A 72,089-nucleotide genomic window follows, 5' to 3' on the forward strand; every position below is an offset into this window, starting at 1 on the left:
TGAATCTTTTACAGCTTATTAAGCTTTCCCCAAGAGTACGCAAGGAATTTAGAAAGATCCTACGTACCGGGTATATCGTAGAACCTTTGGGTATTGCGCGAGTTGGTGATGACTGGTTCGAGCATGCTGAGAAGCATTGCCCAAGGGTTGCAGCCTATGTCGATGGGATATTAGTAGATTATGCCATTGTCGACACGGGATCATCTGTTAACATTATGAGTTCTGAACTGATGGAAAGGTTGGGTCTTGCGATCCAGAAAGATACCTCCACAATTCTCAGAATGGCAGATGATAGTTTGAGGCAGTCGGAAGGCTGCATTACTAAGGTCCATGTCACTGTTGCAAATGTAGAATGCCTGTTGGACTTTAGGGTGATTCGTTTTGCAAGCCGTTCAAGTTACCAAGTATTACTCGGAAGACCTTGGATCTTGCAAGCGGACTGCCAAGTAGATATACCCGCCGGTCGACTAATATTCGGTAGAGGTGCCCAACGTGTGGTGGTTGATGCTTATCCTGAGTCCTCGCAGAGTGAGAGAGCTCCTCTATCTTCTACAGAATTGGGGACATTAGAAGATTTATCTACCAGTGAGATATCATCGAGTGATGAGTCCAAAGAGGGATCCACCACGGAAGACATCTATCAGATCACTTTGAACGAGCCGATAGAGGGCCAATATCGTATAAGAGATGCAGATGTTATCGAGCTAGACCTTGGTACGCCCGATGATTCACGACTAATCAAATTAGGTTCTATGCTCAGCACAACAGAAAGGGAGGACTATGTGGCCTTGATTTAGGAATTCCGTGATATCTTTGCCTGGAGTTATGATGAGCTGGGAGGCATTCCTCCTAGTCTTGCTGTTCATACAATTCCGTTGAAAGAGGGCAGTCATCCTGTATGACAGAAAGTAAGGCGTATGCCTTTCGAACTGAGGGACAGGCTCTTTGAAGAGTTACAGAAGCTTCGGAAAGCAGGTTTGATTTTTCCTGTGCAATACACGGAATGGTGTTCGCCAGTTGTGATTAAAAAAAAAGAAAAATAATCAAATTCGATTATGTGTAGACTTTAGGGAGCTAAATAAGCAAACAGTTAAGGACTACTACCTGTTGCCATTTATTGACCAGATTTTGGATCAATTAGCGGGTTGGGAGATATATTCGTTTATGGATTGCTTTGCAGGATATAACCAGATGGCAATTGCAGAAGAGGACAAGTTGAAAATAACTTTTATTACTGTATTTGCTACTTTTGCGTACCATGTGATGGCCTTTGTTTTATGCAATGCGCGTGGTTCATGGCAACGAATAACAGATAAGACATTTGGTGACATATCCCCTGAAGAGTTGAAGGTGTTTATTGATGACTTAGGGGCCGCCACCGTGAGAGGAAGGCAGTTGATCATTTTAAGAAAATGCTTTGAGCGCTGTAGACAATTTTGCATTGCCCTAAACCCACGGAAGTGTGTTTTTGGAGTACCTTATGGGCTATTGCTGGGTCATGTGGTCAGTTCGGTAGGAATTGCGACAGACCCCGAGAAGGTCAAAGTTATAGTTGCCATGGGTCCACCACGCACTCCGAAAGAAGTTCATAGCTTTCTATCTTCAGTTGGTTATTACCGTAGATTCATAAATGCCTTGGCAGAAAGAACGTTGCTGCTTACAAATTTATTGTCCTTTAGCTGTTTGTTTGTATGGGGTGACCCTTGTAAGGTAGCATTCGAGGATGTGAAACAGGATCTAGCAAGAGCTCCCGTTTTAAAAGCACCTAAAAGAGGTGAGGTGTTCTATATATTCTCAGCAGCCATCATGTATAGTATCAGCTTTGCTGTTTAGCCCAAATTTGGGAAGAGAAGTGGTATCATCCGATAGTCTTTGCTAGTCGAAAATTGGGCATTTCAGAGATCAATTATACCTACATGGAGAAGTTGTGTCTAGCGATGGTCTTTGGGACCAAGAAATTCAGGCATTATATTCTCTATGAGAAAGTCGTGCTTTATACGAAGGCGGAGGGACTTCAATTATTGATGAATAAGCTACAGCCGCCTGATCGTCTAGCGAAGTGGTTAATCACTTTGCAGGAGTTTGATTATGAAATCCGTAGTAAGCCACCAAGGTTGCAAGGCATCGTGGAATGTCTTGTGGACTTTGGGGAGCTGAAAGAATCTGTGGATGAAGGTAGTGACATGGAGTTGTTATTTAAAATAGATACGGCATCTATTCCCTCATGGTACGCTGTAATAACGCATTATTTATGGACGGGAGAGGCGGGATCCGAATTATCTAAAGCTGAGAGAAGGAAAATTAGGTAGCAAGCGTTAAAGTTTGCCTTGATCGCAGGTACATTATATCATCAAGGGGTTGATGACATCTATCGCCGATCTGTGATGCTTGACAAGGTGCCATTCATTTTGGAAGAGTGCCATGATTCTGCTTGCGGCGGCCATTTTGTTGGACGGCTTACAGCACAAAAGGCTTTAAGAGCAGGTTATTGGTGGCCTGCCATCTTCCAGGATGCGTTTGCGTATGTTAAGAGATGCGATATTTGTCAACGACATGATAGTCGAGAGAATAGGAAATGACCACTCACCCCTATTATGGCGATACTTTCATTTGAGAAGTGGGGAATAGACTTTGTGGGTCCTATTACTCCGTCATCGACTGTGCAAAAGAGGTATATCATTGTAGCAACTGACTACTTCACAAAGTGGTCAGAAGCACGTGCAACAAGGAAAGATGATGCTAAAGAAACTGCTAGTTTCCTTTTAGAGCAGATAATATGCCGTCTTGGTCCGCCAAAAGAATTAGTGTCGGACCGCGGAACCCATTTCCTGAATAAGGTGATCAAAAGTTTGATAGAGACTTGGCAAATCAAGCATAACAAGACAACCCCATATAACCCGCAAGCCAATGGGCAAGTTGAAAGCACCAACAAGCAGCTTGTGGGCATCCTGTCCAAAATTGTGTCGGAAAAGAAACGGGATTGGGATAAAAAGTTATACGTGGCAGTGTGGGCCTATAATACAACCTTCAAACGAGCCACTGGCCATACCCCGTTCAAGTTAGTATATGGGGAGGAGTGTGTCTTGCCTTTAGAGATTGAGCTGTTGACTATTCGGTTTGCCATCAATCATTCTTTGAGTGATGAAGACACACTTTTTGAGTGCTTGACGACACTAGCACATTTAGATGAGCTTAAGCTGCAGAGCTTATTGCATCAAGAAGTGGCGAAGTGCCAAACGAAGCAGCTACACGACCTCAAAGCCAAGAAATACACCTTCAAGAAAGGACATCTTGTTCTGTATTATGACGCATGACGTGAATTATTTCCAGGCAAGCTAGAGCCCAAATGGGATGGGCCCTATAGGATCGTTAGAATAGGAAAGAATAAATCCACAGTCTTGTTAGCTGACCTTGAGGGGATAGAATTTAAAAATAAGGTTAATCTTAATAAGATTAAACCTTATTATTTCTGATTGCACTAATACTATGAGTGCTTTGCAGGTCTAGGCGAGATCGATCAAATATCTGCAAGGAAATCGTGATAGAGGTTGATGGGTCGTTTGATCCCTTATTTAGAACACCCATATTTAGAACAGAGGTATCATCAGGGAAAGCTCATTTAGTGGAGCAAAGGATATAAGGTGACTGAGCAAGAAGGCGGGACATTTATTTGGGAGATCAAGGTCTTCTGCCATCACTGCCTACAAATTTTGACGAGTATCCCTGTTGAATTCAATGATGATGAAGGGATGGAGCCTACAGTCCACCCGTTGAATATGCTGAATTTCGATTACCATAATTACGAGTAGAGTTCTGGATGGCGGGATATGTAAACCCTTTATGGACGTACACCTTGTACTTTGATGGGGCGTCCAGGGGTGCATGCAAAAAAGGAAGTATAGGAGTTGTCATCCGATATCCCCGATGACGCATTGTCATGAAGTTAGCTGCTTATCTCGGGGTGAATTTTACCAATAATATGGCAGAATATAAAGCCCTGATTATGGGTTTGAATAATGCAAAGAAGGGTGGTATCTGCCAGTTATTGGTGAAAGGGGACTCTCAGTTGGTTTTAAATCAACTCAATGGGACGTACATGGTACGAAACCCCATCCTTTGCATGTACCATCATACTGCCATAGCCCTGCTAGACGAATTTGATAGAGTGTCTTTTCAACTGATTCCACGAGATTGGAATCAGTTTGTCGATTCACTGGCTAATTTTGCGTATGAAGAAGACATTTTCTTTAATTGTGGCCCTTGTCCCGATATATCTATTGACGATGAGACAGGACCTGGTCGTTTGTGGGGTATGCTTTTTGACCATGCCCTCTTTGGCAGACGATGGTTGATCTGGGTGATGCAGAGGGTAGGCGAGACTCATCTGCCTTTATTATCTTGGACCCATAGATTGATTAGACGACATGTGATGCGAACACCTCTTGCGATATATGTAGGAGGGATGGGTCATAATTTAATGCACCTAGTCTAGGGCTACGAGCCTCTGTTCCCCTGGGAATGGTATGCTTTGATGTCTATCATAGTTGTTTCCAGGAGGATGTTATGCGAAGTCATGTTTGATTTCATTAGGCCAAGAGGGCCATTTCCCTGTCTAGTGCAGGTGCGTTTAATTGGGTTTTTGTTTTAAGTGTTGTGCTGGACAGGTTTTGCGATTCGTGGAATTTGGTGGAGCCTTTGCTGTGATGGAAGCTTCTTGTGGCAAATCCATGTGATACCTCTCCTTTACGAGTACCTTTCTTTCTTGTTATATGTGTATTTGTACTTGCCGACGGGATATATTTTTGTTGGGGACCGGCAACCAAGGCATGAAGTCCTAGGTTTAGGTGAAGTATGTTTGAGGGAGGTCGGAGTAGTCATTGCCTCCTGTAAAGACATTGTCAGGCATCGAAAGACCTGTTTTAGAAGGAAGTCCTAGTGGCCCTATTCTGCTAGCCTGCTAAGCAGCCGTTCTAGGAGTTCTTGTTAGTAGTGAGGCAGTTAGAGAAGCCTGCCAGAAGATAATAATGATGATGCCAAGAAACCCTGAACATCCCAAAAGATGAATATAAATACGAAGGTGTGTAAAAAGGGGTTCTAACCCCTATCAAAGAAAAGAAAAGGAATGAAAATGTATAGGCAGTTGATCATTGCCTTGCGAAGGCCTGGTAGGTTCCTGGGGACGAGTCAGACCCGGGGCCGATATCTTGTCTTCCTAGGGGTGGCTTCTTGCTGGGAAAAAAAAAAAAAACAAGGAATGTTGGAGTGAAAATAAAAGTGAGCGTTAGAAAATGATTAAGTGTCACCTTGCGAGGGCTTGGTAGGTTCTTGGGTGCCGAGACAGGTCCTGAGGCCGATGCCCTGTTCTCCTTGGGTCACTACGCTCAGCTCCCTTCTTTTTACATGCCCAAGTATGTTAATAAAATAAAAACCCTAAAAGAAGAAATGTACTGACAGAAAATACTCCTTGATCAGGCTATAGGAGTCCTCGCCTTGTAGGAGCTCCTAGTAGTGTTGTATTCAGTTGGTGGGTAGTCAGACCACCACTTCGAGCAACCTCTTTGACAATTCTTTTTAGTTTGGTTGTGTTGAAGCAGTTGGTTAGTGACTCGCTTCGGATCTTCTACTAGATGATGCTAGGCCTACTCCTTGTGGATGTCATGCCTTGGTTCTGTCAGGGGGTAGGGTGTGCGTTGTGTTGAGTTTTATCGCATATTTGTTTTGTATCAGCTTGATGCTTCTCTGGTTGTTTTGTGCAGATCTATTGTGGGATTTGACGGGCTTAGTCGCCCTATCCCGTGGTCACCAATGAGAGCGGAATTTTGGTGCCGGGAATTGCTTAAAAATAGCTAAAAATTATGAATATCAAGGGAAAAATATGCAATGTCAAAGGCGGCGGCTCGACCTAGGACGATTTTAAGCGTCAAAATGCTTTAACGACCCCCGTGCAACACTTGCGGATTTTTAGTAATTTTTCTATGTGCTTGTACGAGTCAGGGAAGCTGCCGACCAGTCCAGGATGCCGAGACGAGCTCACAGAAATTTTCAGAACTGGATTCGGACACTGTATGCGAGAGAGGTCGGGAAAAGAACCAAAAGGCCGGTCAAAATTAAGGATGTGCCCAAAAGGAAAAGTGAAGGGGTGCCTTTGGGAAGGGGCACCCCCCCTTAAAAAAACAAAAAAAAGAAGAATAGGGGGGGCGGCATGCAGCAGCATCCGTCGCGAAAAAAACGCCGCCCTCCCCTCAATGTAAGAAAATTGCTGAAGAAGAAGCCATGGAGCCAATCACAGCAGGCAATTACCTTGACTCTCCGCTCCACATCGCTCCGTCCCACGCGAGATATGGCAGCCTGTAGAGAGAGAGAGAAAATCAGTCTTTCTCTCTCCTCCCGCTCTCTCCTCTAAGGGGGGATTCATGTGGGAAGAGAAAGGGAGAAGAAAGAATGGTGGAGGCTTGTTCGGCATCGATCAGATCGCTCCACGAGTTGGAAATGGTGACGTGTGATCGCCATGAGCATGAAGTGCTGCTGATTTTCAGATTTGCAGCCATGGACATGAAACCCGAGACACGCAAATAAGCGGTAATTCAAAATTTTCAAAGGAAATTTGAGATTTCATGGCTTTTGATTGATAAAATGTTGTTCATGTGGGCTAAAAATTGTTTATGTTGCTGTTTTCCATAAGTATTTGTTGATGATAACCGGAAAATCAGAAAAACATGCATCTTGTGGCCCAAAATAATACACTAAAACACGTAAAATATGGAAAATCAAGGGAAAATGATGTTTTTGAGCATAAAAATGGAAGAATACATAGGAACACCAACTAAATTTTCATTTTTGTTGCAAGAAGGAACTATGGGCCACAGCCCATAACCTATTTTGAATTTTTAGTAATTAAATAATGCTAAAAATAAAGGAAAATACAAGGAAAATAGAGAAAAACCACTAAAAATAGGGGAAAAATGCATAGCGGGTGCGGAAAATTAATGAAAAATAAGAACAATGTTCGTGAATGTTTGTGGGGACTGAAGCATGAGGATTTTCCTCAGTTCAGCCCCACCTTCTTGTTCTAGTGTGTCTTTTTTCACTTTTTACACATAAACTGATGGAAAAATGCCTTATAAATCTATACAACAATGCAACATTTGATCGATGGGAGGGTAGAGTGGTTAAAATGTGTCTAAATGCGGAGTAAAATGATGAAAAGCTTGCTAGTTTTTGTTTGCATGCCATATAGGTCAGTGAATAATTATAGAATGAGAGTCTAGTAGCACGAGGGTTTCCTCGATGCTAGGTTCATGCAACACCGCATAAGAACGGTAGCTGAAAACCATTAAAAGGATGTTTTCCAAATGTGCACAATATTGATTTTATAATTGTTTGAGCACTTAGCATCCACAATATGCATAAACCATGGAAATATTTAAAGGTATCAGAAATCCTGGATGCACAGCAATTGATTTCATTAGGACCTTGACCCACGTTGAGTGAGAGACAGGACACCCTAAGCCATAGGCTAGGCATGGGGTCTAGGGGAAAGAGAAGTAAGGATAATGGTACATTCCTGTATACGATCAATTGGTACCTTGAGTGGATTTTGTGCGAAATGTTTATATGTTGAGCGACGCACCGAGGGGCCAATCCCCAAGGTGTAGGAGAGTCACAGAGGGGTGGCGGCACTCAGCCGTTGGAGGACCCTATGTCTGTGCTTCGTGCCATTAGGCAATGTGTAAGGGACTCCCTCTGAGGAGTAGTGGGTGAGAGAAGAGAGGATTACAAACGACGTAATACAAACGCAAGATATTTAGGAAGGCAATGTATGTGTCATCAACACTCCTGGCCGCGAGGCCGTGGGGTTGTTGAGCGCGTGAGATAGAGGTCCGGCTAGCGCACAAGCCAGTGCTGGCTCGTTCTAGGTTCCATCACGCGCATTCGCGCTAAATACACCATATTTTTTTAAATTAAAAAAAACCCGCCGTTCACTTAGCACGCCCTAAGTGCGCTATAGAGGCACTTTAATTTTTAATTAAAATGAACGAGCCGTCACAAGAGCACGCGCTAGCAAAAAAGCACTCCACATCACCTTAATTTGTAATCAATGAACTTGCATTTAGAGACCCAGTCTGGGTATCGAAGTCCGGGATTCGACTTAAAGCACAATTTTCACCTAATAATTGGTAATTCAATTTATAAGAAGGAACCGCCGTTTTCTTGCTAAGGTTTATCACTTAATAAAAATTCACCCATTCTTAATAATTTATTAAAATAAACCCTTCATTAAATTACTTCCCCCTCACTGCACTTAATTTCCCTTTTTAACGAACTCGTGTCGTGGGATGGGTATGCGTAGTCATTAGAGTTATTTCCATGGTCAAACACTGGTTTATCAACGTTGTGGTCTTGATGTGTGTAGGTTGTGGTGATGTTTTGGTTTACCGTCTTTGTTACGGTTAAGGGTACAATGTGTAGTTTTTTCTTTTATTGCCTGATACGGGGTTCTGGGTGTTTGTCTGATGCATAGCATGAAGCTTTCGGTCGCATATGTCTCAGGGTCATGTCGAAATTTTTCTAGGTTGTGGTTTGCTTGGGGTTAGTTGGTCGAGTCACGTTTTATTGTTTTGGTTATTCTCTTATCCTTAGTTTTTTGTCTGTTGCTTTGCAGGCATTCTCCTTGATTGTTTGTGTTTGTGGTGTGTGTGTAACCATCTGAATGGCGCCTTCTCACGCTCCTCCTCCTATCCAGTATGTCCCATTAGTTAGTAGGGATTACTCTTCCCTACTCACTTTTGAGCCTCTCACGAAGGTGGGACTCGCTGCTTTTGTGGCTACCTCCTTTCCATTGCTTCCAGAGGATCCGTCGTTATGTGATGAGTTTCTGGCCTCCTACAACAAGAAGACATGACTAGTCTAGGGAATTTCTATGACTTTGACACCTCGAGGCTTAGGGAAGGCTCTATCTCTTCCCTCCAAAGGTGAACCTTTTGTTACCACTTGTCAGCTTTTCTCTAATGAAGAGATTCTGAAGCTGTTGCAAAAGCAAACAAGGGAATTGCTGGATGTTAAGAAGGTGATCAACTCTTTAGGAGTTTCCTTTTCCATGATCATTGATCCCGTATGGCAGATGGTCTGTCAGTTTCTCCAGGACAGGTTTATGCCTGCCAGAATGCCATCCCAGTACTTGTCCAAAGAGCTTTTTACAGCTTCCAGGATGGTGTTGAAAGAAGTTGCTATTGATTGGAGCACTTACCTTCTCACTAAAATGGATCAACATTTCGTCAAAGTCACCAGGGGTAATGTTACCAATGTCAGATATGGATCATATTTGTCTGCCTTCTTGACCTATTCAGGTTTATAGAAGAGTGTACCTCCACCTCCTCAATCAGATCCAGTACCTCCTCCTCCACCTTTAGATGAGTCAGAATCTATTGACATAGAGGATGATGATTCTCCGCCTCCCCTGGTAATCCAGCGTAAATGCTTGAAGCGGGTAGCGGATAAAGCTCCTTCAGTGCTTCCTTTAGTGCCCATTCCTGCTACCTTTGGCAGTGATCTCCCTAGGTATCTCACTTGTAATAACCTGTTCCAAGCACATCGAGAAGGATCATTGGACATATCAGTTCCCTCACTGACCAGTCTAGTCTCAGGAGATGCAATTCCTTTCCTCTGTAAAGATATTCAGAGTTCCATTGAATTGTCAGTGACAGCCTGTGTTCAACAACTGTACGCGTCCTTTTATGAAGAACTCATGCAGTCTAAGGTCCAGTTGCATAAGGCAACATCCGAGTTAGCTTCTGCTAAGGATACCCTAGCAGATTTGTTTAAGTAGATGGAACACCAAACCCTACTGGCTGCCACTCAAAGAGATGAGATCTCTTCTTTGAAGATCCAATTACTAGAGGCTCAATCAGAGGTCACTAGCCTTTCAAAGGAGAAGGAGAGGGTGTCCAGAGAAGCGCAGGAGTTTCAAACTCTCTTAGATGACAAACTTTCAGCCTTACAAACTGCTAATGACACAATGGCATCCCAAGCCTCCCAAATCTAGCAGTTTTGCAAGATCAACTGGCTAAGTCACGGTCTGTTCCTCCAAGCCCTAATGTTCCTTTGATCCCTTCTCTTTCACAGCAGGACTTGGTTGCTCTTCAGAGACAGGCTACCTTGTGCCCTCTATTCCAAGATAAAGTGGAAAGATTGCAATCCAGAATGGACTTGTTATGGTCTACATTTGAGCAGTTTCAGGAATATGTTCCACCAGACCATTCTTTCTTTGTCCACTACCACAGAAGTTGGTCTTCTACATGAAGCTTTCCACGATGGATTTACCTCTTCCAGAGGATGGATGGAGTGGGGCTTGGTCTGCTGAGTTGTTGACAGAGGTAGTTAGGATGGTGTTTGAAGATTCTGTCACTCCAGATACCATGTTGATGTCCTACATGTATCTACGAGGAGACTTGTTAATTCCAGATGAGGTGGATATGGCATGGTATGTGGGCGATGTGGTTCTACAAGCTGTTTTGTATGTTAACCATTTGGAGTTGCGCATAGCTGACATGTTTCAGGGTTATTCCTCCAAAGTGGCTGATTGTCATGATAATTCCTAGCATACCATGATTGATTCTGTGGTCCTGAATCAAATACAAAACACAGCTCCTACTTATGCCCACAGTACTAATCAACTGAGGATGGATCTCTTAGCCTATCTTTCAAAACATAATCCGTTTGATTCTACCTTCTTTGATGCCTATCATAGAAGATCTCTCTTAGGACCTTCTATTCCTACCCTCCTATATTACCAACAAATGGCTCACCGATATGATATATATCTTTCCCTTTGTCAATCTAATTCCACCACTATTTTATCCCTTCTTTTCCAACCTTCATCTTTCCCTCAAATTCCCATTTTCACATACTGTTCCTTTATTGAGGATAGGGTATTTTCCCCTTCTCCACCCTGTCCTTCTCCATCCATTCATGTACCTTCCACATTTCCTATTTATCAGTTAACACCCTTCCTTAGTGATTCCCTACAAATTTCTGCCACTCCTTCTTTAAATCATTCTTCCTTTTATGATTTTGCCTATCCCTCACTTCATCCACTTTTCCTTATTCCACTTCCCTCACCTAACGCTTCTATATCTCAACCACCTCAGTTGGTTAGTGACTATGACAGGTTTGATAATCAGATTTCTAGAAGAAGGGGATGGAGCTCGAATGATTCCCTTATAGGACCTCAGATCAATTGGCCAGTAATTCTAGGAGAATGGACAGTTGCTAGTCAAGCTTATCAGAACTATGTTCATTTTGCTCAGCAATATTCACAGTCTGCAGATCCTTCAGTGCGATTAACTGCTCACTTTGCTTGGTACTTGGCGTATATGCATAGGCACTCTCATAATGATTCCAAGCCTATTCCAAAGTTGTGCATGAATGTCAATGTGAGCATTGATTCCCAGCAGCTGGATATATTGTATTTTCATGCCCTTTGTTTGCCTAGCAGATACTTGGTCCTGTTGGAAAGGATGTGCTGTCTTTAGTTTTTTCAAAATCCTCCCAAAACATTTGTAGATGAATCCTTGTCTATGGATCGTTTCCGACAACATTAATCTTTCAAGAGGAATCATCTTCATTGATACCTTTCCAATGTATGGTGGATGCTTTTTAATGCAAATCTCTCTTTTTGGAGGAGTCATTTAGATGGTTGTGTTGTGTGTAGTGTTTGTGTTGTGAGTTCATTTATGTAAAACGAACGTGGTGGTTGCCTATTGGATTGGATTTCATGTGCGAGCTACATTTTGGAGAATTGTGGTGATGAGATCGTGGTTGGAGAGTTGAAGCTGATGCTGATGAAGAAGAAGAAAACTCTTATATCCTTTATAAGTTTGTTGTGATTTTTAGTTTGATAAGAAGTGTTAATGTATAAAGGGTTTTCCTTTCTTTGTATTTTTATATCAGAAATAGGTTATAAGTTGGGGTCGTGGTGGATGGATTCTTTTTTAAAATATATTGAAGATTAAAGTTGAGTTTTTACCTGAACTTGTATTCCCTTTTTCCTGGGTTACGAGGACGCTTCCTTATTAAGTGTGGGGATATGTTGAGTGTTGAAATGACTTGTTTTTTTGGCTGATTTTTGTTGTTTTTGAGAGCTAAATGGTTGATTTTATGAGATGATTGATTGGTTTGGAAGTGGTTTGAGAGTGTTTTGGATGATATTGATCGTGTTTTGGAAGTTCATGATGTTTATTAGTGGTTCTGTGATGTTCTGATAGGTTCTGATTGGTTCTGTATACCTTCTATATAGATTCTGTTTTGTTCTGTTTTGTTCTGATTGTCTTCTGTAAGGAGGGATGGAGTATTGATTGATGAAGATTGAGATCTTGTGAAAGTTTATTGAATTGTTTCTGAGAGTTTGGAATGGTTTGAGTATGAGTTATGTGGTTTTGATGACCTTCTGTAACCTTCTGTAGGTCTTCTGTAGAGCCTCTGTTTCTGTTCTGTTCTGTTCTGTACTGTAGCTGTTCTGGTACTGTTCTGTGACTGTTTTGTATGCTTCTGTATGTGTTCTGATGGATAAGAGTGTAGCTTGGGAAAGTTTTCTAGCCTTGGAAAGAGGTGAATACAAGTGCAAAAGAGCTGAAAGAAGTAGCTGCTGAAGACTCAAGTGAAGACTAGAGTGAAGTGACAGTAGTGAGCTATGAAAGGACACTGTAGTGGCTCTGGTGACTCTTCATATTAGACATACCTCTTGGGAGGGGTATCCACGACCTAAGAGGGATTATTGAGAGTGATTTTGAGAGATTGTAGTGAGGATATGATGTATTATTGATGGAGAGAGAGAGAGAGAGTCAGAGACAGTCAAATTCTATTGAAACAGAGTGATTGTATATGAGAGATTGAGAGAGAAAACTATGAAGATATTGAAGATGAATACTATGTGATGTATTTCCATTCAAAGATGGTGTATTCCTTTGCGTTCTTTGTTATATTGATGGATTTTGTGAAGATATTGAAGAATATGGTTGATTCTATCAAATCCGTGGGAGATCTACATGATGCTATGTGAAGATTTGTTGTGCCTGGTGTTCTTTTCTTCATTGTGATCATATGAAACATAATAAACAAGCTTGTTGATGTTACAAGATAGATTTTCTTACAAGAGAATTCCCTTTTCCTTGGTGTTCCTCTTGGGGCTCCATGTTATTCTAAGGAGTGCTAGGTGATATCACTTAGGACACTCTACACATGGTATTAAAGCAAAATAAATAACTTATGCATGTGTTATTTTAATATCTTGACTTGCAAGTTCAAGAGCAAAAGAGTTGAAGTTATCTTAAAGAAATTGCCTAAATGATATGATTTTGATTATTAGACATATTCCAGCAACATGGATACTAAGTTTCAAGAAAAGAAAACTCTCTTGAAGCAAATCAAGCTGCTTGAATGTACAAGAAAAGGATCCAATGTTGAGATTGATGTTGAAGTTTGGATCTAAATCCTTGAAGATTATTTTGATGTGGCTAAGCTAAGTGTAGTTGCATTTCGTGTCATGTTCCGTGTCGTGTTGGGGTGTCCCATGAAGTGTTGAGGTGTTGAAATGGCAATGTTGGGGAATGGGTCTAGTGCTTCTCTGGAGCCTAGAGGGTCAAGAGAGGGCCCTATGCGAGTATCCAAGGGCCAGACCATCACACTTGGTAGGGCAACACGTAATATTCATAGCAAGAAAGTATGTACAAGATAGTCGGAGGCACATCAAGGGACTTTGTCACGGGTGGAGGGTGGAGCTATCAACGCGCTATAACATGATGCCAACCACGTGGGTGAGGGAGCTACAAGAAAAAAGGCAATGATTGCCAAGGTAAAGCTAGTAGGTAAGACATGCCTAGGGTAGAAATTGTGGTGTCGAGATAACGCTACTAGCGAATCTCTTGTAAGCTCAGAGGATATCAAGAGGATAATAAGACAAAGATACTTGTGGCCTTCATATTGCACCATGAAGATGAATGAGTTATTTTCATTGTGCCAACTAGTACTAATCCTAGAACCCTATTATTCTTGTTTTGTGACACTGTAAAAATATACACCACTTATGGATATTAACCAACATGGGGCTAAATTTTTCCATGGACTGAATAAATTACTAGACACTCATCTTAGAATCCCTAAGGTCAATTGACTTACAAGATGCTAGAGATCAACTTCTTGAAGATAAGTATGTCCTAGCAAATACTGAAGGAGAACATGATGATTCAAGTGATAAAGAAAAGTAGTGTTATGGGTGTGGCGAGATAGGACACATCTAAAAGTGATGCATAAATCACCAATGCTTCATTTGCAATGAGGTAGGGCATATCCAAGGTGACTACCCTGAATTGGAGATCAAGAAGATGAAGAATCAACAATAAAGCAAAATTGCACAAATACATCATTCAACTTCTAGCATTAGATAATGATGAAAACCTAGATTCCACTGAACTCTTTGAAGGTGATTAGAAACCCAAAAAAAAAAGGATCTTTCTGAGATGTAATAAGCCCTATAGTTGTAATGATTCCTTGCTATTGCAAGAAATTTGCCCTTGAATTTACTAAGTTATCTTGAAGTTGAATGCTTGTGCATAATTAGAGTAGCATAGCAAAAGTGTAGTGGGTCCTAACCCACACTTTCTACAATCTTACTCTGCAACTTTGAGATGAGAACATCTCGATTCCTCTAGGGGGGAGAGGATGTAATACACTCACCCTTGCCATGTGACATAAGGCTTAAAGGGAGGGGGGGGGGGGGGAGGAGGGAATTAAAGATAAAGTATTTAAAGACTTTTAAGTTTACCTCTGTCACTTCATCACCACCATCACCTTTTCAAACTCTACGAGTCATCACCATTGCATCAATGCCAACGATCACTTTCCTTTCCCCTCGAAATCATCATGAATGGTCATGACTAGTACTGCCTTGATTTTGCAATCATAATCTCACTATCCTCATCTTCGATAGCCTCAAAGGTTACCATGCCAGCTTACGGTCAAGGAAAGGATAGTATGTTGTGTCAAGCGAGAGAGAAAGCATTGGGACTAATGAGGAGAGGGAGAGCATTATACCCCTAAGGCTATATAATAGACTTAATATTATAGGAAAGGGAAATTGGTCTTTTTCTGAAGGCCAACACATTGCTACATTCTTCTTTGAGAGAGAGAGAGAGAGAGAGAGAGAGAGAGAGAGAGAGAGAGAGAGAGAGAGAGAGAGAGAGAGAGAGAGAGAGAGAGAGAGAGAGAGAGAGAGAGAGAGAGAGAGAGAGAGAGAGAGAGAGAGAGAGAGAGAGAGAGAGAGAGAGAGAGAGGGAAGTAGAAAGAAGAGAAGAAGGGAAGAGAAGGAGGAGAAGAGAAGAAGGAAGAAAGAGATAGAGAAAGAGAAGAGAAGAATAGAGAGGAAGAAGAAGAGTACGAGGAGAAGAAGGGAAGAATGAAGTAGAAGGAGGAGGAGATAAGAAGAATAGAACAAGAGAAGACACAAAAAGGTAAAAGAAGAGAAGAGAGTGAAAGAAGAAGATCAAGGAGGAGAAGAGAAGAAGAGATAGGTAAAAGAAGAGAAGAGGAAGAGAGAGGAAAGAAGAAGAGATGGACAGAGAGAGAGAAAGAAGCGAGGAGGAGAGGAGAAGAAGAGGGGAACAAAAGGAGGAGAAGAGAAAAGAGAGAAGAAAGGGTAGAAGACAGAGGTAGAAATAGAGAATATGGAGAAGAAGTGTGATACTTTATGCAAGTTCTATATCATAAGCTTCATCACCTTGTGAGTTTAGCCACGATCTTCATCATCGCACAAGAAAAAACTAGAAGATAATCCATAGATGCAAGACTAGAGTTCACAGTTCATACAAGTCCCAAGGCCTTCACAAGCAGAACCACTAAAGTTCGATAGTACCAAGTAGAGACCACAATAAATGACTTGCAACAGAATTCCAAGTGCTCTATGTAAAGTTCACTTTCTTTTACTAAGTCAGCTTACCATAGCATAGGAATGATGGAAAGATCTCTCATTTAAATGAAGATTATTCATGGGACTAGAATAAAAAGAGTATGCATGGGTTGTGTATGATATAGTATTGAATCATTGTGATGTAAAGAAAAAGGTTGAAAACATATTCAGCGTCTAATATGTGATTGCCATGTATCACTTTGAAATTGCACATTAATGGAAGAATAAGTTGTTATAAATTGCATCTTTCCTTGCAAAGTATTTAAATGAAAGGGTTTGCATGTTCATTTGCAAAGCATCAAACAAAGGATGTATTTTGGGTTGTTGAATTTGTCTTTAAAGAAAAGACTAGTTGTTTGTGGAACGTATGGTATCCTTATTCAAAGATAAATATTGGCTTGATATATATGGAGTATTTGGAATGATTGCTTGGATTGATATTATGAAAGGAATGTTTTCCTAGCTATTGATGATAAATTGATTGCTTGACTTTGTATTTATATAAGTTATTGTGCCCTTATGGGTAGATTTATAGTTATGCACTAAACCTCCCCCAAGGTTAGTGCTAGAAGCCCTTCATTAAGTGGTTGTTTTACTGTGCTAGAGGTTAGGACCGCCGACCTCACATGCAAGAGGCCTCTCCATAGGAAACCTTTGGTCAAGAGAAGGTGAGGGTGCTAGGCGGCTCTGGTTAGTAAACCCCTCATGTTCCTAGGAACCGCCCAACCCCTATGTGACCCAATATGGATTTCCTAAAAGGCCTCAATGCTAGATAAGGGTGGATTAGTGGATCATGTGCTTGAGGTTGGACACGAGTCTCAGATTAAGGGATAGAATGCCAAGTTGGCATTGTATCTTTTAGAGGAGGTGTAGGATAAATAGATTGTTTTGCAATTGCTTTCAAAGGATTGTTTGACATTGTCTTTATGTAGATGACCATAATTTACACGAAGGAATTAGTGTTTAGTGGATAATTAAGGAAGCAAACCTCAGAGGAAAGTGGGAGGGTGAGATCCTTGACAAATCCATCTTATGGATGGGTGGTCTCTGTGAGCTTAGAGTTTTCGTTCAAGGTGCTAGATTTAGGAAGTGATTGAATACATGACTACCTAGTGTATTATCTTAGACCTTAATCAATGTCATTTTAGGGGAATGGAGTCAAGTCTATACCCTATGGGTAGAGGGGTCGATGATATCGCTCCCCCTTATTTCTCACTCTCTTTGAACCAAGTGTAGCATTGATCTACTTCACTTGAGTTGAGGTGCAAAAAGAACCGATGTAGGTAGTTAACTAATAAGTGACCTTAGCATCAAACTAGAAATCCCGATTTAGATTGAGATCCTAGTGGATTTGGCACGAATACTTCTATTGCAAAGTGGACTTGAGAAAGCCTAGGTAGCAAACCTCGTGCTATTCTAAGGAGTACCAAGTAGTGTCGCTAGGACAAGTCTCTTGATGGACCACTAAATCATACCATTGTGTGGGCTCCTCAGTCAAGCGAGTTACAGTCCCAAAAAATGGATCCCTGAGGGATAGCCAAGAACACATAAAAAAATCAATGACCTCCTTCTATAAGCATTGTCAAAAATAAATCTAGAAATTCCAAGACTAAGGCTACTTTCCATGAGTCCAAGGATCCTAGTGCATAGTCATCTTTGACTAATATAATTGACCAATCCACTACATCAAATGTTATAACTTCCAATTCTAAGGTGCAACCCGCATAGTCATAGCCATTGGCTATGACCAAACTTATCACTTCAACTACTAGCAAACAAGCCTCTAGTGCTTCAATCTCACAACATAATACTAACTCTAGCCCAAAGAGCACAATGAATCAAATGATTGACAAATCTTATTCTTCTCGACCAAAAACTCAAGTGCATTTAAAGCTAGTTAAGATATCTCTCATGGAGACTCTAAAAAATATGGGGCAAGAAAAGGATCAATCCAAGGTTATGAGTTTCAAGGAACTAGATGAAACCTTAGAACTAGATGAAACCTTATTAACTCCACTCACTCGTACACATATTTATGCCAAGATTGAAATTTAGACAATTGAGGATGAGAAGCTCTTAGAAAGTCCTTTGACATTGTCAAAGTAATCACAAATTTGTTGGTATTATCTAACAGTCATGGGAGAATGCTCTAAATCCTCATAACCTACGGGCTTATCCATATACACCTCTTCTTACAATTCACCATGCAAGAAGGCATTCTTGACATCCATTTGCTACAAACTCCAACTTTTGGCTATTACTAAGGCAATCAGACATCTAAACTTTTCCATTCTAGCAATCCTCCTTATACTAATATGCTTTCCCTTGTAGAGATCCACCTCTAAAATCCCCTTTGAGCTTGCATCTTGAAGTAGCAGCATTATGAAGGAGATAGCATGTAGCTTCATCAAGATCACTCTTCAATACATTCCTTTTTTGCGAGCTAAGAAACCCTGCTTGGCCATGTGAAATCCCTCCAAGTGGGTTGTGAGGAAAGTGTTGCATGATGTGAACTAGAGCGATATATATAAACTTTCTACTAACACTGACATAATGACTAAAATCAGTGTGCTTGAGACTCTAGATCCTAAGACTGAAATTAATTATATCCCTACTAGCTTAATCCACTAGTTAGACCCAATTGAGCTTGTTGAATTCATGAATCCTATAGAGGAAACTGCTTAGACTCAACATCAAAGGGGCACAAACCCTAATTCATAGGGATGTGAATGCTAAAATGTAAAAGGAATGCAAATCCTAAAATGCAAATGGGGAGCCACCCTAGAGAAGTGACCTAAGACTAAATCTAATTTGTGTCTATATAAGGGTGATAGGTCTTAGTTGTATTTACCCTTTTGTACATGTGTTGAGTGAGGAACTAAGGGAAAGTGAAGCTCTACATCTTCTTCTTACTTTTCTTCTTTTTCTTCCCATTCATGGTAAGAGGGTTGAGTTTTGAGTTGTATATGAGGTTGAGAGATTGCGAGAGAGAAGAGTTCTGGTGGGGTGAAGCTCTTCTCCATCTTCTTTCTCCCCTTTTTCTTCTTCATATTCTTCTCTCATCATTGGTACACTTGGTGGTGGATGCAAAGGAGCGATGGCATTAGATCATCTTGTTTGGGCCATGGAACCATATTCAAGCCTTCAAGCTTTCGAGCTACAATGATGGAAGATAAGTTGGTGAGTTTACTACACCTCAAAGCTATTATTGTGTTCTTACTTTCTTAGTATAGAGAGAGGGATGCATGGTTGATTAGAGGAGAATATCGAGAGATAAGATGAGAGATTGTCACCAAAGTGAGTTGCAACTTTTGAACGAATAGAAGTTTGTCCAATGTTTTGACTATTGTATGTTTAGCCCAACATCAGCAATAACTTTTGGTACATGGGATGAACTGAAGCTGGCTTTCCTCTCACCAAATTTAGGCATGAAGGCTTTGATGAGTGGATGTGAGAGAAGTTTATGAATTTAAGCCAATCCCCTCGAGAACAAATTGAACCATATGTCTCAAGAATGGAATCCATATTGAAAAGATTGCCCTAGTCTTCTACGACTCTCATGTTGCACATCCAAGGTCGGCCTAGCAGGATGTCGTAGTCCACTCCCTTCATGACTATGAAGTCAACAGAGAATTGGACCATTGTGATATTTACTGGCCAATTTTTCAACACTCCGAATGGCTTCAACTTCATTCCATTTGCTAGTGTGATGTTAAACCTAATAGTCTTGACTAGTGGGGTACCCTAAGTTTGGAGTACCGCATGGCTTAGTACACTCACTCATGCCCCTATGTCTATGATCCCCTTTTTGGTGACGTCTCCCAGTGCTAGGATTGGTAGGACTACATGCATTTCCGTGCCTTCCCAAAAGGCATTGACATGCAGGGATTTAGGCATAGAGTGTAATGTTAAACTCGGTATTTGGGTTTTTGCATTGTGCTCTGGCAAGCTTGTGGCAATTGGCTCATTTGGTTCTTCAACCCACTGCTTTAGCTCCAGCCATAGCATTGGGTGCTGTTAAAAAACAAGGATGTAGAGCTAATTGGCTATGGTGGATGACACAAATCATAGAACCAATACATGATAGAGAAAAGAGATTGTAACTCAAGTGAATTAGGTTCCAAGATAGATTTTCTTAGACTCATAAACACAATCCCTAGTGACTCAAACTAAAAGTACCATTCTTTTTTAAATATGAGCCAAGTACATGCTTATATAGCTTTTGGTTTATTCCACTCTCCTCATTGTGCTTATGGGATTTTGTCATCTCTTCCTAGAGCACACATCATATGTCTATCTTCCAACCTCTTTTGGGTACACATATCAAGCATCATTTGCTATTCTCAACACCCCCCTCAAATGATGAGTTCCTACCATGGTAGGGTTTGTTACACCCACTATGGGAAGCAAATCCACTTTGGGAAAACATGATCCATGATGGAATTGCAAAACATTTTGTAGCAGTGGAAAATATCTTGTTCTTCATGCTTCTTTGGCATCCTTTGCTTTTCTCGATATTTTTGATCTTTGTTGGTCTTGGTCTTATGCTCTTCATCTTGACTTGACAAGCTCTCTTTGACATACATGACATAGATTTTGGGATACATGATTTGCGGGATTTATTTGGCTTGGGCTCATGGCTCTTTACATTGGTATTGATCCTTTCAGTTCTGGCAGCATTGCTTCCAAAGCCCTTATTATTATTATTATTATTATTATTTTATTTTTTAATAATCAAATAATGGACCCAAAGGAAGTACTTCCTCCACACCATTCATAGCAAGTTGCACCTTGGAAGAAAAAATGGTAGCTCGGTAACATTTGATTGGACAAAGGTACACTCTACAGCATCAGGCTCACCATTCAGACCTTTCAAACAGGAATTAGCAAACATAGCTCCAGCATATGCCATAGACAACGTGGCTCTGCCTTTGCTTGTACCACCTTAGTTCCACCATCTTGGGTCCTCTTTATTAAAGCCTCAAACTCTTCATCTGTTAGGCTTGCCTTTGGTGTTGCATGGGAGAAGAAGGGTAGTATTGTAATTCTAGCATGACCACCCACGATTGGTACATCCACTTCTTCCACAACGAACCCTTTTTTCGCAGCATAAAAAATCTAAGTTCGGACAACATCTATTGTAGTGACATCAAATAGTTTCTTGAGATCATAAGTTTTGGCCTTTTTAACAACCTTAGCTACTATTGGAATTGTGGAATTGACTGGATTACTTATCATGTTGCCAACAACCTTTGGGCAATGCTTTGAGATGGATGTACATAGAGACTTGACAATGCCTGCATTGATGTTAAATAGATCATCAAGAGACATTCTGGGTTTGTGAGACACACCAGTAGAAATGATGACCACATTGGCTCCTTGCAATGCAATTCCAAGGTGCTTTTCACCTGCATATCCACTAACCTCAACTCTGGTGTTGACATGGCTGACATCTGCAACAACGCCAAGGGCACTAGTGATATCATAGAGGTAGAGGCTAGAGACCAGTGGGTTGAGTTTCATGAGCAGGGCCAGAGGTGTTGGGGGTAAAGGCGCCTCAGCCGTGCCGCCCCGTGTATTACTACACTGACAGTACCCGCCACTGCACACTGCAGGTGGCGGGCGCCCGTCACGTCACTTTATTCTTTATTCTTTTAGTGACAATTTGAATAAAGGAAGGCCCGGTCACACATTGTGACTGTTGGAGTTCCCATTTCTTGTCTCTCTCTTTCTTGCTCTTGCTCTCCCGCCATAGCTCGCGTGCAAGCTTCGATCCTTCTCACCTTTCAACTGGTATCAGAGCTTGGCATTCTCTTGCTCGAGCTCGACTCGGTGCTTCCCGACCTTCGCATCGACTCGCTTCACGCATTGGGTCTCCATCCCGGCAGCCATAGCCGACCTCTTGAGCTCCCGACTCGCCCCGGCTTCCCGAGCTCCATCCTGGCCTTCTTGAGCTTCATCAGGGCCTTGCCCTTGAGGTATTGCTTCAGCATTTGCAGGCATTTGAGTGTATTCTCAGATTGAAACAGGGCAGGAACAAAGGGCAGCCACTCTTCTTGAGCTCCATAGCTCATATCTTCCCTCCCCTTTGCATTGGGCCTTCATGGCTTGGTATGTGCCTACCTTGGGCCATCATTGAGCCCCCCATTACCCCCTTTTCAGCCCATGTGGAGCAACAGCAAGTTCAGCACCAACAGGGCAGATTGCATCATTTTTTTCCAGGCTGTGAGCACTCATCTACTTCAGCTCCACACTTGGCCATTGCTTCTTGCTCTCTACCTTGATCAAGAGGGCTATAGACTTCATGTTTGATGTCATTCAAGCTTTGGGTATTGGTCTTGATCTTTCGGGGCTGATTTCTTCAGATTTGGGACTGTCATAAACTGTCATAATAGGCTGAAAACAGGGCAGCACCATTGGCATTAGCATTTGTTGCTTATACTCCATTCCGGTTGTGCTATTTGATGCCCGTATGCGGTCTACATGATGCCTAGTGCCTTGGAAATGTATGCACATGATTATGCCATGATTTTGGCTTGAAATATTGGCTGATTTGGGACTGTTATTTACTGTTATACAGTGCTGGAAACAGGGCAGCCACACTTGGCATTGGCATTTAATGCTTATACTCTACTCCGGTTACCTTGTTTGATGCCCGTATGCGGTCTACTTCCTACCCGGATGTATTGGGGATGTATGCATTTGGTTTGACCATGATTTTGGCTTGAATTTGGGGCTGAAATCTACTGTTTAGAACAGTAAATACATGCTGGAATAACAGTGGACTGAAGGTACTTTACATGCTTTGGCACTTACCTACCGATACCGGATGTATGCTTTGAGCTTTGGCATGATATCTCTGACATTTGGGGACGACTTGGAGCATATGTATGAGATTATGGGATGCTTTTGAGCTTCGCATTAGCTCCGTCTTCACTGGCATTTGGACCGACTCGGCATGCTCGTGGACCGCCTATGCCTCATGTCTCTGCTTGACAGTTAGGCTTTTGCATTACATGCTTTGGTTCGTGACATATGCTATTTGGTTCGTGTATGCCATACCGACATTTGGAGCTTGGATTTGGATGTATTTGAGCATTCCCGGCTTACTTGATCACTGATCTTGGTTGCTATTTGGATGTCATTGAGTTGACCGAGAGCTTATTTGGGCTTATGTATTGCTTCATGGTTAATACGACCGGTGCTTCATGTATGTCATGCTCTCTCGGATGCGCTTGATGCATTGACAGGGTCACTTATCACTGGTGCTTTCTCTTGGGTTGTTTGAGCTTCTGAGCTCGCTTTGTATGCCTTTTGTGCCAGTGGGAGCATTTTACATGCTTGCTTGACCTTTGACAGTTGCATGCTATTGGAGCACTTACATGTATTTGGAGCAGTTTATGTCTTGAGCAGCTACATACGCATTGAGACTTTGGGATCATACTCCGATCTTTATGGATATGCATTGATGTACTATTGGTTCGCAGGATGCTTATGAGCTGAGTCTCATATTTGGATCTTTCTCTTTGAGCAGACACCTATTTGTGTCAGGTTTTGGCAGTTATAGGAACACTTTGCCTAGAGTGTCTGGGGGTGTGCCTTTCACTGGCAGATGTTATTTTGACATGCTTTGGTGTTGAGCTCTTGTTCTTTTCACTGTCATTGGCCTTGCTTATGTCCGTTTCATGCCGGATTTGGACCTAGCATTGTTTGCTTGACATTGGATCCTATTTTGGGACAGTTTGCTCTCTAGACTGCATACCTGCAATTTATTACAGCAAGCAGTTATTGGTGGACTGAGGTGTACTTTTCATGCTGAAATATCCTGATTTGGTGTACCGCACCTAGTACTAAGTGGGCAGCAACTTTTGGCACACTTTGCTCACCCTTTGGACCCCGTTTTGATCATTTTTGGGCAGTTTCTGCAGTAAAACAGCAAGCAGTTTTGGACTGTTTGGGCATTTCCAGCCTGCATAATGGCGTCATCTTCGCATGATAGTGCCATCTTTAACATTACAAAGTTGGATGGTACCAACTACTCTTACTGGAAGAGTCAAATATGGCAGGTTTTGGTGCAGAAATCTCAGATTAAGCCACTTCGGTTGAGTGGGGAGCAGCCTGAAACTATGGACATTGACGACTGGCTTGAACTTGATGAGCTATGCAAGTCCACGATTGTATTGTCTCTCACTGAACAGGTACATTATAATGTATTTGAGGAAGCACAGAGTGCATGGGATCTATGGAATAAGATCAAGAATCTTTATGATAAGAAAAGTCCGGCGAGTCAGATGTACTGGTTGAAGCAGCTTATGGATCTGCGCATGAAGGATAATGCGACTATGTCTGCTCACTTGAGCCAGTTCCATGCTATACTGAAGAACCTGACTTCGCAGGATATCACCTTTGGAGAGGAAGTAACTCCTCTTTTCTTGCTTGGAACTCTGAATGAGTCATGGGATGTATTCCGCACTGCTCTTTGTGCCTCTAGTGCTACTCTAAAATTGGCAGATGTTGAGAGTGCTCTTCTTCAGGAAGAGGTGAATCGCAAAAACTTGGATGCCTCTCGTGGTAGTCATGCTTTGACAGTTAGAGGCAGGAATGACAGGTATGACCGTGGTAATGGCCGAGGCCGTGACTCGCAGAAGGGTCGGTCTAAATCTCGTGGTGGCAAGTCGCGTAGTAAGTCGCGTGGACGCAATGCAAATGTCACTTGTCATCATTGTGGGAAAAAGGGCCATATTAGACCACAGTGTCATGAGTTGCGCAATGAGAAGCGCAAGGATAAGGGGAAAGATAAAGTGCAGGAGAAGTCCTCTGATCGCAGCATAGTACCTGCGAAGTCCAACGTCAAGATTGAGGAAATTAATGTCACGCAGACTGAAGAGTCCGATGGTGGTGATGAGTTTATACTTGCAGCTAGTTCTTCTGATGCTTCACACTTGACTGAGACACCTAGTATGTATGCACAGTGCTGGTTATTGGATTCAGGTGCGTCCTTCCATGTGACGCCTTACCGTGAGTGGTTTCACTCTTACCGTACTGTATCTGGATCAGTCAAACTTGGAGATGACAGGTCTCTTGATATTGTGGGCTGTGGAGATATTCAGTTGCAGTTTTCCACTGGCAGTTCCTTTTTGCTCAGGGATGTACGTCATGTACCTGCGCTTACGCGTAGTCTTATGTCTGCAGGACAGTTGGATGATGCAGGATTTCATGTCTGTTTTGGGGATTCTACCTGGAAGATTACCAAAGGCAGACTTGTGCTTGCTAGAGGCGCCAAGGCTGGCAGCCTCTATCCTCTTGTTGTATCTGGGTCTTCTGTAGACCATGTTTTGGCAGTGGGCTCTATCCCACATGTATCACTTTGGCATGCCCGTTTGGGGCATATGTCTTTGAAAGGAATGAAAATGTTATCTGGTTTGCAGTATCTTCCGCCTTTGGATTATGCATGTTTTGACTCGTGTGATCATTGTCTTTATGGTAAGCAGAATAGGTCTACGCATAAGAAATCGGGTAGGCCACGCATGAGTGAGCCCTTGGCATTGGTGCATTCCGATGTTTGTGGGCCTATGCCTTGCATGTCTATGGGTGGCGCGAAGTACTTCGTTACCTTCATTGATGATTTTTCTAGGAAAGTGTGGGCTTATCCCATAAAGCAGAAGTCCGATGTCTTGGCAGTTTTTCAGAGATGGCTTGCTCTTGTTGAGAACCAGACTGGGTATAGGCTGAAATGCCTTAGGACAGATAATGGGGGAGCATATGTCTCGCATGCTTTTGAGCAGTTTTGTGATGACAGGGGTATTAAGCGTCAGTTGACCGCCCCTTACACCCCATCCCAGAATGGTTTGGCTGAGCGCATGAACAGGACTATTCAGGAGCGTGTGCGCTCTATGCTTAGCCATGCAGGCCTACCCCAGAGTTTTTGGGCTGAGGCAGTTAGTACGGCAGTGCATGTCATAAACCGATCGCCTTCCAGTGGATTGGATTTCCAGGTTGCAGAGGAAGTTTGGGCTGGTAAGCCACCCTCTTATGCGCATCTCCGTGTCTTTGGATGTGAGGCATTCTGCTATGTGCCCAAGGACAAGAGGAGTAAATTGGATCCAAAGAGCATTAAATGCATATTCCTTGGCTATGGTGAGTCAGGAGAGATGGGCTATCGCCTATGGGATCCACAGGCGCGGAAAATAGTACGCAGCCATGATGTCGTCTTCCATGAAGACAAGATGCACAGGCAGCCTGAGAAGGTGGTTGAGATCCGCAGAGTGATCTTTCAGGAGGAGCCTAGAGCTCCAGCACAGCCAGTAATACAGCCTGCAGCAGTTTCTCCACAGGGCCAGGGTGTTGGACAGGCAGTTAGACAGGCAGCAGAGCCTGCGGTGAGACGGTCTGCTAGAGACAGACGTCCACCTGACAGATTTCAGCCCTCTACGCATTATGTTTTGGTTACAGATGCAGGAGAGCCTTTCACTTATGATGAGGCTATGTGCAGGGGTGACAGTCACTCCTGGGAGAGGGCTATGCAGTCTGAGATAGACTCCCTGCATAAGAATGAGACTTGGGATTTGGTTGCCTTGCCTAAGGGCAAGAAGGCTTTGCCATGCAAGTGGGTGTACAAGCTGAAAAGTACCCCTGGACACCCCAAGCCGGCATACAAGGCTAGATTGGTAGCAAAGGGTTTTAAGCAGGAACATGGTGTGGACTTTGATGAGGTCTTCTCTCCTGTGGTTAAGATGACCACCCTGCGCTTAGTCTTGGCTTTGGTTGCACAGCTTGACTTAGATCTATATCAGATGGATGTCAAGACGGCTTTTCTACATGGGGACTTGCATGATGAGATCTATATGGATCAGCCTAAGGGCTTTGCAGAACCTGGCAGGGAGCACCTAGTGTGCAAGTTGAAGAAGAGCTTGTATGGCTTGAAGCAAGCACCTAGGGAATGGTATCATAAGTTTGATGCCTTTATGCAGTCACACGGCTACAGCAGGAGTGCTATGGATCCGTGTCTTTACACGAAGAAAGCCCGTGATGGCAGTTTGCTTATCTTGGTACTCTATGTTGATGATATGCTGATAGTAGGGAAAGCTCATGATGAGCTAGATGCTCTTAAATCTTAGCTAAAGAAGAGTTTTGAGATGAAGGATTTGGGACAGGCCTCACATATACTTGGGATGCGCATTAAGCGCGATAGGCATCAGGGACTTTTGTATCTCTCACAGCGGGAGTACATTCATAAAGTCCTTGAGCGCTTCTGCATGCAGGACGTAAAGCCTATTGGCTGTCCATTACCTTCTTATGTGAAGGTATCACAGGCCGATTGTCCGCAGACAGATGAGCAGAGGGCCGAGATGGCCAAGATCCCTTATGCATCAGCCGTGGGCAGTTTGATGTATGCCATGATAGCCACTCGTCCAGATATTGCACATGCAGTTGGTGTTGTGGCACGCTATATGGCTACACCTGGCAGCAGACATTGGGATGCCGTGAAGGGTATCATGAGGTACCTGAAGGGCACAGCAGATATGTGTATTTGCTATGGCAGCCAGGATACAGGGGTCGTGGGGTAGTCTTTGTGTTGGGGGTAAAGGCGCCTCAGCCGTGCCGCCCCGTGTATTACTACACTGACAGTACCCGCCACTGCACACTGCAGGTGGCGGGCGCCCGTCACGTCACTTTATTCTTTATTCTTTTAGTGACAGTTTGAATAAAGGAAGGCCCGGTCACACATTGTGACTGTTGGAGTTCCCATTTCTTGTCTCTCTCTTTCTTGCTCTTGCTCTCCCGCCATAGCTCGCGTGCAAGCTTCGATCCTTCTCACCTTTCAAGAGGTTGGCCGATGCCCCTTGCGGTGCCAAAAATCGCAACCTTGTGCAGCTATTTGAGAGCTTGAGGGGTCCATCAAAAGATGCTTGTGAATGTCATGGCATTCACGAACACCAATGCTAGGGTCTGAAAATGGGATGCACTTTGTAGTATCTCGAAGAGTTTTTTGCTTTTTCTTGTTGGCTTCTACCCAAATCACTCATTGTTTGCTTTACAGATCTAGAACTGAAAAGAAAAAAACTCCCAAATTGGCATTGATGATAGGAAGAGCAGAGGAAAAGAGATTGTCAAAGAAATGATCCATGGTGTCCATCATGCTAAGGAGATAGTGGGATGAGAAGTAGAGAAAATGGGCCTAAGATATGAATATGGCAGAGGGCCTTAAGGTAGGTTCAACTCCTACTATCCATTTACATTAGAATACAGTTAACTAATGATGCTAGAACTAGCTTGCCATGGCTTTGATACCATGTTGAAAAACACAAATCTAGAGCTAGTTGACTATGGTGGATGTAAATCATAGAACCAATACATGATAGAGAGAAGAAATTGTAACTTAAGTGAATTAGGTTCTAAGATAGATTAGCTTGGACTCATAAACACAATCTTGAGTGACTCAAACTGAAAGTACCATTCTTTTTGAAATATGAGCCAAGTACATGCTTATATAGCTTTTGGTTTATTCCACTCTCCTCATTGTGCTTATGGGATTTTGTCATCTCTTCCTAGAGCATACATCATATCTCTATCTTCCAGCCTCTTTTGGTCACACATATCAAGCATCATTTGCTATTCTCAATAGGTGCTCCGTAAGCAGGTCGCCTAAGCTCAAAGTTATCGAGGTGGTCACTAGTGTATTGAGGAGGTTGCTAGTCACTTGCCTCTCTCCTATGTCTGCAGTTCTTGGCCACTGGCCTTGATTGCCTTGCTGGCTTGTGGTGCCATTACCTCCCTTGAACTTGGTCATGGGAGAGAGATTGGCGTGCTTATGCTTGAGAGGTCATCGATCTCATCCTCTAGTATGGATTCAACATCCTTTAGGTGTTCCTGAGCCTCCTTCACTCACTCTTTCACCTTCTTGATGGCTTTGAGTTGGCGCTTCGGATTAGGGTACTCCCTGACCTTAGCATTTCCCTTCTCAACCGTCCATGGAGCTGACGTTTCTTCCTCAGCATCAATGACTTTCCTTCCAACCGGCAATGTTTTGGCACTTTCAATTTTGAGGGTGACCTTAGCATCTAGTCTTTTCTTCCTTCGTCTCTGGCTCTTCTTTCCAACTAAGGTTTCCTCAAGGTTGCTAGACCCTAGAAATGATATCCTGTCCTGGCAGGCCATGACCTGTAATGGGATAGGTGTTGCCTCCCCATTGAGTGTCTCCACACCGAACAACCCCAATGGAATCGATGGCTCATTCGTCGAACTAGAGGATGGCCTCCGTCTAGGGAAATCGACAAAGAGATGAGTGATTCCACACTCAATGCATCTCAAGCCAGCCTTATCTCTATTTGCTTGCTCCCTCTTGGGGCAACACAAAGAAATATGTCTCGGGTGACCACAACTCCAACACACGATTGGTTCTTAGGCTTGCCCTCCTAGGCCTCTGCCTCTGCCTCTACCCAATGCCATCACCAGTAGTACTGGTCAATAGTCCATGAGGATATCATTGCCTTCCTCATTGTATAACACATATGGGTTTACATAAGGCTCATCGTTGCTAGGCTCATCCACATAGTGGACTAGAGTATCACTCGATGGATGGGTCACGTAGGGTCAAGGCGGGGTCTAGGGATACTTGTACCACTGATTTCCATCCTAGGGATGGTCAATTTAGCAACACTTGGTGCTAGAAGAGCCAATGGGGCTCCCCTTCCAAAGAAATTTGGTAGCCTATTCGCGCCTATTCGCAAGGTGGAGTTGATCGTAAGGTTGCGGGTATGGGAGCCTCCGAGATAATCGACAATTCATGGTGTCATGGTTGAACCTACCACAATTAGCACAAGGTTGTGACCTAGGGTTATGACACTTAGCTGGCAAGTGGTTCCATCGCAATGCACACATTGGACATGTGGGTGCGTCAGTCATCTCATCATCTCTTGCAGTTTGGCTATGTCCATCCTAATCTCTGCTAACTCTTGACCCAACTCAGTGCCCTTCCCTTTGTCCTGTGTGCTTGGGTCTACTCTCTCACTCGGCATTGAGGCTCTCTCAGAACTCTTGGCACTAGACTCTTCCTGATTCGAGCCTTTGGAGCCTCTTTCCTTGACCTGGTCATTCACTCTAATAGCTTCTTCAAAGACCCTTGCCAGTGCGTCTTGCTGCAAGCTTGAGTTGCTGGCCAAGGCTTTGCAGAGCTCTTCGCCTCATATTTTGTTGATGAATACCGTGGATACCGCCCTTTCGATTGGTCTCTCACTCATGGGAATTCTCTTGAAGAGGCTCCTCACATGGGTCACATAATCTTGAATGTCCTCTCTCTCTTTCTGCTTGACTTTCACAAGTCTCACTAACAGGTTATCAGAGTATCCCGATTTGAAAAATCTCTTAATGAAGAGATTTTTCAAGCCATTGAAATCGACACACTCCGTAGAATCTAGACTTGTGTACTAGGTCCAACCCTTGTCGCCTAAGCAACATAACCAAAATGTAGAGGCGAGCACAAGCTCTACCACCAAGACCCATAGACCACTTATTGTTCAAGTGTTTCAAGTGAGCATTGACTATCTCTCACATAGCCGATGTACCATCCCTCTCTACAAGTGTAGTGAACTTATCTTGATGCCCGATTGAGTTGCTTCCTCTCTCAAGCACTTCGATTGCTCCACAATTCTTGATGCAAGCTCAAGCATCCTCAAACCTCCATCTCCAAGCTCCATCCTCCATAACTGTGCGCGAGACAAGAGAAGAGATGGAGGACTTTTCTGCACTTCTTGTGTTTCCATATTTTTCTTGACGCACCTTCGTCTTCTGTTTCACTTTTGCCTTGGCCTTATATTTTGCTTTAGATTTTCTCGATTTTCCGCCTTGTTCATCTGAGGGTTAATAGCTTAAAAAGTAAAAGTCTATTTAAAGATCTTGTAAATAATATCGTTAAATTATTATTGCAATATTTTTCTAAGTACCAACTAAAGGAAATTCACTTATGTTGGGTAAGTTAGCCCTAAATGGGAAATTCGTGTCTTGCTTAACAACGTTGAAAGATTTGTACTCAATACTTCTTTATGAGAAGAAAAATCATTGTTAGAATGTAAGGCTACCTTGGGTTAAGGATCTACCTTGGTTATGTGAAGCTGTGAACTACACCATGGTGTGATTGTCATTGTTTGAAAGGATTGTTTGTGTTTGCTAGAATCTAGATCTCTGATTAAAAACATTGACAAATAGGATAAAAGGAAAAATCACACTAGGCTACCCCCAAGTTAGTTGTGAGACCCTTGGAGTCATGATTATCGCTTCAAGAGACTTAGACTGGCTCCATAGCAAAAAGGTCTATCCATAGGAATAGTCTAGAGTAGTAGGGAATGTGGATGCCAGGGGGGCTCCGATTGTAAATTCTGCATTACTCCTAAAATTTGACAAGCCCCTTCGCGGCCCAGGATGGAATCCTGGAACCCTAACAATGGAGGAATCTTGGTGGATAGAATACCCTCGTAGAATTTTGTATATCTTCTACAGGATCGAAAAGATGAAAATTGTAATAAACTTCCAATATAATAAATGAATTTGTTTTTATTCAAGGGTTATTTGAATTGTATGTGTGTCTGTGAGATAAATTACGTGAATGAACCTGTGATTTAATTGACTAATTAAGGAAGTTGGTTGTGTATGTTTCAATAAATGTGTTATAGGTAATTAAAAAACTAAAGATGATACTGACATCAAAGGAAAGTGGATGGGCGTGACCCCTGATGGATCCATCGAATGGTAGGGTGGCCCTCTTGGTTAGCTGGGAGCTTTTCTAAATCGGTGATAGAAATAGGAAGATGATAAATTGATCAACTAGACACTAGGTAGAACTGATTTTGCCTTATGTGCAGGAGGGTTGACATACCGCACTCCCTTCCATCTCCCATTCTCTTTGAACCAAGTGCAATGACAAGTTCGCTTCAGTTCGAGTAATCCCGTAGGAAATGGGAACTCAAAATTACTGATGCTAGTTGGCTATTAGGAGACCCATCCGATTTTAGGAACCCAGAAAGTTAGGTGGATCCTAATGGGTTCAACCGGAACTCTTCCATTGTGATGTAAACTCAGTAGGTCTAAGTTGTTGAGATATCGAGCTCCACTCGTGATACGCCAGGGTGACCGTTGTGTATTTATGTCACCGACTTGTCAGTTGCAGACGCGGTTGGTACACCGCCCATGAATAATAGCTACATGATAGCTATCCTTATCTACTCTAGTTCGTGGCTCAGTTAGTATGCCACCTTAGTTAGTTGAGTTTGGTTTGAGACCCATATATAGGGTTCTTCTATTTCTTTGTACTTGAGTTCTTTTGGCTTACACAACTAAGAAGAGGAAAACTGTTTTCAGCCTCCACCCTTGTGTGTCTTCCCCCATTGTGCAAGCAAGAAAGCTTCAAGCGAGACTCCTTCCTTCTCTCCCACAATCTTGACATGGTATCAGAGCCTTGTTCGTGGTAAGGAGCTCAAGAAAGCAAGCCAAGCTCGCGGTGTTCTGGTAAGAGGAGCAGTATTGCTTTCATTTTCTGTTTCGGGAGCAGATCTCTGCAGGTAGCACAGCCGGAAAGTGCAGGAGTGCATTGTCTCAGGTTGAGACGCCCTTCGCGGTGAAGCAAAAGGGCAGTATATGCTGCGGGACGGGGCTTTAGCCCTCGGCGACCTTGTTTTTTTGATTTGAGGCCATTTCGGGGCCTGTTTTGGAGGCGGAAGTTTTCTGCACGCACTCAGGAAAAGGCCCAGTTTTATGCTGTGCAGCCACTGTTCTACAGGTCGGTGAATAGTTACTGTAAAAATTGCATTGTATGCTTGTGCGAAGAGACATTGGGAGTTACAGAATCATCCCTGTTGCCTGTTGATGCAAAATCGTCACTAGGAAGTGACTGTGTGGTCAAATACCACTTTCGCCAGTTTTGCAGATTTTCCCTTGTGAGGGTGAAGCTGTAGTTTTTGCAGTGACAGAATTTTTTGCAATCTTCTGTAATGGCATCTGATTCTCTTTCACAGATTGTCACTGTAAAGCTTGACAAGAACAACTTCCAAGCATGGAAGTTTAGAATGACGAATTTCCTTATGGGAAAAGGATATTGGGAATTTGTTGCAGGAAATGAAGAAGAACCAGTTCTTCCTGATGTTCCCAATCAACAGCAAATGCAGGCATTTAAAGCATGGCATGAGAGAGCCAGGAAAGTTATGTATTGGCTGTCTATCAGCATTTCAGACTCTATGATTGTGCATATTCAGGATGCAAGTACGCCAAAGGAGGCATGGGATACTTTGTCAAAAATGTATAGCACAAATACACAAGCCAGGAAAATGCAGCTCAAGCAAGAGTTGCACAATGTGCAAAGAGAAAATATGAGCATCAACGACTACCACATGAAGGTGAAGAAGATTGTAGATGCACTTGCTTCCATTGGGTCACCAGTGGAAGATGATGATTTAGTTTCTGTGACCTTGAATGGTCTAGGAAAGGATTATGCACAGTTTCGGACATCCATTTCAGTTCGTGAAAGATTTCCTGATTTTGAGGAGTTGATTGCTCTTCTAATTTCTGAGGAACAGAGAAATGGTGGTGCATCTTCTTTAGGAGGAACTTCAAAAGAAGCTGTCTTCTACTCAAATGCTGGAAGAGGTAGAGGTAGAGGTAGAGGAGGCCGATTTGTAGGCCGTGGCAGAAATCAGAATATGCAGCAAACTCAAGAAAACCAGTCCTATGGAGGAGGACGTGGTAATTCTAGAGACAGGGGGAGCCAAAGAGGTTGTGGTGGATGGCAAAGAGGCCAAAATGCAAACAGTAATGTTGAATGCTACTATTGTGGTAAAATGGGTCATATGGCTAAAGACTGCTATAAAAAGCAGAATGACATCATGAATGGAAAACTGCAATAAGGAAATTATGCATCCTCTAGTAGACAGGGTGATGACAGAAATGAGCATCTGTTTATGGTGCAGCACATGAACAATTCTGTGACAAGTGCAGAAGAAAGCAACGATGTATGGTATGTTGACTCAGGTGCATCAAACCACATGACAGGTCATGCAGAATGGATGGAGGATGCAAGGAAAATGGAAAAACCAGGATTTGTGGAGACTGGTGATGATACTGCACATCCTATTGTGCAGATTGGAAAAATTCCATTGTCTATGCAGGATGGGAAAAAGAAATACCTGTCCGATGTATTTCATGTCCCGAATATCATTAAGAATCTGGTTTTTGTTGGTCAAATGGTTGAACAGGGCTTGCAGGTCAGATTTAATCCTCATGGATGCTTTGTTGAGGATATGAAAAATAAAGGTCGCTTGATAGCAAAAGAAAAGAAGAAGGGCAGAATGTTTACATTGGATGCAGACATGTCTGAATTGAGTGCAGCAATGTTTGCACATGGGACCGGTGTAGTTGCAGATATTGATATCTGGCATAAACGCATTGGTCATGTTAATGTACAACGACTTAAATCAATGCAGGCCCAAAATATTGTTGCAGGTTTGCCGAAATTCAAGGTTGCAGAAATGCATAAGGTATGTGAAGCCTGTCAATTTGGAAAACAGGCAAGGAAACCATTTCCTAGACATGTTCAAGAGAGTAAGAAGCCATTGGAATTAATGCACTCTGATGTGTGGACAACTGAAGCTGCATCTCTTGGAGGCTGTCATTATTTTGTCACTTTTATTGATGACTATAGCAGAAAAGTTTGGGTGTATTTTATGAAAAAGAAAAGTGAAGTTTTTGGGCATTTCAAAACTCTTAAAGCGATGGCTGAAAAAGAAACAGGCCTGCAGATAAAATGCCTAAGGTCAGATGGAGGGGGAGAGTACCTCTCAAATGAGTTTGCAAGGTTCCTGCAGGAGCATGGCATAAAGCAGCAATATTCATGCAGTCATACCCCACAACAAAATGGAATTGCAGAAAGGAAAAACAGGCACATTGGAGAGGTATCTCGTGCCATGCTCAATGAAAAAGACTTGCCAGATTTTTATTGGGCTGAAGCAGTTGCTACAGCAGTCTACATAATGAATAGGACTCCCACTGCAGCAATACATGGAATGACTCCAGAGGAGAGGTATACTGGTAGGAAACCAGATATTTCTCATTTGAAAATTTTTGGTTGCATTGTCTATGTACATGTGCTAGATGAGTTGAGATCCAAGTTGGATCCAAAAGCTGAGAAGTGCATCTTTATTGGTTACTCTCTGCAGCAAAAAGGGTATAGATGCTATAACCCTTCTACTCGTAAGTTTACAGTGAGTAAAGATGTTGTTTTTGATGAGATGAGTAGCTGGTATAAACCAATAAATGTGATTGATGATATAGATGCACAAAATGGTAATGCTGCACAGAATTCACAGCAGCAGTCACAAAATATTAGTGGACCTGGAGCGTCCTCTAGCAGTGATTCACATTCTTCGCCATGGACAGGCAGATTGAGATAATGAGAATCTTCTCAAAGTAATGCAGATAGTGGTATGCATGTATCACGAAAAGGAAAAGAGAAGGTTGATCAGCCCATGTTTGATGTGAATGTAGGTCACTCTTATGTGGATGGTGAATCCAGTGGCTCAGAATAGAGCATTGATGATGAGTTGGGTATTCCTTCTATTGTTACACCTGGAGTAAGGAAGACTAGGGATATTTTGAGAGCACCTGGGAGTGAACCTACTTTGCGCAGGTCTACGAGAGCTAGGTATCCTGTGGATAGGCTGAAATATGATGGATTTACAGCCATTCACTATGCATATATGGTTAAAGTGATATAGGAACCAGAACCCACTTCTTTTGAGGAAGCCATGGGAAAAGAAAAATGGGAGAAAGCCATGGATGAAGAAATGGATGCCTTGGAAGCAAATGCTACATGGGAATTGGTACCTTTGCCTAAAGGTAAAAATGCAATTGGCTGTAAGTGGGTTTATAAGGTGAAGCACAATGCAGATGGTTCCGTGAATAGATACAAGGCAAGATTAGTAGTCAAGGGGTATGCACAAACATATGGCATTGACTATGAAGAAACATTTACTCCGGTTGCAAGGATGGCAACCGTAAGAGCAGTCATTGCTATGGCTGCATCAAAGGGATGGTCTTTACATCAGATGGATGTAAAGAATGCCTTCTTGCATGGTGATTTGCAAGAAGAGGTCTATATGGAGCAGCCACCAGGTTATGTGCATGTTGTTCATCCTGATGCCAGGAGGCATATTCCACGGTGGATTCCATGAGGTTTTACGGTGGATTCCGTAAACTTAGATGACCGGGGCTCATATGCAAAGAGGATTCTTTGTGCAAGAAGTTGATGGGGACGCCTGTCCTTTTCGGGCGTTTCATTAATTTAGTGTGTACATGGGTGATTCCATAGCGGGTGATTCCGCAAAATGCATATTAAATTAATAAACGTTTATGAGTTTAGAGTGCGCACTCGTAATAAATTAAGGTTAGGATTTATTTCTAACCAGTTGATTTATTTATGTAGCTGAAGACTGCTAGGTATTCACTTTTGTCGGTTTAATTGTGTTATTTTACTAACGATTGTGAATGCTTCAGTTGATGTGTAGAGATAGTAGCAGTGGTGGAGGAAAGCATTGGAGTCTAGCGAGTTTTCGATCTTTGGACTATATTTTGATAGGCGCCACGCCTATATTTTGATTATGTCTATAGAGACATCGATTATTTATTATTATTTTGTATGCGCTTATGCGCCTGGATATGTTATTTTTATTTGGACATTGAGATTGGGCGTGCCAGACTCTTTGGGCACCGTCCATTAGCTTTATTTTCCTATTTTTGGTAGAAAGCAAACTCAAAAGCTAAAAGCTTGTCATATTTTTGTAATTGGGCTATTTTTGAGCAAAAAGATTGGAAATATATATTAAATACATGCTTTGTGAAGCGCTCACACAAGGCATGGGGGAGATTCAACCCAATTTGTCTCTTGTCTCATGTCGTGCTTGCTTTTACATTGGTTTTTGTGCTAAAAAGTAGAGTACTTTGTTCTTGGGGACCTTTGGGAATTCACTACGTGAGCTACCTGCGTCCGATCTGCGCACCAGTGGTATCAGAGCGGAGCAGAGATCAAGGGCTTCCAATCGCTACCAATCTCGGGCGAAGGCGGAGCTCCAGGAACAAACGGCCTCTACAGTCAATCTCGTCGCGAACCGTCGATACAGGCAGACTTCTGGCGATCAAGAACCCCTATTTCCACTGTCAGATCGCGAAGGACCACTCTCTGTCGGCGGAGGACCACTCATCAATTCTCTTCATCAAGTCGTGATAAACAGTAAGAAAGCCATATCTCTATCTTCAAAAAGCTTAGTGTAAAAGCTTAATACAAAGCTTAAGAAGCTTAAAAAGCTTCTAATCAACAAATCGTCAAGTCGTGGCAAGAGGAGGATCAGTCCGAAAAATCCGCGTGAAGGAAAACGGCCCCCCCCCCCTCGATTGAAAAACGGCGGACTGTAGCTTCTTACTTAAGCTTATTTAGCTTAAGCTTAACTAATTAAGCTTAAGTTACTTCTATACTCTGCAAGTCAGTGAAGGCAGAGAAGTCTGCAAACTCCGGGTCACGCACTCCAGAAGACAAGTTCAGCAAGTCACTTGGAATCAAGTCCTGCAAGTTCTGCAAGTCGGCTAAGTTCAATAAAGTTAACAACCCTGCAAGTCTGTTAAGTCTGCAACTCTGCAAGTCAGACTAAATCAGAACTGACTATTGCCTAAAACTCCTAGAAGACTTGTTCGTTTGCAAAAACTTTGAACTGGAAAGTTGTTCGCAGCAAGCTGTTTTACCTATCTACAAGTTCGTTGAAGTACTTTCAGCAAACGGAGACAGAAATATCTCAGAATTTCTGAAAATTGAAGAAGAAAATACCCAAAAATACATAGCCTTGTAACCCCAAATTTGAGCTACGCTCATCCCGCTAACTGATTTTGAGTGAGAAAGGTTTGTTGAGTTTTACAGGATGACTACCCCACATATGGATGATCCTATGGCTGAAGACGACCTACCCGAGCCTACCATGGAACAAAAGCTGGATCTTATCATGTTACAATTGGACGAAGAGCGAAGAGCTAGGCAAGCCTTGCAAGCACAATTGACAAAGCTACAAGGAGCGTCCACTGATAAAGAAGAACCTCAAGCTGAAGATCTGATTCGCCGTACCATCGACGCCACTCTTGAAGCACAAACCATTCGCAAGGAATCCAAGATAAGTAAACGAAGTTTCAAGTTTCGCACTTTCAATGGCATAAGAGAAGGAAAAAATGTTTTATCATTCATTAGTCAGTTTGATGACTATTTCCATGAGGAAACTTATCCTGAGAAAGATAAAATCAAGTGTGTTACTAATCATCTGATAGATAGAGCATCACTTTGGTGGACTGTAGTCCGCAAGAGTATAGAATGTCCTGCTACATGGGAAGATTTTAAGAAGAAGTTCATGCAAAATTTCCTTCCACCGCAATTTCATGAGAAGGCTATCAAGCAATGGGATTTACTTCAACAACGCGACCGTGAGCCTATTCCACAGTATACAGAGCGTTTTTGGAATGCACTCCTACAGCTACGCATGCTTGAAGACGTACCAGAGACGACACATAAGCGGAAGTACATGTCTGGACTTTTTGGACATTACTACGCGGAGGTGAATATGTTCAAGCCTGCTACCCTTGAAGATGCCATCTCCTTAGCTCACGACACTGAAGATAAGTTACGTGGAAGAGATCGACGACCACAGCCATTCCAAGCAAACGGTAATTATGGATCTAAACAATTCAATTCCAATTTTAGAAGGTTTAATCCAGGTCATTTTTCATCACCATCTTTCCGCAAGAATTGGCCTAAACCACCTGCATTACCATCCACTGTCAATCCAAATCCTAAGCCTATCCAACAAGCAAATCCAAATATACCCAGACTCCCAGCCATTGCAAATAATGTGACCAAAGCCAAGCCCATCGTATGCTACAAGTGTCACCAGCCAGGCCATCTCGCAGCAAATTGTCATTCAAAGAAGCCATCAGCACATATCAACTACCTTGGAGCTATGGACGAAGAAGAGCATGAGGATATGCCGGATTTCACTGAAGAAGAAGATGATCCTACTACTACTTCCGACACTTTACCAGGTATGCCTACTTTACATTCATTGTTGACTATGAAATGCATGGTACATGGAAAAGAAAGAACTGTATTGCATGATGACGGTAGTACGCATGACTTTATTTCAGCAAAATTGGTAAAGGAATTAAAATTGCATACAGTACCTATGCACTATCGTATAAAAGCTGCATTTTTAGGCACTAGGTACAATGGCACACAAGAAGTTCAAAATTTAGAAATTCAAATTGGTCCATATATTGAAAGAAGAAATTTCTTAGTTGTCCCATTACAGTCTAGCGACATTATTCTAGGAATGCCATGGAGACACCAACATAATCCCAATATAGATTATTCCACACACACAATGAATATTAATTTTCAAGGAAAATCTATTACATTATTTGGTATGCATGCATCTCATATGTTTCCACTGCTTTCGCATACTCAAGCAAAACGTGCACTACGCAAGAATACTAAATCATATCTCATTTGGGTGAATGAATTGCACGCAAAAGAAACTCATATGCATCCTAGGCACAAGGAATTTCTTGCATATTTTAAGGATTGTTTTGTAGAAGACCTACCACCAGGTTTACCTCCATCACGTCGAGAAGACCATAAGATTGACCTAATACCTGGCACACAACCACCTTGCAAAGCCCCGTATAGGCACAATCAAATAGAGCAAAAAGAAATCCAGAGTCAAGTAGAAGAATTACTAAATAGAGGTTTAATTCGACCTAGCAGTTCCCCATTCGGTGCACCTGTGCTCTTAGTCAAGAAAAAGAATAATACTTATCGGATGTGTATTGACTACCGAGCATTAAACAAGATCACTGTAAAGAATAGGTATCCTATACCTAGAGTTGATGACCTTATGGATAAACTGCAAGGATCTTCTATATTTAGTAAAATTGACCTTAAATCTGGATATCATCAGGTGAGGCTAGATAGATCTGACATATTTAAGACTGCATTCAGGACACAGTTTGGCCATTACGAATTCTTAGTTATGCCATTCGGATTAACTAATGCACCTGCCACTTTCAGTAGAATGATGAACCGTATTTTTCTAAAATATCAGTATTGTGTGATTGTTTTCTTTGATGATATTTTAGTGTTCAGTCAAAGTGAAAAAGAGCATTATGAGCATTTATCATTAGTTTTTCAATTACTGAAAGAAAATCAATTGTTTGCAAATCCTGACAAGAGTGAATTCTTTAAGACAGAAATAGAATATCTAGGTCATATTGTATCAAAAGAAGGAATAAAAGTTGATCCTAAGAAAATTGACGCAATATTGCATTGGCCTATTCCTAAAAATGTACATGAATTACGCTCATTCCTTGGTCTTGCTAGTTTCTATAGGAAGTTTGTACGTAATTTCTCATTACTTGCTTTACCACTGACCAAACTTCTTAAGAAAGGTATTGTTTATCAATGGACTGAAAACCAGCAGAAATCCTTTGATTTACTTAAACGTGCATTGACCAATGCCCCTGTCCTACAATTGCCTGACTTTAATAGACCATTCTTTTTAGTTGTGACTGATGCTAGCGGATCAGGAATAGGAGCCGTGCTAATGCAAGACAACCATCCAATAGCATATTCTAGTTCTAAACTGAAACCCTCTGAGCTCAAATATTCCACTTATGACAAGGAACTCTTAGCAGTTGTCCAAGCATTGAAACAATGGAAGCATTATTTAATGGGTTCAGAATTCATGATAAAGACCGACCAGCAAAGCATTAGACATCTACTTAGCCAACCCCAAATTTCTGACCGCCATATCAAATGGGCTTCATTCATTCAAAGTTTCCATCCTATCATTCAATACCAACCTGGAAAAGAAAATGTAGTTGCTGATGCATTGAGTAGAAGACCTGCAATTCATAACATTTCTATCATATCTTTTGATTCTTTGATGGCTATGAAAGACACATATCACCAGGATATTACTTTTCATTCTGATTGGCAAAAATTAGTTCAAAATAATTTCATTCCTGTTGATTCATTGTCATATAATGATGGATTCATGTTCTTTGAAAAGAGACTGTGTGTTACTATTCCATTCCGATCTTTTGTTCTAAATGAAATTCATTGTCCCCCATATCAAGGTCATAGAGGTATCATTTCTACATTACGCATGTTAACTGAAGATTTTTATTGGCCGCATATGGATGCAGATGTATCTAATTTTGTTTCTGAATGTCTGATTTGTCAAAGAATAAAGAGACATCATGGTAAACAGTATGGATTATTAATGCCTTTATCTATTCCATCTAAACCTTGGGAACATATATCTATGGATTTCATTACTGGCTTACCAAATACTAAATCTAACCATGACATGATTTGGACAATTGTAGATAGATTTAGTAAGCAAGCATATTTCATTGCATGTAAGAAAACTTTAACAGCATCACAAGCAGCACAGTTATTTTTGAAAACTATTTTTACTAACCATGGATTGCCGAAAGTGATTATTTCAGATAGAGATTCTAGATTTTGTAATAATTTCTGGATTACACTGTTTGCAAATCTAGGCACAAAGATTGATTTCTCATCTGCATTTCATCCAGAAACAAATGGACAAACAGAAGCCACAAATAGCACTATTCTAGATCTTTTACGTGCATACACTATCTCTAAACCTCAGACATGGGATACTCATTTGCATTTATTACAGTTTGCTTACAATAATACACCGCACACATCTACAAAGAAAGCACCTTTTGAAGTTATTTATGGACATAGATTATCTACACCTGTTGCATCTTTGTCTAATAGAATACAAAGTGCCGATGATATTGCTGTTATGCATAACACTATTTTTGATGAGGTCAAGGATATGATTGCTAAAGCCCAACAATCATATACCAAACAAGCCAACAAGAAAAGACAAGCCATGAATTTCAAAGTTGATGATTATGTTTGGCTTAGAATAGAAAAGCGTAGACTGCAAAGTGTAGATAGACATCCAGTTGTCAAATTAGCTCCTAGATTCTACGGACCATTTAGAATCATTCATAAGATTAATGACAATGCATTCAAGTTAGAATTGCCATCTCATTGGAAAATTCATAATACATTTCATATTAGTTTATTGAGACCATTTAGAGGACAATTACCTATCCACCCTGTATATGAAAACCCACCTTTACTAGAAGAAGAGACTGAAATCCTTGAACCAGAAGCCATTATAGACACTGACTACATGACCACTAGAACTGGCCGAAGGTATTCTAGATATCTAGTGAAATTTAAGAACCATCCTGTAGAAGAAGCACAATGGATGCACGCTAGAGACCTAAATGCTTTCCCCACTCTGTTACCTCCACATTGAGCTAATAGCAATTGAGGTCAATTGCTATCCCACCCCGGGGGTATGATGCCAGGAGGCATATTCCACGGTGGATTCCGTGAGGTTTTACGGTGGATTCCGTAAACTTAGATGACCGGGGCTCATATGCAAAGAGGATTCTTTGTGCGAGAAGTTGATGGGGACGCCTGTCCTTTTCGGGCGTTTCATTAATTTAGTGTGTACATGGGTGATTCCATAGCGGGTGATTCCGCAAAATGCATATTAAATTAATAAACGTTTATGAGTTTAGAGTGCGCACTCGTAATAAATTAAGGTTAGGATTTATTTCTAACCAGTTGATTTATTTATGTAGCTGAAGACTGCTAGGTATTCACTTTTGTCGGTTTAATTGTGTTATTTTACTAACGATTGTGAATGCTTCAGTTGATGTGTAGAGATAGCAGCAGTGGCGGAGGAAAGCATTGGAGTCTAGCGAGTTTTCGATCTTTGGACTATATTTTGATAGGTGCCACGCCTATATTTTGATTATGTCTATAGAGACATCGATTATTTATTATTATTTTGTATGCGCTTATGCGCCTGGATATGTTATTTTTATTTGGACATTGAGATTGGGCGTGCTAGACTCTTTGGGCACCGTCCATTAGCTTTATTTTCCTATTTTTGGTAGAAAGCAAACTCAAAAGCTAAAAGCTTGTCATATTTTTGTAATTGGGCTATTTTTGAGCAAAAAGATTGGAAATATATATTAAATACATGCTTTGTGAAGCGCTCACACAAGGCATGGGGGAGATTCAACCCAATTTGTCTCTTGTCTCATGTCGTGCTTGCTTTTACATTGGTTTTTGTGCTAAAAAGTAGAGTACTTTGTTCTTGGGGACCTTTGGGAATTCACTACGTGAGCTACCTGCGTCCGATCTGCGCACCACATCCTGAGTTTGTTTGCAGGTTGAAGAAAGCCTTGTATGGCTTGAAGCAAGCACCTAGAGCATGGTCTGACAAGATAGGACAGTATCTTGTCACTATTGGCTTTCAGATTTCCAAGGCAGATTTCTCACTTTATGTGAGAAAAACAGAGAAAGGTATTATGCTACTTGTCATTTATGTTGATGATTTGATTATGACAGGTGACAGTGATGAAGATATCCTTCATGTGAAAATGCTATTGAAGCAGAAGTTTGAGATGAAGGATTTGGGAGAGCTGCGTTATTTCTTGGGCATTGAGGTGATTAGATCACCAAGTGGGATTCAGCTCTTGCAGAGGCAGTATGGATTGGACATGCTGTCCAAATATGGGATGACAGGCTGTAAGCCTATTTCAGTTCCTTTGGAGTAGAATGTGAAGCTGAGCACAGATGTAGGTGAGCTTCTAGAAGACCCTACTATGTACAGACGCATAGTAGGAAGTTTGATTTATATGACTATTACCAGGCCAGATTTGAGCTATGCTGTTGGATTGGTAAGTCAGTTTATGCAGGCTCCAAGGAAACCACATTTGGATGCGGCTAGATGCATACTCAGGTATATGAAGTCCACATTGCAGTATGGACTATTTTATGAGACTGGGGTTCAGATACAGTTGCATGGATACACTGATGCTGATTGGGCTGGTAGTATTTCTGATAGACGATCTACCAGTGGATATGTGTTCTCTTTTGGGAGTGCTGCAGTCACTTGAAGCAGCAAGAAACAGCCTACAGTTGCCTTGTCGAGCACAGAGGCTAAGTACAGGGGTGCAGCAATGGCTGCATGTGAGGTATCTTGGTTGCATAAGCTACTTTATGATATGCATCAGTCTATAGATGGACCAGTTGTCATTTATTGTGACAACATGAGTAGTATACACTTGGCAAATAACCCAGTCTATCATGCCAGAACAAAGCACATTGAGGTGCATTATCACTATGTGCGAGAGAGGGTTTTATTAGGTCTTATTGATCTAGTTTATGTCAGCACAGAGGATCAGGTAGGTGACATATTCACGAAGGCATTGGGCGCAGAGAAGCTGCGCAAGTTCAGAGACCTGCTTGGTGTGCAGGAATTGGGATTGAGCTCGAGGGGGAGTGTTGAGATATCGAGCTCCACTCGTGATACGCCAGGGTGACCGTTGTGTATATATGTCACCGACTTGTCAGTTGCAGACGCGGTTGGTACACCGCCCATGAATAATAGCTACATGATAGCTATCCTTATCTACTCTAGTTCGTGGCTCAGTTAGTATGCCACCTTAGTTAGTTGAGTTTGGTTTGAGACCCATATATAGGGTTCTTCTATTTCTTTGTACTTGAGTTCTTTTGGCTTACACAACTAAGAAGAGGAAAACTGTTTTCAGCCTCCACCCTTGTGTGTCTTCCCCCATTGTGCAAGCAAGAAAGCTTCAAGCGAGACTCCTTCCTTCTCTCCCACAATCTTGACATAAGTGACAAACCCCGTGATACTCCAAGGGAGCATAGGATGGCATCATTTGGAAAACCTACTAATGGACTACTAAAAGGTATGCCTTGGATTGAGCCTGGTGGATATCTCATAGTTGCTATTAGAGCGCTCATCAGAATAGAATACGAGGTAAGCTTAAGAAAAATTTTTCTTGGATGGTAAATATAGCATGAACATGTTTTTTCTCTTTTTTAATGTATGTTTTTGAATTATGGCAGAGTAACAAATCTTGGAAATGATTCTTGATCTTTCGAGTAATAATTATGCCAGCTATGCATTCACCCAATCTTGCCTAGAGGAATCAGATGATGCGGATACTAGATCAATTGTACAACCCCTTGTCTCTATATTGTGAAAGACAGTGGATGATTAGCGGAGGATACTGCTATATTGATGCAAGCCATCTAGCTTATCTTCACAATAATCTAAAAGGGTAAAATGGATGGAAGATTTTAAAGTTGTTAACATTTATCTATTTTGTGAAGCTAGTGTAAACTCAACCCTGTATACTAGGGGCAAGAAGATCAAACTAAACTCGTATATCTATGAGGAAGTTACAAAGATCCTTCCAACCTGACAAAATAAAAGTAACAGATCACTCTAGCTGCTATAACTACAAAAAGGGCGGATTTCTTGAACTTCCTAAAAAATATAGATTTCCATATATCTACTCTCAAAATCCAAGTTACTTCATAAAGGATGTACCAGAGTATCATGCTTAGATTGTAGTACAGAATCCTTTCTGAAAAAAATAAGATGAACCTATGAGCTATTTGGATAATGTTTTTCTTCCCATTTGATTACCTTGTACATCTGTTGTAATAAAGATTGATTGATACTTTATCAATCAGAGAAATAATGGAACCTTATTTTTCCTTGGAACCTCTGAAATTATAATTTAACTTTAGCAATGGAAAAATAGTTTTATTTGAAATTGTTTCAATAAATTAAGTGAGAAATAATTTGAGTATCAAACTCTAATATTAATGGTATATAAATTTCATAAAGTTTAACTTAGGGATTGTTGAAATTTTCCTAGAATCTCACACCCACAATGATTCCCAACGAAGCCCAAGAGAAAAGGAATCTTTTGAAGCAAGTCAAACCTTTGAAATTTGACGGGAGAGGCGAGAATGTGGAAGTCGATATAGGAATTTGGATCAAATCCATGGAATATTATTTTACTGTTGCTGGAATTGTCCTAGGCAACCAAGCCGCCATGATATCTAAGCAAAATTTAATTGCGACTTGGATAGTTAGATAATTGTATGGATACTAGTTAGAGGAAGGTATGGAGAAACTCTTTTGATATGTAGTGCAAGCACAACTTGGCCAACATTTCTTGTAGATATCAAAGAACCTCAACCTTGAACAAGTATTTGGAAAGCACAACATTTTCCTACAAAGTCAATCCAAAGTTGTATGCTCACTTGAGTGTGTCTTATTATTGCTCATATCTTTTACTCTCCTTTTACATGGGATGATAGTGGTATTATTCTTGTACTCATGCGCATGTCATTAGACAATCATCAGTATGGCTAGAGAAAAAAGGGTATATTTTTATGCTTTTTGGGAGTATCTATGTGATATTCAAAGAGACTTTCTTGTACATTAACACTCACTCTGATGGAAGTAGTGGTGCCGAGATCAAGGTGTCCCTAAAAATACCATTACTTGGGATTTGCTGAAAGAAGCTATAAGAGGTAGATATTTACCTCCAGCTTATCGCACCCAGAAGGTGAATGAGTTTTTTAATTTGAAGCAAATGAAATTGACCCTAGAGACATATTTCTCCAAATTTGTTTCACTTCTTAAATATGCACCCTCCATGGATATTACTTAGCAAGTGCCCAAGTTCTGCAATGGGCTAATGTTACCGTATTTCCCGCAACATAGAGGAGTGGAAAATGGAAAAAATGGAAATAGCAAAAAAGGCGCAGGATAAAAGTAGAAAAAGGTGCCTTGACGGGTAACCAGTCCTTGAAAAATTCAAATGTTTGGGCATGACCCTTAGAAAGCCGTGGTGTTGGGCCGAGACAACAAAAGAGAAAAAGGGCGCACCATTAAAATGTGGGAGTGTCCCCGAATCTTTGTAAAAGAGTGCCAGGCTCGCTCTTGTGCAAAGTGTACGCATTAGTTGGGAATAGGATAAATTAGAATGGTGGGAAATGGGAAAAAGGAACTAGGCTACGGCCGGCCATGTAAAAGAGGGAAAAGGGGATGACCGCCCAAAAACGATTTAGGGCTTTGTATATAAAGTGGAAAAGTGAATGAGAAGCTCATTCTTTGGCGTCTGGCCAAAAAAGTCTTCTTCTTCCTCTCTTCTTCTCTCCTTCTTGCTTGTGTGTGCTCTTGAGAGAGGGAGTGTGAGAGTGTGAGGGAGTGTGTGTGTGTGAGAGTGAGGGATCAAGAGGGTGAAGCTCTTCACCATCTCCTCTTCTCTTCTTCTCTTCTCTTCTCTTCTCTTGCGCACGCGGCTATGGAGAATGGAGCTTGGAGATGGAGGAGGCTTGAGGATGCTTGAGCTAGCATCAAGAATCGTGGAGCTACCGAAGTGCAAGAGAGAGGAGGGTACTCGATTGGACATCAAGGTAAGCTCACTACACTCGTAGGATCGATGGCGCATCGGCTAGGTAAGGTAGATATTGGTTCCATTGCCGGGACCAACAGATTCAAGCTTGAGCACTTGCGCGCCTCATATCGAGCATCGAAGTAGGGTATTCACTCCCGAAACAGAGCTTGAGATAGGTAGGAAGTTGGGTGTTTTTGATCTTCAAAATAGGTAAGTATTTTGGGATATTCTGGTTGTTTGATGATTGGAAAACATGGAGAAATTAGTTCAATATTTTGCTTTTGATTTGTGTTGTGTTTAGAGTAGGTTAACAGTAGGTAATCACACCCGAGAGGCATAGGGTTTGCTGTTGTAAAACATGGAGAAAATTGGGAAAAATAGGGGGAAAGTGGAGGAAATGCACATTTGAATATGTAGGAATTGCTAGGAGAGTGATCTATAGCATCCAGGGAATGACCAGCAGGGTTATAAGTTCTGGAGGGGCAAGGGAATCCTCATTTGCAACTAGCTGAGAGAGAGAGAGAGAGAGAGAGAGAGAGAGAGAGAGAGAGAGAGAGAGAGAGAGAGAGAGAGAGAGAGAGAGAGAGAGAGAGAGAGAGAGCTTGGGTGACCGTTTGATCGATCAGGGCACGGAATGACGTTGCATTCGGCGATCCCCAGGTACATTGATCTCTCCCGCACCACTCCAACATCATTACTGGTGAATTTTGTGGTCTATAGTCATCGATATCTTGAGATCTTGGGACGAATCCGTGCTTGAAAGTTCATCGGGCCGGCGGAATCAAACACCCGACTCAGTGTCCGATTCTCAGAATCGGACGTTAGATTTTGAGACTCGGACGCTCGGACAACCGTCCGATCGGACCAACCTGTCCGACTCGGACACTCGGACACTCGGACTCGGATGCTCGGACTTGGAACAACCCCGTCCGATCGGATGAATTAGGACATGTCAGCAACAATCAGACCACCCTGTCCGGTCCGATTCCCAGAATTGGACCAGCCCATAATCGGACACTTGGACCAACCCTGTCCGATTGGACCACTTGTCCAATTTTCTTAAATCGGACACCTAACCCCCGTCTAATTCTGAAACTCGGACCCACTGGTCCGATTCCTAGAATCGGACCACTGGTAAATTGGACGTCTGATTCCCAGAGTCAAGACCAACGAGCAATTGGAAGTGCAACCCGCTCCTGGACGACATGGCGAACGACTTGTAGGCAGTTCCTGACGTAGGAGTCAAGACCAAGGGATAGTGCTGGAGCACTCCCTAGCGACCTACCCCCTAGTGAACGGTAAGAAGCAGCGCAGACCCTAGAATCCATTAGAACGGCCAGGACTTGAGCAACAAAGCCTATCAGGCCCAAAACGAGCGAGAGTGAGTAAGATGTCGAGGGATTGCTTGCGGCACTCACATTGAATTTCCGCACTTGAAGCACACTTAAAAAAGTTGAAAGCTTGATTGGGCACAAGCGCACGAGAAACGACACACTCACCAAGTGACCATAACTTGAGGTTTGTATTCAATAATCAAAGGAACTCACTCAGATAAATCACTCAAGGAACGCACCAATAGGAGAGGACCCAAGACATAGACAAACAAGTGAAGCACAGGGGAGAACCAAGCAAGGAGCACTAACGACGAGGATCTGTCATCACAACTATTCAACTTGATCGATAGCGCAGCGTGATGCAAGAATTCGACCATGACGAAAGAAAGCTCAGACCATTGGTCTAATGAGGAGCTCAATTTGAGTGTATTCCCAGATGCTATATAGCAGATGGTGAGCAATTACGATGCGCACGCCCGGTACGAGCACCGCAGCAAGACGGCAGACGCAATCATTGCAGACCTAGAGGAGGAGAGAAGGCTAGCCCGCAAGGCATTGCAGGGCATAACTGATTATAATAGGGATCAATAGGCTAGGAGCCAAAGGCAAAGCATGGAGCTGCATGAGGTGCATCGAGTGCTGAACTTGGCTGGACGAAAACGAACAGACCATGAGAGAGCACTAGAAGGAGACCTGACATTGAGCGAGCTCCTCATGAAATGGCTGCTCGATAACACCGCAGTAGAGTAGAGTGCCACCGCACTAGCAACATCTTTGCTTGCAGAGTTAGGGGCAAACCAGGGCTCAAAGAGCCAGGCCAAAATACCGATTGTTGCCAAGCAACTTGACAAGTACCAACCGCATGACGATCCATACAGCTTTGTTGAGTAGTTTGAGCAAGTCTGCGAAGCCAACGGCCTCAATGACCAGACTCAACGTTCGCAAGCATTCGGGCTTTGCTTAGGCGACAAGGGTAGGACGTGGTATACAAGCTTGGATGCCGTGGAATGAGCCAACTTCAATAATCTCAAGGATCTCTTCGTCAAGAGGCTCGCCGAGCCCGGATACTCCGATAACCTGCTAGTACGCTTGATGAATGTCAAGCAGAAAGAGAAGGAGGACATTTGCGACTACGTGACCCATGTGAGAAGTCTCTTTAAAAGAATCCCTCTAGGCGAGCGACGACTGACAGAGTAGTTTCAACTGTCTTCATCAGCGGAATTAGAGATGAGGAGTTATATAAGGCATTGGCAGGCAATTGAAGCTTGCAGCAGGAAGTGGTGGCTAGAGTTTTTGAGGAAGCCATCAGAGTCGATGACCAGTTGAAGGAGCGGAGCTCTAGGAGCTCAAATCTAGAAGAGACCAACCCGCGAAGCTTAGAGAAAACGTCAACCTCTAGTGAGCGGTCAAACCCATCATCCCAAGATAAGGGGAAGGCCACCGAGACAGACCAAGACTTGGCTGAGGTCAAGATGGAATTAGCCAAGATACAAGACATGTTGAGACGACCAACGCGCCTGCACATCTAGTGCATGTATTGTGGCGGAAACCACTTGCCGGTTGAGTGTCAAGACCCTAGGTCAAGACCTTACGCTAACTGCGGTAGGTTCGACCATGATATCGCACATTGCAGACTACCAAGAAGGCTTCCATACTCGCAACCCTACAGCCAGCCTTATCTAGCTAACAGGCCGCAGCCATTCTTTAGAAGGGGAGCCCCATTGGTTCTACCCGTGCCTAACGATATGAAACCAGTCGTTCCTAGAATGGACATAAATCCCACAGGCATTCCTAGACCACCTGGTCCTTATGTGACCCACCCACTGAGCGACACTCCAGTACATTATGTGGAGGAGCCGAATGATGAAGAGACCTACATATACCCTCATGTCTCGCATGACGACGAGGGCAACGCGGTCCTCATGGATTATCGACTCGTGCCGGTGATGGCGTTAGGACGAGGAAGGGGTAGAGGCCTAGGAGGGCAACCACAGGATCCAGTCACTTGTTGGACTTGCGGACACCCCGGTCTTGTCTCATCATGCTGCCCTGAAAGAGAGCAGCAAAACAGGGACAAGGCTGACCAAAGGTGCACAGAGTGCGGAATCACCCATCTTTTCATTGACTGCCCAAAGCGGAAGCCATCCTCTAGCTCAGCTAATTTGCCATCCGTCCCATTGGGGCTGTTTGGTGTAGAAAACCCCGATGGGGAGGCCACACCTATTCCCTTGCGAGTTATGACCTGAGCCCAAATAAAGCAGGCCGGCATCTCTCTGCCAAGACCTAGCAATCTTGACGCAACCTCAATAGGAAAGAAAAGCCGCAGGCGGAAAAAGAAGAGATTGGAAGCTAAGGTCGCATTGAGAATTGAGAGTGCTACGACTTTACCTATTAGGAAGAAAGTCTCAGATGCAGAGGCAGAGACTCCAGCCCCTAAGACAACCGAAAAGGGAAGCGCTAAGATAGGGGAATACCCGCATCCAAAGTGACAATTAGAGGCCATAGAAAAGGTGAAGGAATGGGTGAGCGAGGCTCAACAGCATCTCAAAGATGCTGAATCCATCATAGAGGACAAGATCGATGATCTCTCCAGCATAAGCATGCCAATGTCACCGTCTCAGGCCGAAGCCAATATGCCACAAGCAGTGCCGTTGAGACCAAGCCTAGTTGCAATAGAGCCGCAGATGAGCCACGGCCATTGGCCCGGACAGTCTAGACTAAAGGAAGGACAAGTATCTAACGATCTCCTAACCACGCTAGTGACCACCCCTATAACACTTAGCCTGGGAGATCTGCTTAAGCAGCACCTTGCCCTATGGCAAGATCTTAAGTAGTGGGTCGAAGGATCACAAGAGCAGGTCATGGTAGACCCTCGAGACCAGGATGTAGAAACACAATTGCCCCGTCTGACATTGCACCCCGTGCCTAAATCTTTGCACGTCAACGCCTTTTGGGAAGGCTCTGAGATGCATGCAGTCCTGCCGCTCCTAGCCCTGGGTGACACAACAAGGAAGGGAATCGTAGACACGGGAGTCGGGGTTAGTGTGCTTAGCCACACAGTGTTGCAGACTTGGGGAAACCCGCCTGTCAAAGCTGCTAGGTTTAACGTCACGCTAGCAAACGGTATGCAAGTGAAGCCATTCGGGGTCTTGAAGAATTGGCCAGTGAAGATCGCACGTGTCTAGTTCTTTGTCGACTTTTATTGCAATGAGTACTAAGATTGCCAATCCTTCAGTGTTGAGAGCAAGGGTGAAGTGAATACCATAGAATACGACACTGAAGGACGAGAAATTGAGCAGATACGAGCAGACGCCAGGCCGCAGAAAAAGCAGGCCCTTAGAATGGACCAAGGAGTCATGTGCATGAAGTGTGATCGTGCTTGGTTGGAATGCATAGAGCTGTAGACTTTGAGCAAGCAGGCCTAACCTAGCCAAGAACGACATCAATACTTAGAACCGAAACGCCATCTGAACTGAAGCCACCAGGGGAGACCACCTCTTCTAGAGAAGATGGAGGGTTTGACTATGAATTGAAAGTTACTTTGGATAGCGACCCAGAGATCCCTAGGCCGCCCATGACCAGACGCACCAAGGGGGACTTACCCGTCCACTTGAGGCACAGATGGTTAAGGAAGGATAAGGCAAAGCACCCTAGGGATGCATGATCAAAAGAACAACGAAAGCCGCAGGACCTCCCTAAACGCTTCACTAAATTCAAAAAAGGGGATAGGGTAGTGGCTCTGCTAGGTGCCAAGCATAAGGGCAGACAAGCGAACCAATCGAAGGACTAGCCAAGGTCAAGGAGGTAAATCTAGCCCTGGAAGGAGAGATACCCTGACCAGTGTTCATTGCCGATGACTTGACTGGTAAAGAAGAGTTGAGTCTTGTCACTCTCCTGCAGGAGTACATAGACGTATTTGCTTGGTCCTTAGAAGAGCTATGGGGGGTAGATCCGAGTGTTGTGACTCACAACATACCCATGACGTCGGATGTAATGCCGGTCAAGCAGCGACCGTACCCCATGAATCCAAAGCATGCTCATGCGGTCAAAGAGGAAATTGACAAGCTGATGAGAGCTGGATTCATTTACGAAATTGAGCACACCGACTGGGTATCACCCATAGTCATTGCGATGAAGAAGAACGGCAAAATTCGAGTGTGCGTCAATTACAAGAAGGTGAACGCTGCTACGAAGAGAGACAACTATCCCTTGCACACCAAGCCCATGCTTGAGAGGGTGGCAAGCAAGGAAGCCTACAGTTTTCTGGATGGCTTCTTAGGGTACAACCAGGTGCAAGTGCATCCTGCAGATAGGCACAAGACCACCTTTGCCACTGAGTGGGGCATCTTTGCATACACAGTCATGCCCTTCGGGTTGACCAATGCCCCCGCGACCTTTCAACGTCTCATGTGCACCATCTTTAAGGACATGCTTTGCAAGGAGTTAGAGGTCTTTGTCAATGATCTATGTGTCCATTCGACTTGGATCGAACACTTAGACAAACTCCGTGCAGTCTTTGAATGGTGCCGCCTATATCGTCTCTCCTTGAACCCCTTGAAGTGTCAGTTTTGGGTGAAGCACGGATGCATTCTAGGACACGTGGTGTCAAAGAACGGCATTGCCACTGACTTCTCGAAGGTCAGGGTTATTGTTGACCTTCCACCCCCAATTAACTACAAGGGAGTTCAATGCTTCTTAGGTCACACAGGATACTATCGGCGGTTTGTGCTGAACTAGCGCTGATCGCCATGCCATTGTACAAGTTGCTGATTATCTTTGAGTGGACCGAGGCATGCCAACGGGTATACGAAGAATTGAAAAGGGCTCTAATAACAGCACCAATTCTATGAGCCCCAGATTGGACCATTACCTTCCACATGCACATCGATACTTCTAAGTTTGCCGTGGGGGCAGTGTTGTGCCAACCTGGTGAGCATAACTTAGATTACCTAGTGAGGTTTGCCAGCAGGCAGCTCACAGAGACCGAGATGACTACTCCACGACAGAAAGGGAGGGGTTGGCCATGGTATTTGCGGTAAAGAAATTTAGGCATTACCTGTTGGCCACCCCCTTTGTCTTCTTTGTTGACCATCAAGCCTTGCTATATCTTGTGAACAAGCCTTGCACTAAGGGACGCATAGCTAGATAGTTACTCCTTCTATTGGAGTTTGACTTCTTTGTGGTTGTACGCAAAGGAAAGCAACATTACATGGCTAACCACATGTCCCGCATACCCCCACAGGAGAAGCTGCTAGACAAGGCATACTTGACGATTTACCGGATGCTCATCTCTTTAACCTGTCTAGCGTGAGAGAACTGTTTAGATCTGATCTGACGTCGTATTGGGCAGACGACATAGTCCAATTGCTCGAGCACGGACTACTTGAGCGACCAATAGAAAAGGCACGACTTAGGCGCTTGATCCTGAAGATCCAACCCTACCAGTTGATTGCAGGCCAACTCTATAGGCTGGGGCAAGACGGATTGTTGCGTAGGTGCGTGTGTGTGAGCATGAGATGCATGATGTGCTCTCAGAAGCGCATAACGGCATTGTAGGAGGACACTTTAGCGGAGACACGATAGCACGGAAGGTGCTGTAGTCCCAACTATGGTGGCCCACACTTTTTCGTGATGCTGAGCGATTTGTCAAGCATTGTGACGAGTGCCAATAAACAAAAGTCCCGATTCGTAAGGATCAAATGGAGTTAACCCCAATTATTGCTCGCCAACCCTTCGAAAAATGGGAAATTGACTTCATAGGACCAATCAGCCCCGCGGCGCAGTACTCACAAGCCAAGTACATCGTGGTGGCCACGGATTACCTCACGAAATGGGCAGAGGCAAGAGCCACACGAAAAAATGACGCTAGGACGACGGCCAAGTATCTCGCGCTTCAATTGCCCCATCGAACTGGTTGGCGACCAAGGCACACACTTCATCAATGAAGTGATAGCACATCTCCTATCCACCTTTCTTATCATCCATCGCAAATCCTCGCCATACTACCCTCAGGCTAATGGCCCGACAGAATCAACTAACAAAATTCTTATCAATGTCCTGACTAAAGTAGTCTCAGCCTCACGAAGTGACTGGGACAACAAGTTGATGGCAGCCTTATGGGCCTACCGCACAGCTTATAAAATGGCCGTTGGCCAAACCCCCTTTAGGCTGACCTATGGGACTGAAGCAATTCTACTAGTAGAATTTTTCCTCCCTAGCCTGAGAATCGCACTCCAAGAACAATGGGAAGGGAAGGAAGCATGGACGCAACGCTTGGTCGAGCTGGAACGTCTATCAGAGACTCGTCTTCTAGCCACCCACATGCTTGTCTGCGAGAAAGCTCGACGCAAGAGCTGGTTTGACAAGCATGTCAAGCAATGCGAGTTTGAACAGGGTGACTTATTGCTCCTCCTTCAATGACTTGATTGATGAGGGAGCAGATTTCAATGTCTTAATGCACAAGCATTGGATCCAACTTGGCAAACCACTACTTCAACCCACAACTGCCAAATTAAGCCCATATGGGGCTCAATCTTATGCACTTCTCGGCAAGTGCAGAGTCGCAATTTCTATCGAGTCTGAGACTATTCCAATACTTTTTTACGTGTTGCCGAGTGCTACGGATGTAGGCATGGAGTCACTGCTCGGGTGAACCTTCAAAAAGCAGACTCACTGCAATGTTGATTATGCGTCGCAGCGCATCCACCTAGCAATCGGCAACGTGCGCATTGTCACAGCCTTCAGCAAGGGTTGCGTAACACCATCACTGTCCGCAGGGCCACCGATAGAAATGTCCGTAGGCAAGATTAAGGAGGGGGGTAGTGTGCGTCTATCGCTCCCTGATTCCCATAAATAGCAGACCGTAGCAACCAAAGTAAGGGCCCAACAGCCGCGCTTCCAATGGGTGCCTAAACAGCCTCGAGAACCACCTAGGACTAGACGCGCATGTCCGCATAAGATCCACAACTCTAAATCTAGGAGGCCAAGATGCAATCATCGGAAGCGCTGCGTGATTAAGCAAATGTCGATCCCTAAAACCCTCTTGCGTGCGCAAGGCTACTATGAGGGAAATGCCTCACTGTGGATCCCTAAGGCCCCTATAGCCAAAGGCACTAGTCCTACGCCACCCTCAAGCTTGATCAGCCCACATCCCCCAACACCTCAAGACCATAGGTTGCAGTGCTCTCCAGAGCCCCAGCCATCCAACTCGCCTACGCTTCGGCCCAAGAGAGTCGCACAAACCTATCAGCCCAAACAACGGCCACCGTCACAGGTGGCATCATCTGACCCAGTCAACCTGACTCTCCACAACAAAGCTGACTGTAGCAGCCAGCTTGCTGCGGCTGACGCTAACCCACCCACCTTGCAAATAGCCCGGTTTGCAGGCTCAAAGAGATTCCCAACCGCAACTATGTACTGTCAGAGCCTCTAGTTCTAGCAAACCTCAACCACTCGTTGGTCTTATGCCCTCCTATGAATGGAAGTCATTTCTCGCGCTAGCTGTTGACCTTGTAGAGGACACCGGAGATGATGTGGTGGACTGCATCAAATGGCTCGATGCCACCTTTGTGTCACTAGCCCTCAGTTATGACCGCTTGGACTTGGGTCTATTAGCGGAACCCTTTGCAACAAAAGTGCACAATATGCCTTGCTCTTGGGAGACTTTTGAATTCGCCTTTGCACAAGCTTCTCTTTCTGCCTGCTGCTGAGTTGCTCGGTAGCGAGGTCTCCAAAGAGCAAGCCATTAAGCAATGCCTCATCATGTCATATGATCCAGGATCACTTCTGCTATCACTGACTAAGAGATCGCAAGGTTATCCCACCTTGCTGATACTGGATCACCCTTCTTAAGGCAGTGGTATGCTCTTAGGTTGCAATGGGAGGTTGACGGATGTCGCATAATGACCAATGCCGAACAACGCCGAGCCATCAAAACGGCAGAGTATGATCCCACCTACATCGTGCCTACCTCGTATAGAGTGTTAACCACTCTTCAGGGTTGACCCATGGACGAGCATATCACGGGGCATCCTTATCTTGACCGCCTCTTAACAGAGGAAGAGCTCCACATCACAAGTCGAGTCGACTCTGGTGACTTCCTCACAGATGTCCTCACATACATCACACACGTAGGGATTCGACCCTTTGATCTGGACCGCGCTACTCAACTGGAATATAATCCCAACTACTATGCTTGGCTCCTGTACAAATAGAGCGACGCCCTTTCTGCTGAAAGCCTTGGCCTTGCAACCTCCAATCCTGGGACGGATTCTTCTGTTCCAAAGGGGGAAGGGGTAATAAGGTGGAATGTAAAAAATAAACAAAATAGAATTTAAAAAGTAAACCAAGTGTGAAATGTCTGTTAAATTTGAAATGCAAGGGTAAGAGATGGTGGTAAAAGTCTGAAAGGCAAAGTTAAGGCTATGTTCAATAAAATCTACTATGCTTTTAGTCTTCCAGCAAATTAGTTGTCAAAAGCACTAAAAGTGGAAATGATTGAATGTGCAGGTGGCGATCATGGCAAGCCAGGACAAAGCGGGTAAGCTCCCCTTCTCGGAGGAGGAACAAGTAAAGTACGGCCTCACGGTGGAAACGAGAGCGTTCAACTAGTTAAAGTTCCGCCATGTCTTCAACCTTGAAGATGTGGCCATCGAAGAGCCGGCAGTATGCCAAATCATAGAGCAGTGCCACCTACAGAAGTACCTGGACGCAGGGGGCCAGAGGGTGGATTACACCCATGGCGCTGATTTCTTGCACACCTTCAATAGGAACAGGGGCACCATCATGGTGCGTGACAATGAAGCCACCAGACAGGTGCAGATCGAGCTGACCCCCGAGTTGGTGGAAAGGGCACTAGGATTGCCGAATAAGGTGGAAGGGAAGCCAAAAAGAGACATCTACGCCATGTTGGGGATGGACAAAGTGAAGGTCCATACCAATGACGGAATTAGCCCGGCAGACATTCCCAACCCAGAAATTCAGCTACAGGCAAAGATGGTGCACGCCTTGTTCTCAAGCCAGAGGTACAATAGCATAATGACCTGAATCAATGTACCCCTGCTCGACAGCATTGAGGCGCAATCATCGGATGAGGTGAACCTTAATGGGTTCGTGAGGAAGACAATATAGGCTTTGGCTAAGGCCCTGGCAATAGGAGGAAGAGCCGTGGGAGGGGAGTCCCTGTCGTCTCGATCGACCCGCAAGGCATCATCCTCCAAGGCCTCCACCATAGGGTTTGAAGGTGTCCTTATGGCAATCATCCAAGAACTCTAGGGCAGGGACGAGCAGGAGAAGATAAGAAGGGAGGCGACGAAGAAAGTGACGAGTCACCGTCACAGTCCCTGCCTCACACAGAAGAGTAGTAGAGGTCGTCTGATGAAACAGAAACGGACGCTGACAAAGAGGGAGAATCCCAGGGCACACCACAAAGGCATATAGAATAACGAACCAAAGCCCTGCATGGAAAAAGAGAAGAGGAGCGAAAGAAGAAAGAGAAGGAAGATCTGGAAAGGGCTCGAAGGGAGTCAGTCAAGGATGAGGAGGAGAGAAAAAAGAAGACCGAGGAGGAGCTGAGAAGGAAGAGAGAGGAAGAAATAGAGCTGGCAACCCGTCGCTCCATCGAGGAGCAGCACAAAAGAGACGAGGAAGGCGCAGAGGGCCCGCACCGAACGGAGGCACCTGGTCATAGTACCAGTGTGCCGGAAATTGCACCCCTGCCCCCAGCAAAAGGAAAAGGAAAAGATCCGATGATGCCAACTCTCCCCCTCTTCATACCTTCCATGCCAGCCACTCCTATCATGATGACGCCCCTTGCCACCGCCACCCAAGGTTCCACCCCAAAAGTTGACGAGAGCAACATGGTCACTTGGCTACAATTCTTGGTGGAACGGGAGCTGGCAAGAGAAGCGGCTGTGGCCACCCTAGCATCAGGAGCCAAAAGGGCAGCCACGGTGGAATTGGAGCCAAGGCCGGAGCTGAAAATGCAGAAAATAGAAGACGTTGTCACCACCACCACCACCATGCCCCATCCCCCACCTCCAGCAAGCCAATACGATGATTATGTTACGGAGCTGCTCTCGCAGTTGGAAAGGGCCAGGGAAGAAAGGAGAACAGCCGTGGAGGAGCTGGCAGCAGGCAAAACGAGAATCACAAGCCGTTCTCCAGCTGGAGAGAACAAAGCAGATAACATAATATCAAAGGGAGATCGTTACACTCAGGGAGGAAGCCATCACTAAGGAGGCAGAGGAATTAAAGGCCCTGAAGGAACGTGACACTGCTTGGGAAGGAAGGAGAAAAATCTTGATGGAGCGTCTCAACGGGGAGAGGGAAACCAATGCCCACCTTCGGCGCAAGAATGATCAGCTATCTGCAGTCAACCTAGAAGCGCAAAGCTAGCTTGACAAGATTAGACAGGAGGTTGCAGAGCTGGACCAGTTAAGGGAAGAATAGGTGCGAAGGATGCAGGTGAAGCTGGACCAGCTCAATGCACAGATTGCCGATGAACGCCATGAGCAGTCCTGCCAGCACCATGAGCTCGAGGCCCAGTAGCAACAACTCATGGCAATGACCCTCCATCAGGGGGAGAGCCTGGAAGATATGGAAAAAAGAGCAAAAGAATGGGCTGATCACAATGAGCAAAGAATATGGGACTTAGCACGCTGGCTAGCCAAAGCCGAACGAGATAGGGTGCTGGCTGAGAATCAAGCAGAGGCGGCCCAACTCTCCATGATAGCCCAACAGCACACCTTCCTCAATACACTGCTCCACTCCACCAGACCGGAAGGAAATGAAGCCAATGATTAGTTGCAAAAGAAACTAACCATTGCACGCATAGCGCTAACGGCAAGCCTGCACGTGCCGCTGCAACTAGGAGGCCCGCCGTAGAGCCTAGAGGAGCAGAGAAGATGTCCTGCACAGGTAGGCCTGACGGCGCAGGAAATAGATGAACTCGATTTCACAGAGGCGAAGGCACAAGAAGACAAGCAAGCAGAAGGGGGTGAACCGGAGTTTGATCTGGGACCTCAGGAGGAGGCATACGTCCCACCACCCCCTCAACCACAACAAGCGGAAGTGCAGCCCCCTGATACATCTATTGATAGAAGAGCAGCCTAGGCCAACCGCAGGAAAGAGATGGTAGAGAAGGCAAGGAAAAAGCTGAATGTTAGATCTGTTTCAAGATAGCCTACCCCTCTCCTACCGCATCATCAAGATCCCCCTACTGAATTCCATGCCGAATTGATTATTTGGGAACATTAGGAATATAACCGCGACCCCTTCGACTTGCGCTTTGAGTTTCCCGATACCTTGAACAGAGTACTGCCCATTCAACTTGTAGAGGACGTCATCGCTATGGGTGCAAGGCTCAAGGCCAACTGGTTAGTGGAGCGCGAGGTCCACCCAACTGCTTGGGAGCCAATGACCGTGAATTTTGGCAGGATAAAGTCCTCCAGGTGCCTAGATCAGTGGAAGGCTATAATTGCCAACCCACTTGGAGAAGACGCATTTTTGACGTCAACCTTGACGCATGGATGGCATTTTGCAACACCCTCCCTTCTGAGAGAAACGACCCTACTTTTATGCCGTATCCTTGAAGGGTAGGCGTCGACTTTAATCCGTCCATCCACGGCAGGTTTGACTTCCCCATTATCTATAACACCAATAGCACCTCCCATAGGGACGCCCTCCTCTTCACCCTCCTTGATTTGTACAGCTCTATAGATAGATTTCTTAGCGAGTTCACCTCCTATCCTGACCCCACCTTCATAACCACTTGTAATTATCTTAGACTAATTAGGATCCTAGTCCACCAAGAGCCCACACCCCAAGAACGCCACCTCCCACCCCTCTATTTCGACCCCAACGCCATAGATAGCAGCACCATGACTCGCCTCATGATGCGCGCTTCTCTTTTGCCATCTTTCTGTGTTGCACTACTCGAAGATATGAGCGACAGCAAATTCACCTAGTACAACCACCCCTTCCTTTCTACCACTACTCTCAAAATCCACCTCAACCTTAAGGGCTACTTGTTGAGTCGAAGATTCCTTAACAAGGCCCCTTGCCCTCCGCCATCCCCTACCCGCCATTCAGATGACGAGGAGTAAACTCCTGTCATGCCCTTGTATCGCTTGCTTCCATGTATACGCTTCTTTATGTTATTAAAAAAAAAAGAAAGAAAAAAAAAAGAAGAAGAAGAAGAAGAAGAAGAAAGAAGCACCACAATCACCGCACCTAGGCCTCTCCCTAGCCCGCTCCCCACTTCACACTTAGGGCACATCAAGGGCAAGACTTTCAGACCTGTCACCCTAAGACTTGCACAGCACCTCCAACGAAGCACGAACTGGGTCCTCAAGTGTGGGACGTTACCAAGGGCTTGCCCAAGGTTAGACCCATCTCCTAGTTCCACTGCCACGGGCACCACACACTACATGGCGAGACAGACACACCCCTTAGGGAGTGCACAACTTTTCTTGTAGGTTATGTTCGCGTTTCAAGAAATGGCTACCCGCGGAAGAGGATCACCCACGGCATCCTTTAATGATCAAAACTTCTTTTCATGTGCCGGCATCCAGCCATCTGCCTACTGATGGCTACCCTGATTGAACCAAGTCAAGGTAGAACTGCCATTGGCATAGATCTTGGAACCTCATCGTCCAATGATCCATGCCCAATGCCTCAAGATCTACAGATCGCTTATTGATTCCACAAGCCTGAAGACCTTCAACTCAAAACTGAAGACCTTCTACTCAAAGACAAGGATCTTTAATCAAGGCCACGGATTTTCAAGGCAAACAATGTTTAGGGGGTTTCTCCAGAATAAATCCCTCCAATACCATCCTCCTAAGGGATTGCTTATTGCTTCAAGCGTTTCAGATACTCAAAAGATGACTGGCTACATAAGGGGTGCCACAACAGTGTGAACGATGCCAAGTATCTTCATGGAGCCTAAAGCACGCCAGAATCTTTCCTGGTCATTGTCCTTAAACCCCATCACTTATCATTCACCCAACCACATTGGAAGCAGTGTCAGCCACCTACCTGTTCCACCTAGCAGCCAACCTAACTAGTCACTACGTCCCACCTCAGTGCCATGGGACTGGCACTTGGCTAGGAGGGGGGTAATGTTATCGTGTTTCCTGCAGCACAAAGGAGCGAAAAATGGAAAAAATAGAAATAGTAAAAAAGGCACAGGATAAAAGAAAAAAAAGGCGCCTTGACTGGTAACCAGTCCCTGAAAAATTCAAATGTTTGGGCACGACCCTTAGAAATCTGCGGTGTTGGGCCTAGACAACAAAAGAGAAAAAGGACGCATCATTAAAATGTGGGAGCGCCCCCAAATCTTTGTAAAAGAGTGCCAAGCTCGCTCCTGTGCAAAGTGTACGCATTAGTTGGGAATATGATAAATTAGAATGGTGGGAAATGGAAAAAAGGGCCTAATGGCCGGCCATGTAAAAGAGGGAAAAGGGGATGACCGCCCAAAAACGATTTAGGGTTTTGTATATAAAGTGCAAAAGTGAATGAGAAGCTCATTCTTTGGTGTGTGGCAAAAAGAGTCTTCTTCTTCCTCTCTTCTTCTCTCCTTCTTGCTTGTGTGTGCTCTTGAGAGAGGGAGTGTGAGAGTGTGAGGGAGTGAGTGTATGTGAGAGTGAGGGATCAAGAGGGTAAAGCTCTTCACCATCTCCTCTTCTCTTCTTCTCTTCTCTTCTCTTCTCTTGCGCATGCGGCTATGGAGGATGGAGCTTGGAGATGGAGGAGGCTTGAGGATGCTTGAGCTAGCATCAAGAATTGTGGAGCTACCGGAGTGCAAGAGAGAGGAGGGTACTCGATCGGGCATCAATGTAAGCTCACTACACTCGTAGGATCGACGGTGCATCGGCTAGGTGAGAGATAGCCATTAGAGCTCGCTTGGAACGCTTGAAACAATAAGCGGTCTGTGGGTCTTGACGGTTGAGCGAAAGCTCCCACAGCTAAATTCTCCTTTGAACACTCATTTGGAATCAATGTACCCAAAAGACCTCCAAGATGCTTTGATTCTAGTTGCTCCTATTGTGTGAGAAGTACAATCAAAGCCTAAAAATAATAAGTTTTGGAGCTATAATAACTAGAACAAAGGGGGATTCAAAGGTCAAACAAAAAGAATCGAAAGTCAATTTCACTAAGGTCAGAAGAAAAAGGCAAAATCCAATGCAGTTGGAAATTTTGTTCCTATCCAAGGAAACATGGATGGTCTTAGGTGCTTTCAATATAATGAGCCAGGACATTTTAGGAAAGATTGTCCAAAGCTTGGTGAAAACCATCACCAAGGCCAATTTCGAGGTCAAGGCAGAGCTGCCCAAGGCAGTGGTCAAATAGCTATGGCAAGAGGAAAAACGTCAAGTAGTACCCTTAAAAAGATTAATAAGGAGGAAGACCCTACTATGGAGGAAGATATTGAAAAAGCAAATGTTAATGTTGCATTCCATAAGAAGGGTCCAAATCATCAATATTTGATAATACAGACACCATCTAGTCACCGAGGTAAATCATTTAAAGTTTTGATTGACTGTGGAAGTACACAAGTGGAAGTACACGCTCATTTATTTCACCCAAGTGTGCTAAAAAGTTAGGAATAAATACATAAATGCATCAAAACTGCTAGTGGAATTAGCAAATGAAAAGCAAGTACTTTTTATACAGTAAATCTCAAGGTAGAATTTAACCTAGCAGGAAACCTTTCAAGTATGAGGTTCAGAGTAATGAACTTAGGAGCTTATGAATGTTTACTAGGGATGGATTGGCTAATTCCCAATCATACTCATATCCATTGTGGAAAAGGTCAAGTCACATTTCAGGATTTGATACTTTACATTATGGACTTTTTTATGAGACAAATACTAAGGATATATATGTATTTGGATACATAGATGTAGATTGGGCTGGTAGCATGCCAGACAGAATATTTACCAACGGATTTATATTTTCCCTTGGTAGTGCAACAATTATTTGGAGTAGCAAAAAGCAACCTACACTTGCTTTATCAAGTATAGAGACTAAGTGTAGACGTGCTATTATGGCAGTATGTAAGGTGGTATGGCTGCAAAAGTTATTAGGTGATTTGGATGTGCATGGAGATGGTCCAGTTGTCATTAGAGTTGTTAACGTCTGTTGCACGGCATGAAAATGAAACCCTGGACAATTGCACGTTGCATGCAAAGACACTTGTAGAATAGATTAAGGTTGCATGGTACATATTCGTCTTGCATGAACTTCATTAATGATGTTGTACCTAGGAAAGGGTTGCATGTTACATATTCATCATGCGTAAATTTCATCGAAGTTGCATGTAGAAAAGATTACATGTCATATCAAAGCATGAAATTCAATTGCATGAAACTAAAGGTTGTAGACATAGTTCTTTGATGTAAATCCTTGTAGATTTTGTGCAAGATATTCTCCAAATTGTCATTCGTCATGACTTTAGCAAGAAAAGATAGGGTTATTGCAAACCTTATGGTGTATAGAGGTAATGAATCACATAGTGTCATGTCTTACAACTACTTAAACCTTTAGAACAAGTTTAGCATCTCTAGGAAAGGATCCTCCTTGTCGTAAGACAAGTAGATCAATTTAGCTAAATTACTTGTAATATTATAATCGTTAGGGATTCGTATAGGCATAACTAATCAATACGATAAACACCTCAAGTACTAGCCAGGGCTTGGCATGTTAGAAATGCAGCCTAGTATTGTACTTGGTCACCAAGTCAAGACCCTCAAACCTAAAGAATCCTATCCAGATTCATGGAATGGTTGGGTTAAGTGAATGCCCATACACTAACGATCTAGGGTTTCTACCCTAAGGATCGATTGACCTAATGCTAAAACTCAGATGGAGTTTGGAAACCCTGGGACAGAACGTTGTTGGCCTAGTACAATTAGGGTTGGGTTGGGCAAGAAGACACCCTAAACCCTACATTTGTCTAAACAAAATTCCTTGACCAGGAAACACCATTCAATGGGTGAAATGATCCCATGAGTTAGGTGTGACACTTGTGCAACAAGTTGCAATGTCGCATGGCCTTGTGGTTTAATCACAAGATAGATTTTCCATTCCTTGGAATGAGGTTGGTAGGTTCTAGTGCAAGTCTAACTTGCAAGAGGATGAGTAGACATCCTATTACATCACCTTTCTTGGGCTGGTTTTGCCAAGATTAAGGGAAGTTATGTATTGCCTGGTAAGCAAAGGATCAATCAAGTTAGAGCAACGTGGTCACTAGGATTCAATGTCTTAATTTAAGAAACCTAAGGTGTTGGTTAATTTGGGTTGACAAGATATGACCCTAAACAAAGGATAAAAGGGTAAACAAACAAACCCTTGGGGATCTTGCCAAGTCACAATTGATTCCAGATCGAATGCTGGATGCATTTGAAGAGAAGGATTCACTCCTTAGCAGTTAGCCAATTAAATGACCACTGGATTGATTGTGTTTGTAACAGTTTAGGAGCACTGTTTGCATTGTTTTCTAAAAAAACTAAAGATGGAAATATAATTAATGCTTTAGGTTGAAGGCCTGAAGGGAGAGGTAGCATCAGTTACCCCTGACTGTCTGCTTGACCTTAACCAAGGGGGTTGTTAGCCATGCCGGGAACATGGACAGAACCCGTCGCGAGAGGTCTCTCCGTTGGGCACTACTTGGAGCAGGAGGACGCTTGGGTGCCAGGGGGGCTCTGGCCATAAATCCCTTGCCTTCCGGGCCGTGCATAAGAGGCCAACGTGACTCGAGATTGGATCTCAAGGCTTGCATACTAGTCTATGGGCAGAATCTTGGATTGGTATTCCCTCTGGATTGTTGGATAGCCTTCTAGGGGGATTATGGATTGCCTTCGGGTGGATTATGGATTAGCCTACGGGCTGGATGTATTCCAAAGATAAATAAGATCAATTGATGTAAAGGAACTTGTTTGAAACTGTTTTCTATGTCAAGTGCTAAGATTACGTGAAGGAACCGGTGACTAATTGGCTAATTAAGGAAGTTGTTTTATGCATGTCCAACTAAATGTGGGAGGTAATTAGACAACTAAAGCAACCCTGAGGAAAGTGCGGTGGATGTGGCCATGGGTCCTGTCCTACGGAAGGGTGGTCTTGGTTGGCAGGGAACTTTTCTTATTATAACTAATAAGAAAAAAAATATGGTAATAATAAAGGGTTTAGCCTTTTCCGCTATTCCTTACCTGACCAATTCGAATGGAAGCATTGAGAAAAATGAAGTTATCTATAGTAGATATATCTATTTTTTATTCTATATATTTTTAAATATAACTTTTCGTAACTTAAGCAATTTGGTTATTCTTCTCGTGAGGATCTAATCTGGATCATTGCTACCCGCAGATTTCAATCACTATTCATAAATATTCTAAAGAATCTCTTTGATTCTCTGTGAAGGAAAGGTTTTGCCTCTGGGAGGGATTCCAACATCCGGAAAAATATTTCCCGATTTCTCGTAGGATTCCGGTGTAATGCCCTGTTTCCAAATCAGGGACCAAGTCTTTTTTTTCTTTCATTGGTTTGCCGACAACTTTGCCTGTGATTCCTATCTCTCTCGGTAGATATGGGGTGTTTATCGACCACCCCCTCCCCCCTCACACACATTAATAGATTTTTTTTTGATTTAGCACCAAAAGCTTTCGAAATCTATTGAAGATTGGTAAAATAAACTTTGAGAAATGTATGAATCATGGTGGAGTGGGAAAAACAGAGGTGTGGATTGCAACGTAGGTATCTTTTTACTCATCCCATTCACCCAATTACCTAATTGCAACCCCTCCCCACCCGCCTCAAAAATCACGGAGGAGTCAAGAAATATCTTTTTGTTGGTGCAATCCTCTCCCGTTTTTACTTTTCCTAGAAAACTACTAGTTAGAGGTGGTTATTAAACAACCGAAATGGAAAAAAAAATTGAAAGTATCCTAAAGAGAACGGATACCTAATTATGGTTGGAAGAATTTAGTGAGGGAATAATCATGACCATCGCCATTGGGAAATCCTCTAAGGAGCCAAAAGATTTATTTGATAGTATGGATGATTGGTTAAGAAGGGACCGTTTTGTCTTTGTCGGTTGGTCTGATTTGTTACTATTTCCTACAGCTTATTTTGCCCTAGGCGGTTGGTTCACCGGTACGACATTTGTTACTTCGTGGTACACCCATGGATTGGCTAGTTCCTACTTGGAAGGTTGTAACTTTTTAACCGCTGTTGTTTCAACTCCTGTAAATAGTTTGGCGCATTCTCTACTACTACGGGGTCCCGAGGCACAAGGTGATTTCACACGTTGATGCCAATTAGGAGGTCTATGTACCTTCTTGGTCTTCACGGCTCTTTCGCCTTAATTGGTTTTATGCTACGTCAATTTGAACTTGCAAGATCCGTACAATTGCGACCCTATAATGCAATTGCATTTTCCGCCCCTATTTCTGTATTTGTTTCTGTATTCTTGATCTATCCTTTAGGACAATCCGATTGGTTCTTTGCACCTAGTTTTGGGGTAGCGACTATCTTTCGATTCATTCTATTATTCCAGGGCTTTCATAATTGGACATTGAACCCATTTCACATGATGGGAGTCGTGAGAGTTCTTGGTGCCGCTCTTCTATATGCAATTCACGGTGCTACGATGGAAACAACTTTGTTTGAAGACGGTGATGGTGCAAACACATTTCGTGCTTTCAATCCAACCCAGTCCGAGGAAACCTATTCAATGGTTACCGAAAATCGTTTCTGGTCTCAAATCTTTGGGGTCATTTTCTCCAACAAACGTTGGTTGCATTTCTTCATGTTATTCGTGCCAGACTGGATTATGGATGAGTGCAATTGGAGTAGTTGGTCTCGCCCTTAATTTACGTGCATACGATTTTGTCTCTCAAGAAATTCATGCAGTAGAAGATCCCGAGTTTGAAACTTTTTATACAAAAAACATCCTGCTAAATGAAGGGATTCGTGCCTGGATAGCTGCTCAAGATCAACCTCATGAAAATCTTATATTCCCCGAGGAGGTGTTACCCCATGGAAACGCTCTTTAACGAAACTCTGTCTTTGGGCGATCGCAATCAGGAAACTACGGGTTTCGCTTGGTGGTCCAATAATGCCCAACTCACTAACCTATCAGGTAAATTGCTGGGCGCTCACGTGGCTCACGCTGGTTTAATTGTTTTTTGGGCCGGTGCCATGAATCTCTTCGAGGTAGCCGATTTTGTTTCTAAAAAACCCATGTATGAGCAGGGACTAATCCTACTTCCTCATCTAGCTACTCTAGGCTGGGGAGTAGACCCCAGCGGGGAGAAGTCATAGATACTTCCCCTATTTCGTTTCGGGAGTACTCCATTTGATTTCTTCTGCTGTTCTAGGATTTGGAGGTATCTACCACGCTCTTATCGGACCGGAGACTCTGGAAGAATCCTTTCCATTTTTTGGTTACATGTGGAAAGATAAGAACAAAATGACCACTATCCTCGGTATTCACTTGGCCCTCCTAGGGGTGGGTGCTTTCCTCTTAGTTTTCAAGGCACTCTATTTTGGAGGCTTGTATGATACATGGGCAGGGATGTGAGAAAGATTACAAATCTCAATTTAAGCCCAAGTGTTATCTTTGGTTACCTGTTAAAATCCCCCTTTGGGGGAGAGGGATACATGGGCACCTGGCAGTGAGGATGTGAGAAATATTACAAATCTCACTTTAAGCCCAAGTGTTATCTTTGGTTACCTGTTAAAATCCCCCTTTGGGGGAGAGGGATGGATCGTAAGTGTAGACAACCTGGAAGATATCATTGGAGGGCATGTCTGGCTGGGATCCATTTGTATTTTTGGGGGAATCTGGCACATATTGACCAAACCTTTTGCTTGGGCTCACCGTGCCTTTGTATGGTCCGGAGAAGCTTATTTGTCTTATAGTTTAGGAGCTCTTTCCATCTTTGGTTTTACTGCTTGTTGTTTCATCTAATTTAACAATACAACCTATCCTAGTGAATTTTATGGTCCCACTGGTCCTGAGGCTTCTCAAGCTCAAGCTTTTACCTTTCTCGTTAGGGACTAGTGCCTCGGTGCAAACATAGGCTTTGCTCAGGGACCTACCGGTTTGGGTAAGTACCTAATGCACTACCCCACAGGAGAAATCATTTTTGGCAACGAAACCATGCGCTTCTGGGACCTCCGCGCACCTTGGTTAGAACCTCTCAGAGGCCTGAATGGTTTGGATCTGAGTAAGTTGAAAAGAGACATACAACCCTGGCAGGAACGATGGTCAGTGGAATATATGACCCACACACCTCTAGGTTCTTTAAACTCCGTGGGTGGGGTAGCTACCGAAATCAATGCCGTAAACTATGTGTCTCCCCGAAGTTGGTTAGCCACGTCTCATTTTGTTCTGGGATTCTTTTTTTTCGTGGGTCACTTGTGGCACGCAGGAAGGGCTCGAGCAGCTGCAGCTAGGTTTGAAAAGGGGATTGATCGCAATACCGAACATGTCCTTTCCATGACACCCCTGAATTAGAAGGAAAAATCGGAAAAAATAGGTCAAGGGGAGAAAATAATTTCATTCTTTTCTAAACCCTTTGTACTTATTGTTCGATTGGAAGAATATTCATACTTATTCATTGGTTCATCAATTGTAAGATTGAGTATGCATCAACTGATTTGGGCGTAATAGAAAATGGATCTCAAGTACATAAAGAATACTTATTGGATTAGCCTTTTCTCCATTTCTAAATAATGGAGAGTAAAAAGTGACCAGTACTTTTTATCTTTTTTTTTTCTTCCCCTCCCTCTTTTTTGAAAACCATTGAAGCTTAAAAAAAAAGGTTTTGTTCACAAGCACTCCTATCGGTATCTGCATTATTTTTTGCTTCTGGAACATCCCTCTCTTCTCTTTTCTCGGAGAGGGACGTGTCAGCCTTAGTAAGAATTATTTGTCTTTAGTTTTTATTGGGAATAAGGCTTTCAATAAGACAAAACCTTCACTCACATGTGATAGTTTACGTTGACACGCGCATCATCTCACATGTTGGGAAATTAATGAGTGGAGTGGAAAAAAATGTCCCTTCACTTATCCTCTGCAACTGTCTTATTGAATGGCTCTATTCCATATAGCTAAAAAGGATTTGTCTTTAGTTTTTCTTTCAATTTCTAGCTATTTTGCGCTGGATTCCTTGCATCCATCCATTCATATCATCTCTCATTTTTTGGAAACTATGGGTGTACGATATAGAATTAGAATCTCAAAGAATTTGGGATATCAAAGTAAAAGAGTCCCAATTGATCATGTCAGGACATTAGTATAGTGCTACTAGCAAAACTATCCCCTATTTTAATGTATAGTAGGAGAGAGAGGGATTCAAACCCTCGATAGCGTTTCAACACTATGCCAGTTTTCAAGACTGGAGCCATGAACCACTCGGCCATCTCTCCAAATGAACATATTGAATATTTGGAATACGCATTGATTTTTTCACAGAAAATAGAGATTGAATCGATACAAAATTCTCTTGACATACAGATAGGTATATATATATATATATATATATATATATATATTGCATTGATATTTATCCGTGTTCACCGCGGATAACAAAATGGATATATGAATAATTCATTCCAATCTATGAGAAGTGGAACTAAGAAGGATGATCATCCCGAATGATTGGATTCTCATTATTGCTCTCTTTTTTTTCTGAATTCCATTTTCTTTAAGAAAGAATGAATTCATTCAAAGAAATTGGATCTTAGGGCGTTGGACTAGATACTTCTGTTATCATTAGGAACAAACACCTAGTCTATCGAAAGTCTTACCGGATGGGGATCGGATGGTACAAACCTCTTCTGTTCTGATAGATAGGAAACTCTCGCTATGACTATAGCCTTTCAATTGGCCTTATTCACATTAATTGCAACCTCATTTTTATTAGTCATTGGTGTGCCGGTCGTGCTCGCTTCCCCCGATGGTTGGTCCAGTAGCAAAAATATTGTTTTCTCAGGCATACATTGATTGAAGATTTTTATTGGCCACAAATGGAATTTGATATTTTTAACTTTGTTTCTGAATGTTTAATTGGTCAAAGAGTCAAGCAACACCATGGTAAGCAATATGGTTTATTAATGCCTTTACCAATTCCTCAACGACCATGGGAACATATTTCAATGGATTTTATAACTGGTTTGCCTAACACACAAGCTAATCATGATATGATTTGGACTATTGTAGATCAATTTAGCAAACAAGCATATTTTCTTCCATGCAAGAAAACATTAACTACATCTCAAGCTGTACAATTGTTTTTTAAGACTATTTTCACTAACCATGGTTTGTCAAAACTTATTATTTCTCATCATGATTCTAGATTATGTAATAATTTTTGGACTACTTTGTTTGCTAATTTAGGTACTAAGGCTGATTTTTCATCTCCATTTCATCCTAAAACCAATGGGCAAACAGAAGCTACTAATAGTACAATTTTAGTTCTTTTCCACATATACACAATTTCAAAACCACAAACATAGGATACACACTTGCATCTTCTTCAATTTGCATACAATAATACACCACATACAGCTACACAAAAAGCACATTTTGAAATCATTTATGGACATAGATTGCCTACACCTGTTACATCATTGTCAAACAAAGTTAAAGCTGCTGATGATATTGCCAATACGCATGCTACTATTTTTATTGAAGTTAAAGATATGATTGTGAAAGCCCAGCAATCATACACTAAACAAGCTAATAAGAAAAGAAAAGCCATGAGTTTCAAAGTTGATGATTATGTTTGGTTACGTATTGAAAAGAGAAGATTGCAAAGTGTTGAGAAACACCTTGTTGTTAAGTTAGCCCCTAGATTTTATGGACCTTTCAAAATCATTCACAAAATCAATGACAATGCATTTAAATTAGAATTATCCCAACATTGGAAAATACATAATACTTTTCATATCAGTTTGTTACGACCTTTTAGAGGCCATTTACCTATCCACCCTGTCTATGAAAACCCTCCTTTTTTAGAAAAAGAAACTAAAATCCTTGAACCTGAAACTATTCTCAATACAGACTTTATGACTACTAGAATTGGCCGTAGATATTCTAGATATCTGGTTAAGTTTAACAATCATCCTGTTGAAGAGGCCCAATGGATGCACGCCAGCGACCTTAGTGCTTACCCCTCACCACTTGCTCCACATTGAGCTAATAGCGATTGGGGACAATTGCTATCCCATCCCGAGGCTATGATGCTAGGAGGCATATTCCATGGTGGATTCTCTAAGACCATGGTGGATTCTGTGAGTTTTTTTATTCCACTATGGATTCCTTGAGGTTTTACGGTGGATTCCATAAAATTATATTTATTTGTCGGGGC

General features: G+C 43.1%; 1 pseudogene; it reads right to left on the reverse strand.

Moving 5' to 3' along the window:
• Nucleotides 1-20,685: 20,685 nt before the first annotated feature.
• On the reverse strand, nucleotides 20,686-27,880 carry LOC148031086 (malate dehydrogenase, mitochondrial-like; annotated as a pseudogene).
• Between the last annotated feature and the right edge of the window lie 44,209 nt (nucleotides 27,881-72,089).

This window comes from Lygodium microphyllum, chromosome 9 (genome assembly GCF_053477565.2).
Source record: "Lygodium microphyllum isolate KBCC chromosome 9, Lygodium_microphyllum_v1.1.10, whole genome shotgun sequence".
In the NCBI taxonomy this organism is placed as follows: domain Eukaryota; kingdom Viridiplantae; phylum Streptophyta; class Polypodiopsida; order Schizaeales; family Lygodiaceae; genus Lygodium; species Lygodium microphyllum.